Source organism: Vicia villosa, linkage group LG1, assembly GCF_029867415.1.
Source record: "Vicia villosa cultivar HV-30 ecotype Madison, WI linkage group LG1, Vvil1.0, whole genome shotgun sequence".
In the NCBI taxonomy this organism is placed as follows: Eukaryota; Viridiplantae; Streptophyta; class Magnoliopsida; order Fabales; family Fabaceae; genus Vicia; species Vicia villosa.
In genome coordinates, this window is record NC_081180.1 from 160,843,572 (window position 1) to 160,915,660 (window position 72,089).

The window sequence follows — 72,089 nt, forward strand, 5'->3', positions numbered from 1 at the left end:
GCATTTCGAAAGTTCACTTCCGAAATACTGCGCGTTCTGCAGATTTAACAAAACACTCCCCCTCCCCCATTCATTTACCCTAACTCAAATCAAAACACAACCCCTCTTCAAATTTTCTGCCAAAATCAAGTGTAAGATCAAAGAGCATTCCCAAGTCTTCTTCCAAACTCATCATCAAACACTAATTGGTAAGTTCTACATTGTTTTTTCAAGTTTTAGATCTATTTGAATAAACTCTAATAGGGTGTTTAGAAACTGAAAAAATCACATTAAGATAGGTTAGTACTGATATTAGGATGTTTAGTAGGCATAAAAGTAGTTTTGGTTTAGGTTTTTTGGGTCTGCCATTGGAGGGATACGTCACATGGTTCTACCGGGTGTCACATCCTCTTCTGAGACCCGACATTCCCGGCGCTCCTAGGCCAGCACACGAGGAGATCCTGGAGAACCAGCAGGCCGAGGATGATCACGCCATTGATCTCATGCCGATCTGCCAGCGGATATCGATGCTTGGGCGGGACGCGTTGGGTCGAGGTATCGTGGAGCGGGGCGGTCCAGAGGCAGTCGCCGTGATGGAGATGATCGTCACTGATGCGGACCGTGCGGCGACATACAGGCGGCAGAGGAGGTCTCAGGGCGAGAGGTTTAGGCACACCCAGTAGTGGTCGGGTTTATATATTTTTTGTTATCGGATTGTATCTTTAGCACACTATTTTTATTTTTTTCGGTTTGTATATATTATTTTCATCGGATTAGTATTTTTTTGTTTATTTATCATATTAGTATTTTCAGTTTATCTATTGCTTATTTTATTTGGCGTTTACGTTTAATTAAAATGCGAGACTGTTTTAGAAATAACATAAAAAAAACACAGTTTCTGCATAATTCGGAAATGAACTTCCGAAACCCCCCAAAATCTGAACAAAGGTGTTTTCGGAAGTTCATCTCCGCAGACACCCCCCATGAGGTGTTTTCGGAGATGCACTTCCGAATTAAGGAAATTTTTTTAAAAAAAAGGCGCTTCGGAAGTTCATTTCCGAAGCAGGGGTATTTTGGGATTTTCGCTGGGGGTCACCCCCATAGGGAGGTGGCCAAAGAAATTTTCGAAATTTATGAGTTTAGAGCAATGTGTACTTGATTCTGATTTACAATCCTCTTTTTATGGTGAATTTTAGAATTTTTATACTCTAGATTCTACTTTCAAGCACAAGTGTCTATGCGGATAGATATCTGAATATCCCACAAAGTATCATTCGACGCTTTATAGAAACCAATCACCTTTGATCATGTGTACTACTAGGACAAGACCTTCTCAAGGTTATGAGATACTAGAACATTCTTTAGAAGCAACTTCTCAATGGGCTCACGTCGATGGATTTGTGCATCCATTTGATTTGATTGTCCTTGTATACTTGTTTGATATGGTGTGATGATGTGGCGTAAACCCTCTTGGATTTGAGGTTCTAACTCGTCCAAATGAAGTTTCCCTCAATTTCCTCAAGAGATACTTGAATAAATATGTCGATCTTGGGCAGACGAAGAGTTATGAGACTATCTAGACCCTCATACTTAGTGATATGTCATTGTAATGCTTTATAGGATTTTTATGAGTGTGTGTAATCAGATCCTCCTTCCTGAGTAAAGGCGACGTTGATGTGGGTGTAAGTAACTTATAACATGTTCCGCAATGGATTCTGTAAGGTTGTATGTACACATTTATCATATTGGGATATTGTCCATTTATTAGGAACTTGTATGGAGGCATCCCTTCGGTCCTTTCTTAGAAGTGAGGAATTTCTCATAATAGGTTGCGGATGTTCCTGCATCCAATAATCGTATCTGTGACCATTACTCCAATTGCTCTTTTTTTATTGATGTTGTATTTCGGAACATGGTATTTCGACTTTCCCTTCAGAGGTTCGAACACATATTGATGGGATTACATTATGGCTTTTTAGTAAAAATGTATGTACCTTGAGATTCTCTCTTAAAGGAGGAGGAGAAAACCCCTGAGAATTTACTCGGGGCTCGGAGAAATGTCTAATTTCTTATAGAGGAGAATGACAAACTTAAAAAAGATTACAGCGAGGTCATGACATCTATTGTGAAGGGGAAAACCTTAGAGTCTTGATAATTTTGTCTCTCAATTATTCTCTTTAGTTGCTACGTGGAACTCTGAATTGAAGTTATGCATTGGTGCAAAAATGTTAAGACCCAAAGAATTGAGTGAAGGCTTAAATTCTATAGGGGCCGTAGTGTACACACACCTTGTCTCCACTTTTATATATTGTTTGGTGTTTTGTGTAAACTGTAAATTTCATTGAATTGCAAATGCACCAAAATGATCTACTTTATTCATAGGTTCCAATGCCTTTTATAAGAAAAACATAAAAACTGCAAACAACCGAAAATCCTAAAATAAATGACATGACTCAACTAGATCCACTAACAACGAGAATTTAGAAAAATAGAAAGTGACATGTTTAAACCTAAAGAATAAGTCTTTATCGAAATAACTAAAACTTAACAACAATCCTTCCCTTGAACTGAACTCGATCAAGAGTTTCAGTTCACAACACTCATCCCAAACGCTTCTCTGATCCTTTGAAATGATGCCATCTTCAAAGGCTTTGTCATTATGTCGGTCAGGTGCTCCTCAGTGCTGCAATAGATCAATTTCACAACACATTCCTTTGACAATTATATGAGAAAATGGTATCTAACCCTTATGTGCTTTAACTTCCGTGCATGACTGCATTTTGTGGAAACTTGATAGTGGATGTGTTATCGCAGAACAAAACCATCTCTTCATCTTGTTCATGCTTGATTTCTTTCAATATCCTCATCATCCAAATGGCTTGGCAAGCACATGTTGATGTTGCTACATACTTTGCTTCAGTAGTTGACAGAGTTACGGTTGGTTGCTTCTTTGAGGACCATGCCACAACTCCTTCCCTCATCAAGAAAACATAGCCTGAAGTGCTCCTACTATCATCCACATCTCCCACGTAGTTAGTATTGGTGTAGCCTAAGAGTTCACTCTTCCCTTCATGTTGATACCATATCCCAAATTCCAGAGTTCCCTTCAGTAGGATTTTCCATAAAACGACTAATAAGACTTACCACAATCATCAATTTAGGTCGTGTGGTTTGAGATACATTAAGCTGCCCACCATTTTCTTATATAGCATTGAGTCGACCTTCACACTGGCTTCATCTCGATGTAACACCTGGTTTTCGTTATTCAATTATTTGGTGTTATTTTAATATTTTGTTGATTTGTTGGATAAATTTGCTATGAGGTTGTATGAGGATTGTGGTATCTAAGGGTATGTACCCTTACAATAGAGGGTAGTGCCTTTGATTTAGAAGTTGTAGAATCGAATTGTTATTTCTCTATAATTTGAATTGGCATTATGTTTGGTAAAACTAATATAGTAGCAATTAGTTAAATAGGATATATAACTTGTAAGAGAAAGTAGGTGGAAGTTCTATTTCACAAAGAAACATGTTCAGTTGATTTGTTTCAACATATAGACAACATGTTGAAGAAGATGTCCTATGCAAGCCATTTAACATCGCACTTGGAACAGAACTGTTGATTGAATCTGACTCAGCAATTAACAGCAATGCAAAATATTACTAACCAATATTATGCAATCATAGGTGGCGCATGAAAGATTTGGAAGAATCAAATCAGAATATGTTTGAATGAAGACTTTCTTATTTTGGAGATTTATTAGGAAAATTTGATTGAAGACCTATTTTGTAGGAGAATCTTTTGGAGATTTGTTACAGCATATTTACTGTATTTAGAAGCCCAATTCTAGTTGGTTAATAGGTTATAAATAGAAGCATTGTAACCTAGAAAGCTAAGTCAGCCACCATGTAAATTATAAGGGTTGTGTTGGTCGATGAACCACCTAGTTTGAGGGATGGTCATCGTGTTCTCACTCAGAAGCCTATAGGCAATGAGTTGAGTTGTGTTCTTGGAGGAAGCTTTTAAGCAACTCCAAGATGGTGTTCTTAGTCTAGAGTCAGGACTGGGTATGAAGGGAAGTGTGGCTTCCTGCCTGGCATAGGAGTGTGTCTCCTCATCATGGAAGTGTGTCTTCTACTTTTCAGGTGTTTGAAGAGTTGTTGGAAATTAGGCCGTCAATGCAGTGACTGAGGTGTTAACTGCTAGACATCACTGCGGTGGTTGGAAGTGAGATGGTGATTACTCATATCTAGGGAGAACTTAGGTAGAAGTTGCATTACATAGTGATTAAGTGATTAGATCCTAAATGAGTGTGTTGGCTGTAGGGTCTATGAATTGATACTACTCATAATGGACGTCATTCTTGGCTTGGTATGCCCCCAGAGTAGGTAGTTAGACCAAACTGGGCAAACAACTCTTGTGTGCACTTTACTTTTCAACAACTACTTTAACTGTCTTTATCTTGCATATGTTGTTGTTAACAGACCAGATGTCTCAACATGTTTATCCAACATCTGGGTCTGCTATACCAAAATTTTAATTGGTATCAGAGCAGTTATCCTGTTCATTTTTCTGGGTGAGATCTCAGGGATGATACTTTCTGGTTCATGAGCAAGAAAGATAGTTTTACTGAAAAGTTGTATGGACTTGGCGTGTCATATGTTTAAGAATGGTCCCTAGAAGTGGATGATGGACTATTCGTGATGAGGTGTGTGGTGACCTTGTCTTGAAGCTGTCAGGAAAGCATAGACTCATGTTGTGCCTGAAGCTTGGTGGGGGAGTTTTCGACTATTCCGCTGCATCTGATTGAAAACTCCTAGTGTATCCCCTGAAGATATATCATATTTTGTGATATGTGGAGGGTAGTATCAATTAGCCTAAGATACTTGAGGTTTGACCCAAGTCCACTCATAAAAGCATTTACAATAAGTTTGTTGATGAGAGATCAGAAGGAAGCAATTTATTTTTTCTCTCTTCTCTAGAAGACCAACCCCAGGTCTTTGTAGAAGGGTCTCTTGGTGCAGTTCTTGAATGATGTCCTACAAAGTGTTGGGACATCATATCAGCAGATTATGCAGGATTTTGCTGATTAAAGAGATTGCATAACAGATGCTTTAGGGACTAAACATTTGTGTATTGTTCACATGTTTGGAACATACTCCTAATCTGGAAGAGGAGGCATTTGGGTCTAAGAAGTTTTAAGGCTAGAAAATTGTTAGACATATTGTTGGTCAGGACACAAACACCATATATTGTACTTTCCGGATTATTTTATTTCTGATCCAAGAAAGTAGAAGTGCGGGAGATAAGATCTCTATTGTATTTGAAGGACATATCATCAAGGTTCTTCATGTATGAAGTACAGTTCTACTGTTAAGGACATTATCTCTGACATCTGCTAGGTTCTCCTGACCAAAGGAACCAAAAATTCAGAGAAAAGGATTTAAGACAGTTGTTATCCAAAGGTTCGAGGTTGATAGCTTTTTCTGCAAACAGGATGGAGGTTGTTTACTCAAACTTGATTCATCTGTTAAGTATTTGAGAGCATGGAAATCTGGTTTTGAACAAAGAAGAACTATTAACCAAGAAGGGATAATGAAAAGCGTATCAACCTAGGCTCAGTGGTTGATAAGTATATGCACTTTGGAAGTTTCATCCAAGCTTTTGGATTGACACTTCGGTTTTTGCTTGAGAAAAGAGGGTTGAGCATACCACATCAAGAGCAAGGTATGTACACTCAAAGGAGGCTTCTCTCAAGTTAGTCCAAGTGTGATGTGTCCTCACAGTTTGGAATCATTGGCTATGCACTAGGGCTAAAGTGCATTAGTGAGCCTTGAAGAAGTTAGGGTGGTTTTAGACTATGGTTGCATGACATCTTAGCCACAAAAATAGTCATGACAACTGTATGGAGGTATAGGGGCACGAATCAGAAGTGTTCCTGTTATGTGGACAACTCAGGGTACTTGATATCTCTCTCAAGGAGCTGTTGGTTATGGATCTGTAAAAGTTAGGACTGATTTTATAGTATGAAGTCATACTCAGCTGGTATGTACAACCAGTAGTATGTAATAATGGTTACCCTACTCTATGAGAAGATGAAGTCCCTCACGATTATTCACCCAATGCTTCAAGGTTCATCTTCAACTGAAGCATTATTGTCCATAACAGGAGAATTATTGGACCTGTTCATGGACTGGAGCTGTAGTAATGTAGTTGTGGGGTGGAAATGTCAGACAACATGTCGTGACATTTCAGTATGCTTGATAGGGCATAAATGGTTGAACTATATGAAGATGATTGGTTTAATCATCTGATCTCACGTTTCTCAAGATGGACTCTGAGAGATTATAGGGAATCTAGGAGAATTTATTTTTCTTTGCAGAATCTGAAAGGGTATTGAGATAAGCAAAGACAGTGTACTTCTGCTTCTAAACTTAGGGAAAGTTGTTCAAGGACTAATCTTTTCAAGCTAGGAGGACAATGTCGAACATGAAGTCTGGACATGTCTCAAGACCTATTTTATCCTTGAAGACCAACAAGGATCATTCTTAAACGTTTTATCTAAGACGTGTCATGATGGTGTGTATCACGTGTTCTAACTACTGTGCATGCTTTAGAAACTTTCATTTCCAGAAAAACTGATTCATAAGTATTCATTTCTTTTGGCTGATGCACAAACTTACCTGATCCGGTTTTTGTTGAAGTGGCGTTTCTTGACCAAGACAGTTGTTACAGTCTAGGTGCGTTATTCTGGTTACTCAGGTATTTATAGTGTCCTTTGTTTCTTTTTTTCCTTCACTTTTATTTGTGTCTTTGAGTGTTGTGTTCTCATGTCCTTTGTTCGGATATGAATAAGTATAGAGTTTGTGAAGGTTATGTTTGTCATCTTATGGAAAACATGGGGAAAAATAGTAGTGTTCAGATGTTGTTGAGTCTGAGTCAATCTTTGCAGGTGTTTTGCAAAGATGTTGAATAGAATGTTATATTATGAGTCTGTTTCTGTTGCAGTTTTACAAGTTTTTCTTTTTGTGTCTTGCTTTTGTTTTAAACACAAATTGTGTACTGCGTTTGGAGCTATCCAATATAGAGGTCTGGTTTCTCTATGTCGGTGAATGGATAGTTCAAGTGTTTGTTTATGTTGGTGTGTTTCCTCTTATGCTCTAGAAGAGGATGTTATGTTAATCTGTGTCTTAGCATAGTTCTTAGTTTGAGGGGGAGTTTTTAGTATCTTCTTCCTCATGTGCATCATGGCGTCAATTTTTCTCCTTCTGTGTGAAATTGGTGTCTGTGGTGTTATATTTTATGTGCTATAGTGAGTTCTCCTTCAAGAAGCCTTTGTCATATTATGGCTAAAAAGGGGGAGAAGTGGTTATGTTATATTATTTCTGGAGAGTATCTGTTAAAGGGGGAAAACTGTGTGTAATCCGTGGGATCCTTAAAAGAGAGAGAAAACGTTGGAAATGGGACTTCCATAAAGAAGTCCTAGTATGATGTCTCGATATCATAGACGAAAACTGAAGACTGTCTCACACAAAGATTGAAGATCTTAAACAATGACTATCTGAAGACTTCGAAATTGCTGCTGCTGTACTTAATTATTAAATACCATTGTATTTGTTTAGCTTTTGTAATACTAATGTTGTATAAATTAGTTTTAGCCAAAATAACCCAAAGGGGGAGATTGTTATTTCTCTATAATTTGAATTGACATTATGTTTGGTAAAACTAATATAGTAGCAATTAGTTAAATATGATATATAACTTGTAAGAGAAAGTAGGTGGAAGTTCTATTTGACAAAGAAACATGTTGAGTTGATTTGTTTCAACATGTCGAAGAAGATGTCCTATGCAAGCCATTCGACATCGCGCCAAGATCAGAACTGTTGATTGAATTTGACTCATTAATTAACAATAATGCAAAATATTACTAACCAATATTATGCAATTATAGGTGGCGCATGAAATATTTGGAAGAATCAAATCAGAATATGTTTGAATGAAGATTTTCTTATTTTAGAGATTTATTAGGAAAATTTGATTGAAGACCTATTTTGTAGGAGAATCTTTTGGAGATTTGTTACAGTTTATTTACTGTAATTATAAGCCCAATTCTAGTTGGGTAATAGGTTATAAATAGAAGCATTGTAACCTAGAAAACTAAGTCAGCCACCATGTAAATTATAAGGGTTGTGTTGGTTGATGAACCACCCGATTTGTGGGACTGTCATCGTGTTCTCACTCAGAAGCCTGTAGGCTATGAGTTGAGTTGTGTTCTTGGAGGAAGCTTTTAAAAAACTCCAAGATGGTGTTCTTAGTCTAGAGTCAAGACTGAGTATGGAGGGAAGTGCGGCTTCCTGCCCGGCATAGGAGTGTGTCTCCTCATCATGGAAGTGTGTCTTCTACTTTTCAAGTGTTTGAAGAGTTATTGGAAATTAGGCCGTCGATGCAGTGACTGAGGTGTTAACTGCTAGACATCACTGTGGTGGTTGGAAGTGAGATGGTGATTTATCATATCTAGGGAGAACTTAGGTAGAAGTTGCATTTCATAGTGATTAAGTGATTAGATCCGCAACGGGTGTGTTGGCTGTAGGGTCTATGAATTGATACTATTCATAATGGACGTCATTCTTGGCTTGGTATGCCCCTGAGTAGGTAGTTAGACTAAACTTAGTAAACAAATCTTGTGTGCACTTTACTTTTCAGCAACTACTTTAACTGTCTTTATCTTGCATATGTTGTTAATAACAGACCAGATGTCTCGACATGTTTATCCGACATCTAGGTCTGCTATACCAGAATTTCACGAATAAATATAATTTGTTATAATTATTTATTTAATTTGATTTATCAAAGAATTAGATGATTTAGTGTGATTAGATAAGAATTATTATTAGGATATAATAATAATAATAATAATAATAATAATAATAATAATAATAATAGAATAAATGAGTTAAATAGATGGTTAATTTGGCCATGAAAATGTGGTTGTAAAAGTATTGTGGGGGATTTGAGTGTTAAGCCCGATAAGGAGAAAGAATTAGTGAAGGATTAATAAAAAGAGGAAAATTAGAAAAATAGAGGGATTTTTGAGAAGTTGGAGAAGAACGTGAAAACAGAGGGAAGCTGAGCTAGGGCAAAGGGAGAACCTCCATTGATAGAGAAACTTTTAAAGAAAATTTCTAGTATAAGGGTGGGGTTCTAACCATTTAATGGGTTGTATAATGATGGGGAATGGTAGTAATTAGGTTCCCATAGTTGTAGGTCTTGAGTTCTCATTATTTTTTATGGGGTTTTACCCATTTGATGAAATTGTGATGTTTGTGATGGTGTGAAAAACACTAGAAGGGGGGTTGAATAGGGTTTTTAGAACATTTTAATAAAAACAATCCCCTTTCTTAAAACCACAAACTTTCTACTCTTGATAATAACAAAAAGATGCAAGAAGAAAAGAACACATTATTTTTATACTGGTTCACTTGACAAATATCAAGTTAGTCCAGTCCACCCTTTCCAGGGTGATTTTGCCTCTCTCAATCGAGGAATTAATCCACTATAACCAAACTGGTTACAATTGCACGGGAAACCTCCGGTGACTAAACTTGCATAAGCTACCGCGTGTGACTAACTACAATGCACGGGAAACAGCCGGTGACTAACCTTGCACATGCAACCCCTGTGACTAACACCTGCCAAGAAAGTGCTTATAACTAACAACCTCTAAGACTCTCTAGTCCTAGACTTCTCAAGACTACTAAACTTCACTCGGTCTCTCAAGGAAAAATCAAACAACCTTTGGTCAGGGTTTGTTTACAATATAATGCTTCTACATAAGCTGGATGTAAACTTTGCTTTTTCAAATCTAAGACTAAAAGAAATATGAAGCTATTAACAGTCTATACGGAGTGAATATGATCGTGAGAGTTCTTGCATATTCTTTGAGTCTTCAAACCTTTATATAACCAATACAGTAATATATCCGTTGGAGGGCAGTTCTGGAACTTCTAGAAGTTTGGCAGCTTGAACGTAGTGGGAGACAAGATAGTACGCAATATTCGTCCTTTCTTGGTAGTGGAACAAAACATTCGTATGTACCTTGTACCTCGTACTACATAGTAACTTTATCTTCTTTCCTTCTTGAACTTCCGAGGCTCACAACATGAAGTGGAAGAAAAAAGAATAAGCTTTGAATTCTTAAGAACTTCAAGTCTTCAGAGTCACATCTTCAGAGTCTTCAGCATTTGGTCTTCAGAATCCTTTGTCTTCAGAAACTTGAGTCTTCAGAGCTTCAAGTATTCAGAGTCTTCAGAACCACGTCTTCAGAGTCTTTTAGCACTTGGTCTTCAGAACTGGTTTCTTCAGACTTCGCAATAGAGCGATAACTTCATATGCTTCTTCTTCTGAAGTGGTTGCCATTGTTCATTAGAACGTGTGTAGCACGGAAACATAACCTGGTGGATTACGATGTTTTGGCTACAGCTTTTCATCAGAATCATAACCTGTTTGTTAAGTACTCAACAAAACAAACGTTAGTATAACAAAATTGTTCATACCCACATACACATTGTTATCATCAAAACTCATAGACGTATTACAGAACCAATCTTGTTCTAAAAATCTCCCTCCTTTTGATGATGACAAAACTATGTATTTTGATGACACAATTTTGTACATAATCATAAAAATTTAAGAGTATAAAAAGTTAAGGAATACTTATCCTTTATGAGAAACTCCCTCTGAGTCAAAGACTTGTTAAAGATCAGATATCATGATTATGAACCAACCTAGGTAACTCCCCCTGGTTCCAATAGATCATATACTATCTTTAGAGTCTTGATACCAGAGATCTTCCATTTTCAGAACCTGATTGATAGATTCATTTCAAAGCCTGATTTCCAATATGGAAAATGCAGTGCCTAAATGAAATCTTTCAGAGCCTCATTGTCAACTTCAAGGCCTGATTTCTTAAAATGAGATATTTGTAAAAACTCAGAGCTTGATTATGTATGACATCTTCTAACAGTCTGATTCCAAAATCACATTCTCGGAATCAGATTGCCAATGTACTCTTAGAGTTTTATTGCTAATATCTGATTTTTAAATTGATATTCATAGCTTTCAGAGTATGACACCAATCTTTCATAATCTGATGAAATCCTGAAAAACAAAAACATTTCTAACACAAACAAAAGTTTATACAGGTTAGTAAATGTAAGCAGTTTATTTTAGGAATTGATTATTAATCATCAAAATTAACTCCATATTTCTCCCCCTTTTTTCCATAGTAAAAAAGATATTTTGTGTGAAAAGAATAGGACATAAGACATAAGAAGCGAGTAAATATCAAAAGCAAAACATATGATTGATAATAAAGTAGTTTTTGAACATCTGAAAGACAAACATGGCATACACAACAAAACATAATAGATTCCTAGGGTTCTGATAACAAAAGGGAAAATAACAATTCTAGAATCTAAGGTTTGGAGCGTCCAAATGAAGAAAATGTGTTCAGAGAGGTTAGAATCTTTTGCAGCATGTCCTGAATATTTACATTTACTTCGTTCTGTTCCCTGAATTTTTCCTTGAAAACTTCTCGTTCTCTCTTATATCCAGCTTGTTCTTCTCTGATTTCATTAATAACTTGCTCCAAGCAAATAATGACAGAGTCAGTAGAAGAGACAACAACAATAACTTCATCTTCCTTTGCTTTATCTTCGGCTTCCTTAGCTTTTCTGGCTTCTTCTTCTTCTTCAAATTTTCAAAGCTTTACTTCTTCAGCATCTTGAAGAGCTTTGGCTTCATCTTATTTTTGCTTAGAAGCAAGTAGGTTAAAGAGTCTGATCCTTTCCTTTTCTTCATCTTCTTTCTCTTTAACAATCAGAACATTCACAACCCTTGAAGCATATGAGAAACTCATAAATTTCTCAAACTCAGATGTCATCCACTTTTGGAAATTCTTCCAATAGATATCCAGAGCCTGATGATTAGTGCTAGTTCTAGCTTCTACTCTGAACTTTGCAATCCTTTTCTTATCTTTTCTATAAAACATATTAATGAACTCATCCAAGGTTTTGGGAATTTTAGGAGGAGTTGGTTGATATGTGATTAAAGGCAAGGTTGTCACAGTTGTCTGAACTTCAGAGGTCATATCAAGAAGTTCAGAGATTGTGTAAGGCTCAGTTGGTGGTAATTCAAAAGATACCGAAAATGATGGTGCAGGTGTAGTTGAGTAGATTTGTTCAGGAAGGATCGTAGCATTGGTTTGATCATTAAGAACTTCAAATGTATTTTCAGCTAATGGTGATGAGGGATCAAAGTGTATGCATAGTGGTGAATCATTGTTGGTAGATAATTGAGTGGTGGATTCAATTAGGTTTTGAGATGTCGCAGAGTGGAATACTTCAGACACAAGAGTGGTAGTTAATGAAGTGTATGTCTGAATATGAGATGATAGAATGGGAAGGATAAGAGATGGAAATGAAACTGGTTTTGGATTGTTTGAGGTGGAAGCCATTATGAGGGATATAAGATCAAAGGATGTTGATACAAAAGTTGTTGATGAATTTGGTAAAGTTTTAAACTTGGGTTCAAAGATGGAAGCTGGAAAAGTTGAGGTATTTAAAACAGATGTAACAATCAGTTCTGAAATGGTTGTTTGAAAGGTGGATGATGTTGAAGATATAGGAACAGTGATGGTAGAGGATGACAGTTCATTAACAGCCTTATCTAAAGATTCAAAGGTCAAAGGAATAGACGAATTACCTGCAGAAGCAAGTTTACCTGAATCAGTCGCCAGAGGAGTGTTTTTAGAAGCTTGACCTTTATTATGCGTTCAGTACCTTTTGATGTTTGCTTCCTTTTACCTTTGGAGGGCTTTAAAGGACCTGATGCAGAAATTGGATCTTCATGTCTATCACAAGATATATCAACTCCTGCTTCTGTCATCATAGCTATGTACTCAGCAATCTCTTATGGGCTATCCCTTTTAGTGAAAGAAGGATAGTTTTCCACTTGAATTCTTCTTTAAGCAATTTCAGATGTAGGTGTTGGTGGAGCAATTTGAAATTGCTTGATCATTGTCATGTTCTTCATAGTGTTAATGTTTAGAAATTCTCCAATGGATAGAACAATATCTTCTGTATATTTAGCTTTTTTAATCAAGAAATCCACTAAACCACTTTCTACAAAGATGTCAGACAGAAGACGTCCAAAGGGTATGTAATTCTTGGTCTTCTTAGATTGAATGAAATTTGTTCTAGTAGTCTTGACGACATCCTTCAGATAGTGAAACAGAATTGATGGAAGATTCATCTTTTGGTGAGAATGGATATAGTACATCATATACTTCTGATTAACATTGAAATAGCCGGCAGAACCTGTTCTTGGATTGATGCAGTTTAGAATGATCTTGTGCCAGATTCTGAGTTTATCATTGAGATCTATACATTTATACTTCTTCTTAAATTTTGAAGATTGGTTGTTATAACATGTGTATAATTTATCATATAGATGCTACTGGTTTGTTATGAAAATTGGGGATCTTGGGGTTTGAAGGGAAAATTTCGTAGCAGGAAAAATAGCAGATTTTTAACTATGGTTCAGGGGAACCGGGTTCCCAATATAACAGAACTGCAGAAAATTATATTTGAATAGGGGAATCGGGTTCCCAGCATAACAGAGGCACTAGAATCACTTTTTGAAATAGGGAACCGGTGTTCCTAGTTAGGGGAATCGGGTTCCCAATATAACAGAGGCGTTGAACTTTAGTTACTGGAAGCAGTAACTTAGAGGAACCGGGTTCCACTGAGTAAAAAATGAATTGTTTTCTAAAATTTCAAAAAGCCACATCTTTTGACTCGGGTGTCTGTTTGACGCGCCGTTTGGACTGTTGAGAAGCTAAAATTAATTCCTATCTTATAAAACTAAATTGAAAACCAGTAGAAAATTATTTGATATACCTTATGCTTGTTGAACGTATTCGATTTGTATGAGATGATCATAATGTTGTATGATTGATACAATTGTTTGTATGATGTGTTGTACGATGATGATGATGATGATGAACTATATTGGCATGATATTAATGAGATGAAATGTTGTTGCATGTCAATGTCGCATGCATTCATAGTCGGGACTTGTGTCCTTAACGATGGTCTCTATTGGCGTAACGTGTTGAGTAGTCAACCATCTTCATCCTCTTAATTGCTATCATGATTTTTGACTTTAGTCTATAATGTAAGATTTTTTAAATTCTTTATTTCATCTTCACAATTTTCTAGGTTTTCAAGTTGGATAAAAATCATAAGACCTTCTAAAGATCATGATCGCCAAAAGGTTTGAAAATTTTCTTAAGAAAAGAAAGGAAAAATGAGATCATTAAAAAGAAGCACCGACAAGGAAGGTTACATGCTTTGAATGTGGAAAAAGAGGACATGTTAAAAGTGAATGTCCTACACTTGAAAATAAGAATAAATACTTCAAAAGCAAGAAGGAAAAAGACCAAAGAAATTATATGTAGCATAAGATGACAATTAAATGCGTTCATCTTCAGATAAAAATCATGCAAGCAAGGAATTAATGACATCACATCATTCAAGAGATGAAGAACATGAGGTTAGTGATTCTGAAATTGACGATAAACCTTCTTATTAAGAATTACAAAGTGTTTTTAATGAATTACATGATGAATTTATTAAACTTTCTAGAAAATTTTCAAAAGAAAAAGAAGATTATTTTAAATCTTGAAAGTGAGGCTAATATCACAAAAGTGGAGTTAGACTTAATCAAAAATTTAGCATGCAATAATTATTCATCTTTTGAGTCAAAAATTGTGAAATTAAATCAAGTCATTGCCAAATATTAAAAAGGAAAAATAGGATAGGGTAATGTGTTAGTAGTCAAATATTTTTAAATAATAAATGTGGATTTGACTTTGCTGATTTTGATAAATCTTATACAAGTCAAAATATTTTTGTAAAGACTACTAACAAATTCAACAATAAGGATTAAAAAAAAGAATATATTATAAATCATTATAAAAGGCCTTATGATATAAATAATCATGCTTATAACTTTTATGCTTATAAAAATTATCATGTTTATAATCCTACTCCATCTTATTGTAATATAAAGGGTCATACTTCTAATGCTTGCTACATAAGAAATTATGGTATTCCTTATGGTGAGTATGCATGGATGAAATGAATCTAGCCTAAGAGGACCCAAAGAATATTGGGTACCAAAACACTATTAATTGTTTTGTAGGTACTTGAAATCATATGCTAGATTTATTCAATCAAGATTAATCTTTCAAGATACAAGACCGTATCACAGCAAGAAATAAAATCAATTTGGGATGGAAAATTGTGACAGAAATAGTTTTGGTCCCAAAATAATTAAATTGAGACGATTTTTCGTCACAAGTAATTTAATAAAATTAAGGGTTAATACCACTTTACTCCCTATTATTAGGGGTGTAAGCGGATCAAAAAAATCCAATTAAACCGACAATCCAAACCAAACCAAACCAAAATTAAACCGATTATTATTGGTTTGGTTCAAAAACCGAACCAAACCAATAAAAACCGATGTGGTTTGGTTCGGTTCTCGGATTTTGTTTTTAGGAACCGCCAATCCGATGAACCGAACCAATGGAAATAATGACGCTCTAAATATTTTATTCTACCCATCATTAAACTCAAATTTTTTATCGGTCCAACCATTATCCATCTTTGTTTACACTTCCTTCCTTTAAGCAAAACACGCATCTAGAATCAAACTCTAAAGCATAGACAGTAGAAACCATAAGTCACAAAAGTTATGCTTTCACAGAACTGCTGCTCTTGCTGCCCACAACTATTGTTCCTTTCACTACCGTCATTATGATATGTTATGGTCGTCTTCTTCGTATTCAAGTTCTCTTTGTTAATTTTCATATATTTTTGTACCTTTTTTTCTTTCTTTTTCTTCATCAAAACTCATTTAGATCTTGTTACAAAATAGTTTTGATGTGTGTTTGAGGTGTGAAACATGTTAATGAATGTGCGTTTTGTTATATTCTATATGTTAAGCTTTGAAATCCCTTTCCAAATTTCTGATACTAAGTGTTAACTTTTATATTTGATAGGAAACTTATTTCATGATGCAAAGGAAATCATGTCACTATTTCGTATGGAATAAGAGCAACTTGTAATTTGTTTGAACAAATATAGCATGAAACATATTATTTTAAAAAATAATAGTATAAAATACACCAAAAAATACGATAATGGAGAATATACAGATGAATATAATGTTTAAAAAAATAATAGTATAAAATACACCAAAAAACACGATAATGGAGAATATACGGATGGATATAATATTTTAAAAAATAAACATTGTAAACCGATTAACCAAACCAAACCAAACCGAACCAAACCGATTAGTTTGGTTCGGTTCCATTTTTGAAAAATGTTGAAAACCGAACTAAACCAAACCGATGGAAATATCATTGGTTCGGACCTTTTTTTCAACCAAAAACCGGTCCAAACCGATCCGATTACACCCCTACCTATTATGTAGGCAATTTTTGCTTTATTCTCCTGCAATATTGTTTTTGGATTCCTCCCCTAAGCGTTCATATTAAACACTAAATGTATGGGATAAATAAAAAAAAAAATTATAGGGGTGACTTGTGCACTTAGAGGGCAAAAGACATAGATTTTAATATTTCAAGGGGGTGGTCCAATTTATTTTCCAGGGGGATAAAACAAATTTCGCTAATATTACACTGGATATTTATATATTTAACCCTAAAATTAAAATTCTTATTTAGGACTGAATGAGATTTCCGTCCACAACTCTGTATGAATTTTCGTCTCAGATTTAATAAAAAACAGGCGGGAAGTTTAGTGCCAATATTGCAACATAAGTTTATTATTATTTCCGTCTTAATGTAATATATCATATATTTGTTTAATAAATATATTTAATTCGTAATGTTGTTGTTGATTCAATGTGATATATTGTATATGTTTATTTAATTTTTAATATTATTTATGATATTATATATATATATATATATATATATATATATATATATATATATATATATATATATATATATATATATATATATATATATATATATATATATATATATATATATATATATATATATATAATAAAAATTATAAAGTATACTCAATAAAAAGTAAATAATATTTAGATTTAAAAAATTAAAACAAAAGAGAGTTTGTTTTAAATTTATTTAATAAAAATAAAAGACAATTAAGAAGAAGTGGGTTGGAAAGGAAAAAAGAAAACTGAAGCGAAAACAAAAAGACGAAGCGATGAAAACGTGAGAAGAGAAGAGAAACCCTTGTCGAAGAATGATGTGTCTGTCGTCGCATTTTCGACGTCTACTCGTGTCCTCTTGCTGACCACCTGATCACTGACATATTCTTGCTTTCTCTCACTGACATCCTTTTCGCTTCCTCTTACCGACGTCTTTTTTATCCTCTCACCGGGGTTTGATTTTATTATTTGTAATCTAATTTAATGTTGAAAAAAAGAATATTTTTATTAAAAAATAGATTTGCCTAATGGATGGTGGCGGGGCGGGAATGCCTGAAACCAACCCGAACCTGTTTGAAATATATAAGAATATGTTACAAACAAATGATATTTGTCTTTATCCACGCCATAATTTGCCAAGCATCTTGGATTCTTTTTTTGTCATTTCCGGTACATCTTATGCTTGATTGTTTAGATCGGTAAATGAAAATGTTGAGATTAAATTTAATAAAACCATTTTATACTTGATTGATTGTTTTGATCGTTAAAAGGAAAGGTTGAGAATATGTACGTTATATGAGAATATGAGAATGAATAAGAATCATCCGATTTAAAAAGGAAAGATTGAGATTAAATTGTTGTTTTCACTAAATCATGTGTCATTAAGAGGAAAGAGAAATCATTAAACAAATTGTAAACATAATCTTTTAGTCTCAACCATTAAATATAAATTCAAGTTGTTATTATTCTCACATTCTCATATAACCCACTCATTCTCATTTGATATATATATATATATATATATATATATATATATATATATATATATATATATATATATATATATATATATATCAAATGTGAATGAGTAACTTAAATTAGAATGTAAAAATGTAATAAAACCATTGAATTTATATTTAATGGTTGAGATTAAAATATATTTTTAAAATTTGATTAATAATTTCTTTTTCCTCTTAATGACATTTGATTTAGTGAAGATTACAATTTTATCTCAAGTCTCAACCATTCCTTTTTCAATCTAACGGTTCTTATTCATTCTCATATTCAAATATAGTTTATCTATTCTCAATATATATATATATATATATATATATATATATATATATATATATATATATATATATATATATGAGGACGACTCAAGTGAGAACACTTGGTTAGTATGAGAAATGAGAACAATGAATCACGACCATTAAATTTTGATTTTGTTATATATATATATATATATATATATATATATATATATATATATATATATATATATATTATATATATATGGGGACGACTCAAGTGAGAACACTTGGTTAGTATGAGAAATGATAACAATGAATCACGACCATTAAATTTTGATTTTGTTGATTTTAATTGACTGGATTGGTTTCTCTTTCAATGTTGATTTATAATAAATACTAAGGATCATAGAAAGAAAAACCAATCCAGTCCATTAAAATCTACAAAATCAAAATTTAATGGTCGTGATTCATTCTCAAAATAACCAAGTATTCTCACTTGACTCGTCCCATATATATATATAGGACATATCATATGAGAATGACTTTTTTATATGAGAATGACTTTTTTATATGAGAATGTGAGAATGAATCTGAACCATTGGATTTTAAAATAAATGGTAGAGATTATGTGTGAAACTTTTTTTCTCTCTCCTACATTATTTATTTCAAAATGTAGGAGAGAGAAAAAAAAGATTCACCTATAATCTCTACCATTTATTTAAAAATCCAATGGTTCAAATTCATTCTCACTTTCTCATATAAATATGGCATTCTCATATATATATATATATATATATATATATATATATATATATATATATATATATATATATATATATATATATATATATATATATATATATATATATATATATATATATATGACGAGTGTTCTCGGGACATTCTTATAAGCATAATAAATAAAGAAAATATTTTTTATAAAAATTAATTTTTCAATTTTCAATTCATTGAATACACGCATTTTTTAAAAAAAAAAACTTTCAAAACAAATTATTATTAAGTTTGATTATTGAATACTAAAAAATATATTATAAATTTAATAAAAATCATTAATGATTTAAAGTGTAATTAAACTTTTTAAAATTTTATTTAACTATTAGCATTATTATTAAATAATTTATTTAATTAAATTTTAAACTTCCATTTTAGTTGAGTTACTAATAATTTATTTTTTTATCTTATCTCACTTTTATTTTCAGTTAAATTGATTTACGCGTGAATTTGTAAATGTTACGTCACAATTCATGGTATAAAGATTTTTGTGTAATTTGACATTTATTAAAAAGTACACGTTAAATAAATTGTGAGTGTAAAATATATGAAAAAGAGTAAATAATTTGGATTTAAATATAGGACTACTTCCCTAATTGAGGTTAAAATAAAATAGAGACAATAATTAAGTCTAAGTAATTTTAATATTAATACTATTAAATTTTATTAAATGAGTCAAAAAAAGTTTATAGTTAATATAATGTATAAGAAATAACACAATCCATATATCATAAAAAAATATTCCTAGATAATATTTAGAAATAATATTTCAGTAGAATAATAAATTATTCAAATTAAAAAGTATTGTACTCCTTTATTCTTAAATATAAATGTTTATTAAAATAAATTATCGCCACCTATATTTTTTTATAATAATTTATTTTGACATGTTCACACATATTAAAAAATATAATTATTGTTTGATTTTTTTTTTGATATTTTATAAAGTTGTTCCTCATTAATGATATAAAAAAGATAAATTTTAAAGAATTAATATAGAAAAAATAAAAAATATATAAAATGTAATAAAAATAATACTAATGATTTATTGATATTATTGAATAACTTATAATTAGATGTAATTTTTTTCTTAAAATTTCTTATTATACAAAATTGATAGAATATTAAATATAAATTTCAATACAATTTATTTTATACATCTATATGTTCCTAAATATAATGAACATTAAATAATTTTGACTTTTTTTCTTCCATTTTCTCCAAAATACTTTTGATGAAGGTTGTCTAAAATTTTAATTAATAGTAGGGGTGGGAATAGGCCAGGTCGGCCTACAGGGGCCTACGGCCCAGCCTACATAGGCCTAGGCCAGGCCAGGCCTATTTAATAAAAAGGCAAGGCTTAGGCTTTTTTAAAAGCCTATTTTATTAAATAGGCCAGGCTTAGGCTATTAATAAAGCCTATGAAGCCTTATAGGCCGGCCTATATTTTCATATATATTAGAAATATGCTAAATAAGTTGGTCTATGTAGACATATATATTAGAAAAAAAGGCTAAATAGACTAATATATATATATATATATATATATATATATATAAAATATATATATATATATATAAAACAAAGGCTAAATAGGTCCACTTATATATGCATATATAGGCCGGCCTATAAGGCTTTTAAGGTAATATGGATAAATTAAAAACTTTAATGAAATAAAGGCTTTTTAAATAGGCTTTCAGGCCAGGCCAGGCTTTTAAAAAGGCCAGGCCAGGCCTAAAAACTGAGCCTATGATAGGCCTTAGGCCTTTTAAGTTTATCGTAGGCCAGGCTCAGGCCTTCTAAAGCCTAGCCTAGCCTAGCCTATTTCCACCCCTAATTAATAGTATTAATTTATAGTTTGGTTTATATGTATTTTGACATTAAAATGCAGTATTAAATAGAATAACAAAGTTGATAAGTTAAAGATAATAAATGAATTAATATAGTTTTTTATTTTAAAAAATAAACTTTATGAAATAAATATATTTTAATTAATATGTAAGAATAAAGTTGATTAATAAAATTTATTGTTTCATTAATGGTCCTAAAAAATATTAATTGGTAAAAAAACTTAATTAATATTTTTATGTTTAAATATAATTTTTTAATATAATTATATATATATATTTTAATATAATTATAATTATATTTAAACATAAAACTAAAAAAATATATAATACTAGTTTATATATATTCTTTTTTAGTTTATGTAATGATAAAATTTATTAATAACAGAACTTTATATATTTGTGTTACCGACTTACTTGTACTCTTGTAGTATGAATGGTACTAAAGTAAAAGTGAAGATAGAAAGAACAGAGTTCAAGGACACATTGGATCATACAAAAGGGAAGTAGCAGCAGCAGTGTATTTTATGATAATGACAGACACAGTAATGAGTTAAAAGCACATGTGGTACATGTACATAAAAAGCCTCATTCTCATTCATCATCATCTCCACCCTTCACACAACACTTTCACACTGTCAATACAAAGCCAAACTCCAAACCAATTATTCAAGGCCATGGAAGAAACAACATCAACCATCATGGCAGCACTTTCATCTCTCCCTTCTCACCACCTCACAAATCTCACTAACTCCATTCTCTCCTCCACCCGCCGCCACCACCACCGCCTCACTCTCCTCCTCTCTTCCCCGTCTCTCTTCTCCTTAACCCTCCGTCATCTCCACACACTCTCTCTCCCCCAAAAAACTCTACTCATTTCACGACACCTCCTTTCCTCTCTCCACCTTCTCACCCAATCAAAAACCTCCACGTCACCTCTTCCACCTCCTGTTTCAACCTCCATGAGAGACCGTGAACTCGACGCGGTCTTGCTCCTTCTCTTACTATGCGAAACACATAAACACAATCCGGAAGCTCTAAACGCACCGTTTAGCAACTGGAGATTGAATTTAAGCAAAATCTTCTCCGATACATTGTTAACGCTTTCTCACTCTTCCGCACCGCCGCTTGGAGCTTGTTTAGGATCTGTTTTGATTCCGTTTATCGAAACAGTGAGTCGATGTTGGAGACTGGTGGATGCTTTAGCCTGCGACGGTGGCGGTGATGATGGAAAGGGAGATAAGGAAGTGGCGGCTTCGGCGGCGACGGTGGTTTCTTTGCCGGCAGTTGGAGTGAGAGTTGGCGGGAGAGAGTGTGTGATATGTAAAGATGAGATGCGAGTGGGGAGAGACGTGTGTGAGTTGCCATGTCAGCATTTGTTTCATTGGATGTGTATTTTGCCTTGGCTGGGAAAGAGGAACACGTGTCCTTGTTGCAGGTTTCGCTTACCGTCCGATGATGTATTTGGAGAGATCCAACGGCTGTGGGAAGTCTTGGTTAAAATTGGTGCTAAACAGTAAACACTTAATTTTAGTTTTTTTATTTCTTACTTCACAAACAAATCGAAGAAAGGTATTTAGTTACTATTTACGGTTAATAGATGAAATGAAAGTGAAGTAGGGCCCACAGAGCACAGTTTAAGGCTTGTGATATATATGATGAAGAAAAGATGGCGTGGCAATTGGTTGGCTTAATATGGCATTTTGCATACATATTAATTTGTTTGGATTTTGATGTTTCTGACCTTAGAGAGGGACTGTTGTGGTAGAGGACTAGGAGGGGAAATTGAATGATTGTGTGGATGATTTAATTAATTGGGTGGATATAAAATATACAAATGGGAGGTTCTTATTATTATCTTGTATTTTATAGCTATAAAAAATTGTCATAATATTGTATGTACATTAATACTAGTAGACTAGGAAACATGTTAATGAAGGATGATTGGATGAAGATAAACTAGAATGGTGCTTTTAGGATGACTTGTGAGGTTTTGGCAGAATTGTTTCAACTATGGTGATGTGTGTTTGAAGTCTGTGGCAGAAGTTTCTTAAATTGTTGGTAGTTAAGTTGATTTGTATTAATTGCTAATTTGTCATTAGCCTCATGTGTGAGGTCAATGATTTTATGTGCCCGAGTACAAACAAACAATTCCTGCTTACCCATTCTCCTTTAATTGAAATGTAATTTACACATTTTGTGCGGCAAACATTCTATCTGCAATAACTCTATACCTATCCATGTAGTGTAGACATTGGGTTGACGTTTGTTAGTGGTGGAGGCAGAACCATTGCATTTTTATTTTATTTTCCAATTAAATTGGAACGCCAATATTTCGCTATTGGATTAATGATCATCCTGTTCTATTTTTCTGGTAAAATCGTTTTGGACTTGTACTAGAATAGTTATTTTAACTTTATACTTAGTTCTATTTTTATCACTTTGTCAAAATTGAGTGTTGTAATTTGCAAATGAAAATCTTTTTGGGAGAACAAATTCAAAAATGTTCCTACGGATTCAGAAGCATAGAAGCGTAGTTTTAGACGTACTTACTTTTTTACCAAAAATACGTTTTTATTTGTATCCCTATTTTTCTAAAAATTAGGTTGGAAGTGTTTTTTTTTTCTTTTTTTGGATATTTTTAATGATTTTGTTTATAATTTGTTTGGACACAATAAAAAATAAGCTCATTAGGGACGCGATTTTCACGTGACAACGTGGAAAATCACGTCACAATTTTTTTTTTGCAACGTGAATGCATACGCCGCAGGGGAGCGTGTGGCAACTCATTAGTGACATGATTTTCACATCACTAATTTGTGATGTGAAAATCACGTCGCAACATTCTACACACATCAACCATTTTTCAATTGTAGCAGACATGGAGAGCGAAGTCAGTAAACGCGAGTCTGGATCTGCTCCATTTATGGTATCCTCCATTTAATCCAGTTTATTGTATAGATAGATGACACATGGTCAAAATATAATTAATTTAATTGCTAGGATTTAAAACATAAACATCAATATTTTTAATTAAAAATTAAAAGAAAATACGGTTAAACTTCTCCTCCTAAAAGTTCTTCTCCCCTCTCTTTGCTTCTCTGCAGTCAAACAAATTCTCATTCAACAACATATTATTCTGTTTCAAATTCATCTTTATTTTATTTATGCAATTTCTTTCAAGTCTACTTGTATACACTTGCTGAAGCGGTAAAGCGGCAAGCAAAAAGTAATAGGTATATTTATCATCGGGTGATATAGGTTATATCGTATCGTAGTTCACATAGATTGGTAGAGAAAAACTTCCGTTCAAATATTTCACGTTTTAAGTTTCATGAATGGGTTACGAAAGGTAAATGCAGGAAAAGTAAATAAACAATCTATTATAGCTTAAGAGAATTCATTCTGGAATCGTATTTCTACTTAACCCGCCGAATACTAAAATCTGAAGATCTATCGCTCAACACTCACAATACGCATCAAAATCACCAGGCATCATTTGAGACGCAACGTCAGTGTCCATTTCTGCAACACCGGCGAGAGCTCAACCGTACTATTCACATAAGTGATTTCCTAACCGACACAAACAACAGGGAGACATTAAACTCGATACCCATTACGATTATTAGCCCTAAATCTATTTATACAATTCATAAACTAATAGTTATCATTCCTAATCAAGATCTATGATGTCCATTTCTGCAACAACACAAATCCAGAGCATTTAAGCAAAAAGATCAAGAACAACAACAATGATGATTTGTAAAGAAAATATATAAACGATCCCAAGATCAACAAATATACATATAGAGAGGAAAAATATACATACAAACCCCACCATTGGAATGAGTCACAGGGAAGACGAAGAACAAATGAAAACTTCTCGTGTTGTCAGCACAATCGAAGACCACCCGCGTTCAATCGACATGATGAACCACCCAATAGTGTTGCTTGAACCTCTAACATACAAAGAATGGATCAGAGCTCAACTTTGTCAAAGAAGAGATGATAAAACCTAACAAAATTTGATTTTATCTATTTATACAAAATTGAAATAAGCAGAGCGCGCTAAGCACCCTAAAGCGCGCGACGCGCGCTGTCACTTAATGTACCAAACCACCCTAGAACGCACGATGTGCCTTCAAGACCGCGCGACGTGCCCAACCTTCTGCCAGAATTTATTCTTTTGATCACTGGCCGCGCGACGCGCCCACCAGCGCGCGTAACTCGCTACACCAGAACTTTATTCTTTTATATCAGAACTTGCGTTCGCAGCTGTGTCTTCGACACTTTCTTCCTCCGAATATGCAAAAACACCTACAAAAAGATACAAAAACTATCAAACGGTAGATTTTTACACGGAAACGTACAAAACACAAAGTATACGAAATTTACACAAAAATGGAGAATTATTCAAACACAAACAGTATCGATAAGTGCCACTATTTACAAACACAAAATAACTACATTTTGGCACTTATCAACACTCATTGTAGAATATTTCTCATATTTGTAAAGTAGTCAATAATATCATAGGGAATAAAATGCCCAGATTTATTTTATGTTTAGCAATCAAACAAGAATGTTGTTCTACTTCGCCGCAATAGTGCGTTAAGGCCATCACTATGTCGAAGCTCCACAATCACTGTGTCAAAGTTTTTGGTCATATTCCTTCTCTCAAATCCACTACTTTAGATCTCCAAGTTTTTTTTAAACATTAGTTCTTAAATATTTCGAAAGTGATAAAAACATTCCCATGGCTTTTTCTAAAAAATAAATTTTGCAATTTTTCCGCAATAATCTTCAATTTCATGTAACAACTAAGTAATCTTCAATCTTAAAAAGAAAAATGAAAATGTTTCCCTGCAACAATGATTATTGGCAACAGTAGCAACTCAACAAGGAAGAAACGCAAAGAGACAACAACGGTGATTCAAAGAGACAACAACCATGATTTATCTTGATCCGGTGAATATTGAGTTTTAAGATTATTGGGTTTCTTAGAAGAGAGAATTTGGGGAAGATGGTTTTTTGTGTTAAACGAAAAATATTTATTTTTAACTTTTAATCCCAGTTGTTGAATTTAAAGTTTACACGTGTTATTCATCTATAAGGTAAACCAGAAAACTGGACAAATGTGGAACTGGAGCAGATCCGAACTCCAGTAAACGCAGGAAATCAGTAACGTAATTTTCATGTCACAAATTTGCGATGTGAAAATCATGTTACTAAACAACTATTTTATTTTAATTTTAGTTTCAAATCAGCATGTTGCGACGTGATATTCATGTCACTAATTTGTGACATGTAAATCACGTCACTAAAAATACGTATTTAAAAAAAATTGATTCAATTAATATTAATAAAAAGATTTATTATTAATTATGATTAAAAATTAATAAATATTAATTAAAAAAAATTATTAAAATGTAAAATAAAAAATTATAATATAATAATAAATAAAAACCATAAATAATAAAAAAAAATTATAAATTTAAATTTAAATTTAATATCTTACAGAAATTAAAATTTCAAATTAAAATAAAAACAAAATAAATCCTATGGATCTGGTGGGTTGGGAAAGTCGTTAAAATCATCATTATTCTCTTCATCCATCGGTGCACCACCAACTCCTTTGTTTCCACCAAACGTTTGATTACCGCTTCTTTGAAATTCCATAAATAGCCGAATTTGCTTCTTTATATTAGCTTGCCTCTTCGCCATCGCCTCTATTTACCGTTGTTGCTCCTCCATTTGGGCCTTTAGCGCCGCCTCACATTGTGATGACTCGCGTCTCGCCTCATTTAGCGTCAATTGTCTTAATGTTTCAAGCATTTGCAGTGTCAATTGTGCTAGACGTGACAATCCTTCCTCATCTCTAATTCTATCAAATAAAGTTCTATCCCCACTTCTTAAGGTGGCCGCCAAATTTTCACCACCAAAAAAACACCAATTAGGCCCCTTTCTGCCATTGAGTTGACTTCAAATATAAAAATCCACATCTAGATGAAGCAGCTATGAACCTCTCGAAGTATATTGAGGATTATGGACCAAAAATTATGTAAGCAATGTCTGATGATCCTCCTACACATACAATAAAAATATTAAGTTAAATATAATTTAAATTAACTTAAATAATAAATGAAAATCAATTACCACGTGATTTTCATAGCACAACATCTCAGTTGTTATGTGAAAATCACGTCACAAAGTTGCCATTAAATAAAAAAATATAAACAACTTAAATTAAATAATTTACCAAAGGTTTTTGTTTACGCTCGTCAACAAAACCACCCAATTTTTTTGTCCGAGTCTCCTTAACCAGCTCGATCATCAATGGTTGTCTCCCCAACTTCTTAGCTTAAATAATAAAATTAACTTTAATTAAAAACATTTAATAAATCAAAATATAACTTAAAAGTGGTAATAATTACCATGCGTTGATAATGTTTGTAAGTACTGATACTTCTAACTGCATTAAGGCTACCCCCTTTTTCAGATGCTCTCATTTTCTTTGCTTTTTCAAATTTAGCCTTAAATTCTGGTGAATCTCAATAGACAAGAAGTTCCTCAAAAACTTTTTTCCTATCCAATCGGGACGGATATTCTCACATTCCCAAGGCTTTCTAGCACGTCGTAGCATGTCAGAAAGTCTTCTTGATGTTTTGGCAGAATGATTTTTTTTAACAACCCTCTCGTTCATTTCTACGTTAAGAGTCCCACATCGGACAATATATGGCCTGACCATGTCCTTATAAGTGGGGGAAATCCTCATCCTACAAGCTGGTTTTGTAGGAATGAGTTAGGCCTAACCACATTTCTTAACATGGTATCAAGAGCCTCGTTTAAGATCCAGTGGGCCACCTTCTATGGTTTCCACTATCGGACCACTTCTACGCTCCAGCTGTCTAGTCCTGAGCGTGAGGGGTGTGTTAAGAGTCCCACATCGGACAATATATGCCCTGAACATGTTCTTATAAGTGGGGGCAATCCTCACCCTACAAGCCGGTTTACAAGCCGGTTTTGTAGGGATGTGTTAGGCCTAACCACATTTCTTAACTTACACTTTTCCTACAATGTTATATGACATTAAAATAAATAGTTAGAAAATTATAATATAAAATATATCAATAACAATAACTTACAAATCAAATTAATTATACCTTAAAATTCATGAACCAAACATGTTTATTTCAAACTTCTTTATAACTCTTCCATGCTTGTTTATACATTTGCTGAATTGCATAATTTATATACTTGACAGCAGTCTGACTTGGTCCGAAACTAAATAACAATAATTTGAATTAGCATTAAATATAATTTTATATTAAAAAGGGAAATGTAAACTTAATTAAAAATTTAAAAATAAGATACTTACGAACTTCTAGCGAACCAAATACAATAGGGTTAAATATATGTTACCCCTACCATTTAGGTGAGATTCAGTTTATCCTCTGTTGATATTTGTAAATATATAGTGTTGAGCATATTTGTATATAGTATAGTCCCACATCGACTATATCATGTAATTAGATGTAACCTCTCTCTATATAATAAAGTCTCCGTAATTCTTTACAAAACACACGGTTTATTTAAATGCCTCTTAGTCTTTCATATCTTAACATGGTATCAAGAGCCTCGTTCAAGATCCGGTGGGCCACCTTCTATGGTTTCCGCTATCGGGCCACCCTCCATTTATTTCCATGCTCCAATTGTCTAGTCCTGGGCGTGAGGGTGTGTGTTAAGAGTCCCACATCAGACAATATATGGCCTGAAAATGTCCTTATAAGCGGGGGCAATCCTTACCCTACAAGCAGGTTTTATAGGGTTGAGTTAGGCCTAACCACATTTCTTAACTGGTTGCCTCAACCTTGCAGGCTTCTGATGCTTAACTTTCGATTTCTGACAAGTCAAACATGCATACACAAACTGCGCTATATCACGTTTCATTCCGAGCCACCAAAACAAATTCTTCAAATCTTGGTAAATTTTAGTAGCTCCTGGATGAATACTCAAATTACTTATGTGACCTTCTTCAAGAATCGCTCTCTTCATATCTACATCATCAAGAATGCATATTCGATCACGGAATCTCAACACACCTTGCGCATCCAACTTAAAGTCACTATTCTCAGATTGATCGATTCCAACCATCGAATCTATCAACTTCACGTCCAACTTCTGAGCTTCTTTGATACTATCTAGATAGTCATTATTAATCTTCAACATACCCAACCTAACACTCTTAGGTGTCACCTCACAGACCAAACTCATATCTCGGAATTTCTCAATCAATTCCAATTCCTTAACCATCATTGCCGACATATGCAAAGTCTTTTGGCTTAAAGTATCGGCCACAACATTAGCTTTTCCTGGATGATAATTCAAACCGAAATCATAGTCGTACAACAATTCCAACCATCTTCGCTGTCTCATATTCACTTCCTTCTGATCAAACAAATACTTCAAAATCTTATGGTCTAAATACTTCAAATCTAGAACCATAAAGATAATGTCTCCAAATCTTCAACACAAACACAACTGCAGTAAGCTCTAAATCATGCATAGGACAATTATTCTCATGATATCTCAACTGCCTTGACGCATAGGCAAAACTTTATCATTCTGCATAAGCACACCTCCTAAACCTATCTTAGAAGCATCACAATATACCACAAAGGATTCTTCCGGATTAGGATATCAATATTGGAGCCAACATCAATCTCTTCTTCAACTCGGCAAAACTTTCTTCACACTGAAGATCCCACACAAAAGCCTTACCTTTACAAGTCAACTTAGTCAACGGAAGTTCCAACTTAGAAAAACCTTCTATGAACCTTCTATAGTAACCGGCTAATCCCAAAAAGCTTCTAATCTCGGTAGCCGACTTTGGAGTTTCCCATTGCAACACAACAACTACTTTAGATGGATCCACAGCTATGTCGTCACCTCAAATAAGATGGCCAAGAAAACTGACTTCCTTAAACCAGAATTCACACTTGGACAACTTCACATACAACCTCTTCTCTTTCAAAACTTGCAACACCAGTTTCAAATGTTCAGCATGCTCTGCTTCTGACTTAGAGTAAATCAATATATCATCAATGAACACCACAACAAACCGATCTAGATAATCATGAAAAATACGGTTCATGTATTCCATAAATAATCCCGGCACATTAGTAACACCGAAGGGCATTACAGAATACTCATAATGTCCATAACGTGTCCTGAAAGCCATCTTTTGCATATCATCATCTTTCACTTTAATCTGATGGTAACCCGACCTCAGAGCAATCTTACTAAACACACGAGCACCGACCAATTGATCCATCAAGTCATCTATTCTTGGAAGTGGATACTTGTTCTTGATTGTCACCTTATTCAACTGCCTGTATTCAATACAAAGTCTCATACTTCCATCTTTATTCTTGACTAACAATACTAGATCTCCCCATAATGACACACTTGGCCTGACAAAATTCTTCTCAAGAAGTTTGTCCCTACCGCAAAAAATAAACCAGAGTCGCCACTAATATATTTATCCCATCGAGGGAAAGGAATATCAGAACACCTAGCAAAGAATAAGAACAAGGTCTTACGACCAGAGAAATGGGTACGGGAGTCGGCTACGCAAGGGGAAGGTGTTAGCACCCCTTATATCCGTCGTACTCAACGGTATCCACCTATGTTTGTTTTTATCTAAAGGGTGTATCTATTACAACTTACTTACTAACTAACAGGGAAATGCAATGCATGATTAACTTAGAGTTTTTTAATAATTATTGTGCTCGCTAGAGTTGCCTCTATGCCTACGTATCCTCTTATGAAGAATCAGAGCGCCGTAGTTCTGCTCAAGATTTTCTATGTTTTTTATTGTTTGTTGTGTGTTTTTTAGTCGGGTAGCGTTAACGTTCGCGCTCTTGCATAAGGGGATGACCTACGATGCGATTGAGCGGAAATAACAATGCCCTTAAGAAAGCCCCGAAGGCAAGAGAGAAAAGAGAGAAGTTTGTCGAGCGTTTCGAGTGGCTCCCTTAAACAAGAGAGGTTCGAGCTACTCTTAGTTGGTGTTTTTTATGTTTGGAAACTTTCACTCAAGTGGTCCTCTTAAACAAGGGGTACGAGAGCTTCTATTCCCTTTTTATTGTTTTCAACCTTTATTAAGTGTTTTAGGAGTTTTATTGATTTTGTGTTTATTATGTAAATGGGAACACACATCTCTAAGGAGAATTCCTATCCTAATATGATACAATGGCGGCCCTAAGGTCAAGGATAAGGAAATCTCTACCTATTGTCAACATGCATAGAATTGAACCTAAGTTGTTCTATGTGACTAATCTTAATAAAGATTGAAGTTACCACCCTAAAGGAACATGATAAGCATAAGGCAAGAGAGAAGATACTCACAAGTGAAACCAAAAATGACTAACAAAATCACACCAAAATTGTACAAAATATAGCATAGGAATGATTCAAAAGAATTGAGAAAATAACCTAAAAAACTAATATTTTGGTATATTTTTAATGAGACAAAATTATCAATTAAAATTCAAAATTAACACTAGCCTAAAACCTAATTAAGAAACTAGTATTTTTTAGATATTTTTTAATGAGGTTTTTATGTAAGAAATCCTAAAAGAAATTAGAGGTTAAACTCTTAAAAAAAATTCCTAAAATCAACCCAAAAGATTATAATTTCAATGTTTTTAGAACCTAAAAAAATTAAGGGAAAAACTATAGAAAAATGACCTAATTCTAATGAGAAGTTATGTGAACTCGGGGGGTTATACTGAAACCAGAGGTGTGCCCAAGTAAATAGGCGCTGGCCCAAACTGAGGGCCCAAATTCAATGTTTTTGTCCATATTTTTTATTAGTGGATTTTTAATAATATCTGAAATAACAAACAAAAAAGAAACTATTAAAATCTATAATATAAGAAAATTAATGGTTGTGGAAAAGTCTAAAATACCCTTATTTGATTTTTTGCCACCACATTAAAATTGTGGTTTTTTGGTCTTTGTACCATAAAGTTCTTAATTTTATTATTAAAATAATACAACTCTTATATTTTATTAAACTTATCAAATCTCTCTCTATTCTCTATTTTTTTCTCTTTCATCACTTTCTCACTTCTTTCTTCCAAAAAATTTTTACAATCTATAATATAAGAAAGTTAATGGTTGTGGAAAAGTCTAAAATACCCTTATTTGATTTTTTGCCACCACATTAAAATTGTGGTTTTTTGGTTTTTGTAGCATAAAGTTCTTAATTTTACTATTAAAATAATATAACTCTTATATTTTATCAAACTTATCAAATCTCTCTCTATTCTCTATTTTTTTTCTTTTTCATCACTTTCTCACTTCTTTCTTCCAAAAAAAATCTATCAATCTATAATATAAGAAAATTAATGGTTGTGGAAAAGTCCAAAATACCCTTATTTTATTATTTGCAACCACATTAAAATTGTGATTTTTTGATCTTTGTACCATAAAGTTCTTAATTTTATTATTAAAATAATACAACTCTTATATATTATCAAACTTATCAAATATCTCTCTATTCTATTTTTTTTTCTCTTTCATCACTTTCTCACTTCTTTATTCCAAAAAAAAAACTACCATTCTATAGTATAAGAAAATTAATGGTTGTAGAAAAGTCTAAAATATCCTTATTTGATTTTTTGCCACCACATTAAAATTGTGGTTTTTTGTCTTTGTACCATAAAGTTATTAATTTTATTATTAAAATAAAAAACTCTTATATTCGATCAAACTTATCAAATCTCTCTCTATTCTCTATTTTTTTCTCTTTCATCACTTTCTCACTTCTTTCTTCCAAAAAAAATCTATCAATCTATAATATTAATATAATAAAATTAATGGTTGTGGAAAAGTCCAAAATACCCTTATTTGATTTTTTGCCACCACATTAAAATTGTGGTTTTTTGGTCTTTGTACCATAAAGTTCTTAATTTTATTATTAAAATAATACAACTTTCATATTTTATCGAACTTATCAAATCTCTCTCTATTCTCTATTTTTTCTCTTTCATCACTTTCTCACTTCTTTCTTCCAAAAAAAATCTATCAATCTATAATATAAGAAAATTAATGGTTGTGGAAAAATCCAAAATACCCTTATTTTTGTGAATGATACCTAAACATTCACAAAAATGAAGTCTGTATACGGGAAAAAATCTATTATTGACCTAAATATCTTTATATACGAGAAATTGTATTTATGATCAAATATTTTTGATAAAAAATGGTATACGGGAAAAAATATATTATTGATCTAAATATTTTAATATACGAAAAATATATCAATCAATCTATAATATAATAAAATTAATGGTTGTGGAAAAGTCCAAAATACCCTTATTTGATTTTTAGCCACCACATTAAAATTGTGGTTTTTTGGTCTTTGTACCATAAAGTTCTTAATTTTATTATTAAAATAATACAACTTTCATATTTTATCGAACTTATCAAATCTCTCTCTATTCTCTATTTTTTTCTCTTTCATCACTTTCTCACTTCTTTCTTCCAAAAAAAATCTATCAATCTATAATATAAGAAAATTAATGGTTGTGGAAAAATCCAAAATACCCTTATTTTTGTGAATGATACCTAAACAAAAATGAAGTCTGTATACGGGAAAAAATCTATTATTGACCTAAATATCTTTATATACGAGAAATTGTATTTATGATCAAATATTTTTGATAAAAAATGGTATACGGGAAAAAATATATTATTGATCTAAATATTTTAATATACGAAAAATATATTATTGATCTAAATATTTTTTTTAAAAAATGGTATACGGGAAAAAATTTATTATTGATCTAAATAATCTTATATACGAAATTTACTATTGATCCAAATATTTTTGTGAATGATACCTAAACAAAAATGAATTCTATACGGAAAAAAAATCTATTATTGATTTAAATATTTTTATATACGAGAAATGGTATTTATGATTAAATATTTTTAATCCAAAAATGGTATACGGGAAAAAATATATTATTGATTTAAATATTTTTATATATGAAATAATCAATTATTAATCTAATTTTTTTTTAACATTTTTATTTTAAAATCAATGATGTATCCAAATTCGCGTAACCGAACAGAACCCGTGCGTTTGTTACTAGTAGTAAATTGTCCATTATAGTGACACTTGTCAAAATTTCCAGAAAACTCATGCCTGTGAAACGACGGCGTTTTGGGATAATGGGTTAAGTGACTATTCAGCTTCCTCACCCCCCAAGTCTATCTTCCTCTCGTTCTCTCATCGCACAAAGGCGATTTTCGGCGAGCATCCGCCATCATCGCTGCCGCGAAATGGCCTTGAATCAGTAACTCCCAAACATGAGCCTACCCTAAAATCACGTCCTGAGTCTAATTCCCTCAACAGATTACACGAAAAACTCTTCATTTGGCCGAATCGAAGAACTTCATTACTAAACCTAAGTTCTAGTTATCACGGATTCAAGTAATTTCCAGAAATTGAAGCAAGAAGTAACTTAATCATATGAAAACGCACAAAGAAGAATCATAAAATGCCTCGGAGGAACCTGTTTAGGCGACCTGAGCTTCCGATACGGCGGCGGAGATTCCCGACCACCGTGAAACTCAGGTAATCAATCTTCATCTTTTTTCTTCTATTTAGCTACAGCTCTTCTTCTTCTTCTCCTTCGATTTTTTCTTTGAATTTCTGTGAAGCTGAAGTCCTTCAATTGAAGGCAATAAGTTGTTATTGTTGTTGCATGTAATAGTGATTCAGGGAGATTGTTGAGAGTTGAACCGAGGGAGGTTGAAAGATTAAGTCCGTGAGGTTGCAGTGGTGGAGGTTTTTGTGAGGTTGTGGCTGAGCTCAATTGATAAGAGCTTCAAATGTTGAAGCTCTATCAATGGTGGATTGGTGAGCTTTGAGTGAAGGTAAGGGAGAGAGATGAATGGAGAATGAATAGAGGGAGAGTGAAGAAGGTGAAGAATGGTGATTATGGCGTGAAGATTGAAAGTGGTGGAGAATGAGCACGCCTCTTTGAATTGTGGAGGGAGCAGAAGTTATATAGAGATTGAGAGGGAGTTAAATCAGTTAGAGATTAAGGAGTTAGAGCCCTTAGATCATGGGAGTTGGTTATATGATCAGTGGTGAGGATTGAGGTTGAGTTATAATCAGTTATGAGGAGTTGGGAAATTTGTTAGGTTGATTATGTTTATGTAATAGGTTAGTTATAGGTTTGTTATTTCAGTTATGTTAGTTTTGAATTGGTTATGACAGTTAACTAACTTGTTAGAATTAGTATAGGTTAGTTAAGTTGAATGTTAGTTATTAGTAGAATATTAGTAAGACAGTTAGTAAATGTTTAAAATGCAGTGGGTTTGGTTCGTGCAGCTCGATTTTGTGTTATCAAGTGCAGGGTTGGAATGAGATTAGAACATGGTTTGAATATAAGGCTGACTGTTATGAGTGCAGGTTCTTGATTATGCAGATTAGGGATGTCGTGGTTGATTGATTGGATTGATGATAGTTAGCTTGGTGGTTGTAAAGCTTGTAAGTGCACTTGAATCAGATTTGAAATGCTTATTGCATAAATAAGAATGTATGAATTGATGTGCGCATTGCTCTTGAGTCTACATACATTTTGATTTTTCTTCTTGATTGTGTGCTTAGAATAGGTTTTCTTCTCCTTTGAATTTATTTAAAAACTAGTACTTAAACCCGTGCAAGGCACGGGTTAAATATTTTCTAAGTAAAAAATTTCATTTAAAAAACACTTAGAATACTATTGTATAGATAATAAACATTGTTATTAATAATATACATAAAAAAGTTTACTTAATTAAATTTATTGTAAATTATAAAATAATTTGGATATTTCTAATTTATTAATAATTTATGTCAGTTTTTTTAAAAATTAACTCATTAAATAATTGTATTAACAGTTGACTTTTTTCCGATTATAAAAATATTAGCAACTTGTTCTCATTTATAAAGATAATTGTATCATAAGTTTAAGTTTTCCCGTTTACAAAAATATTTATAACTTATTGCAGTATACAATAATAATTGTATCAACAGTAAACTTTTTCATATTTATAAAAATATTTGTAACATATTCCTGTTTATATAGTTGAATTAATTAATTAATATTTTAAATATCTACTATAAAATTAAATATGAATATTATCAATTATATAAGCTGCCAAAATTAATCGTACATTTATATCTTTAATCAAAAGTAGTAAACAATGATATCTCATTAGTTGTATTTCTAATCAAAAATATTGGACACATTTTACTTTTTTTTCTTTTGTGCAATTTTTACTGATGTAGATTAAGCGATAGAGGCAAAGAAAGTTATTTATTTATACAGTATTTTTGGATCAATGAAACCAGAAATATATACTTCATAACAACTCTTTTAAAAAATATAAAATTATAAGGATGATTGATGAAAATGACAAAAGAAATTACACTAAGCATAGAAAGAAAATGAATAGTGCAGGTTCAAAAGAGCAATCCAACTTATAAAGACTTGTATCTTCATGGAAAATAAAATCATCTTTTAATTCAACTTCTAAAATGATGTTGTAACTAAACTAATGCTACTTAAAAAAGCCTCTGTATGTATGTATCTATAACAAACTTTCCTCCACCATACTATACTCTATCCATAATTTAGTCTACAGATTTGCCATATTTCTATTCCATTTGTGTTATAATTCTGTAGATTACCATAGACCTATCATTAAGTTCTTGTACAACAATATCATATGCATTGAGCTGCTCGAACCTCCACATTAGAACCTCCCCAACAACTGAACCACTGTGATCAACATCAACTCTTTAAGCAAATTAGAACCTGAACACATAAAATCAGACCAACACAACACATCTGAATTACAGAGTAGACCAGATATGAGCAATCTATGATGCAGAATAAAACAGATCAAATTGAGCCAAGCAACATGCTGAGCATAACACTGAGCTCTACACAGAGACACACTTCTCATGACCAAATCAAAAATATGTTCCACTCCACCGTCATGAGATTGGTAATAATTTTGAAATATAGAAAACTGAATTACATCACTTTCCAATAACATTCATAAGAACTCCATATGATGGCTAAAAGAACTATAAAATTTATTGAACCAAATTAAAAATATGTAAGATCTATAGAAATTAAAATTGTAAGAGACACTTATTTGAAAAAATAGAAATCTAGAAATACTCACTGATAAGAAAACTACAAAAATATCCATTAGTATGAAATATATAGAAAAACTCGTCGACATGCATTCATTACCTGTATCTACAACTAACACTCAACCATAATCCATCACGGTATCTATTCTATGAGGAATTTAATGATGGTACGCACAGTAAAGTACTCAATAAGTATCTTATAAGTTACTGCATTGATTTTAGAATCGATAGAAGTTGCAGCCTCATCCATAAATAACAACATGCTTTGCATAAGCATGACTTTCCTTATACAAAGCAATTACCTCTGTCCAATACTCTAGTTATATCCATGGTCAACCACTATAACTAACATTGACATTCGAACAACAGCAATCTTTTCTCCTACATTAAGAACCAAATGAGTGTTTGGAGGATACCTGGCCTGCATTACAAAAGATTAATTAATTACCATGATAAAATAGTATGATTCTTAGAGCAAGATTTATAATTTATACTGACAAAATATATCACCATCATTACGCTAAACATTGAAATCCTTTTCTCAAACATTGCAATCCCAATAAACCAAGTTAAAAAACAAACAAAATAGAAAATCTCAAAACTAAGGATTGACTCCGCAAGGTAGATTCAACACCACGAAGAGTTTTATTTTCATTTAACTACAACAAATGGGCAAAATAAACAAATCTATCAAAGCTCTGGAAAGGTTCGCTTGAATACTATAATCAATAAAAATATGCATTTGCAGCCATATCTGCAATTTGGTGGTGATGGAATATCATCAACAAACACAAGCTGCGTAGCAAAAGGCACAAGCTGCATTCAAAGGAAACAAAAGAAAGAAACACATGCTTAGAAGCGGGAACATAATATAAAACACTTGAAGTAACTTTATCTTAAATGCACATTCTAAAATCTTTCACTATGAAGATTAAACCAAACCTTAAGGTCATTATAAAGCCCTAATGGAGGGTTGGCAATAGCAAGAATAAAAGTCATGTTATTAAGAAAAATAGTTATTCCTGATATAGTTTATTCTTCCTTGGCTTCATGAATGGAAACCATGCACAACAGATAAAACAACAAAAGTTCACCAAAAAGAACAATGAGATAATGCTAACAAAAAAAAACAAATGGTATACACACCTATCTTCTGGTCTCATCTTTTCAAACTCATCAATGCAGACAACACATTCACCTGCCAAGACCATGGGTTCTCCTTCAAGATAAAACTCACGTTGAAATGCACAATAATAGATGTTTGTGAATGATCTTAATCAAAAAATAGAGAAACCAAAACAAAAAAATAACATTTTTTTAGGGTTTTCATTGTTACCATAGAATCAGAAACGAATATTGGCGTGGAGAGAAGAGGGGTATGATATGGTGCCGTTGAAGAGGTTGTGCTGGCGATAGATTTCTGCTAAATTCAACTTCCATTTCAGAAGCGGGTAGTGAGATGGAGCAGATTGGGGAGATTTTAAGATGAGAGGCTATTGCAATTTACTTTGGAAGAAGGATCTTCAAAGCGATAGAATCGAGGGATGAGAGAACAGTGAATAGTCAATTTGCAGTTGGTGAAGTTGTGTTTCAAAGTGTTAGATGAGCAATAATGAAAATAGAGGAAGATAGACAATAATGGAAGAGAGAAAGTACCAGGTTTCTTCTATTGTAAAAGAAGCAGGGTGAGAATTGAGAAATTAAAAATGTGAAATGAAGTAAGAGTTAAAAGAGTAATTATGTGGAAAGGCAATGAGCAGAGGAATATTATAATAGCCATGCTATGTGAATAGGCGAAAATCTAAGATTTGATGAGAAATTTTGGGAAAAACAAATGTGTTGGAAATAAATAAAAATACAAACGGGTTTGTGTTGGAAAAAGAGAAAAAGTTTGAAAATTTACTGGTTGTTGCTGATTGGTTACAGGAAAAGGTGAACAAAAGCTTTAAAAAATGAGTACGGGTATTTAACGTTGATATTTCGTTGATTGGAAAGATAAACAATGACTTCAAAAATGACCACGTGTATTTAATTGAATGATTATTTGATTTCTTTGATCTTTCCCATATATTTTCTACGTGAATCAAGAATCACTCCATATCCTTCAATTAATAAATAATTAATAAATAAAATAAAAAACTTAATATTAATAATTAATAAAAAGATAATTATTTTTTAAATAAAATATTTCTCTTTTTAGAAAGTTTGTAAAACCTGAAAATTGATGTGAGAATGACACTTGTCAAAATTGCCCAAAAACTCATTTTGCTTTATTATTATGTATGATGTATGGCTGAATTTGTTTGACTTCCCCTTTCACTTTCCTGTTCTGAACTGTGTTGGATATATGGTACTGAAAGTAGAAGGACTCTGCATAAGCTTGTTTTTATGGAATGATTTCGAATAAAGTGTAGTGAACTGGATATGGTGATTCTGGTTTTGTGTTGCTGACTGATGTTGCTTAGGATCCATTTAACTTGAACTTAACCTAAAATGCTTAAAGGATCTTGAATGAAACTCAGTGAGAATGATGGTGATGGTAGTCGGTGCTGAAATCAGGTCGATTCGTACTGTATAATTTAGTTTCCAATTGCCTTTTATTTTGCTGTTTGAATACGAATATGGACATTCATTTAGCTTTGTGTATGGATATATGCAGTTGGTAAGCCTTGCTGAAATTATGTTAGTTGTATATTTGTTTGGATCTCAATTGGTGTATGTATAATTTATGCAGGTATATGTGCGGTTGATTGGCTATTAGCATGAACATGGTCAGATGGAGGTTAGGGAGTATAGCAGGGCTGTCATGTGTAGCTCTTAAATTGGTTCTGCATGAACTGTTTGAATGAAGATTCAGTGCATTTGATTTGCACGTAACTTGCTCGATTCAGTTCTAAACATGTATGATCCTTGGTTTTTTCTCTGACTGTTTTTATGAGCCAACTGTTATGCAGGATTTGATGGTTCAGCAGGTCTGTGTTTTGATTCGACGCAATGCTTCGATACTCATGAAATTTGTATCTGCACGTCAATGGATGTTTGTGATATCTATGACTGTTGGTTTGGTTTTTGAATTGTATGGTTAGAATTGAGTTAGTAAAGGGTTAACTGAGAATGATGTTAGGATTGTTGGTTTGAAACAGTTGAGAGTTAGTGTAAAAATGAGTTTCCTGTGGATGTTAATGTGTGTATGCTAATGCTGGTTCCAATATTTAGAGAGGTCTAGGTTGATGATAAGGTTTAGACGAAAGCGAAATTGAATTTAGATAAAACCGTTTTTGAATTGAAACTACATGAGATTAAAGCCGGGGGACCGGAATTTAAGTGTTTATCTGAATTTGAGCAATGTTTAATGCAGGTCCAAATGTAGGTTGAAGTCATAACTCTGGAGCTTATTTGGCCATGAAGAAGGGAAGAATTGGAAAGAATACGACGGAAACTCGAGGAGGAAGAGGAAATGGAAGACCTTAGTCCTTAGGATAAGTTTGGGGATGTATTTGAATGAAATGATTTGTGTAATTTTCTTGATGACAATGTAATTGAATTGAAGTTGTAATGGTGTACTGAACATGCCCTTGGATGAGAGAATTTGAATCTTGACTTAAAATGTGTAATACTTCTTTTTTATCAAAGTACTTTTGATTTTTTCTCTTTTCCCTCCAATGCCTTTATTTGAATTTCAAATCTTTCTTCAATTTGCAACTTGAATGAAGTCATGATTAGAGAAACCCAAAAAGCCTTAAGATTGACTTTGGCCCAAAAGTCAACCTTCCTTGGTTGACTTTGACCAAAAGTCAAAGTCTTGACATTTTTCTCCAATCTTGGAACAATACACCGATTACACCATGTATGTCTGAATCTTTGTAAAACCCAAGAATAATGACTTGCCACCCAAGGGATTAAATGAGTCACACTTTGAATGATGAACAAAACCTAATTAAAACCTTAATGATGAAGAATAATTCGCTTGATGGCAATGGGCTTGAACTTTAAAATGACGAAAGAGAATGTTGGTTGAAACAAGTCCTTGTGGTAAAGAAACCTTTATCCATCGAACCCTTGATCAATGCCATATACACTGATCTCCTGGACCCAAGATTGTTTAATGAATGTATGATAAGTTGATGCCCTAATGGAAGTATGAAAAGCCTAAGCCAAATTAAATTAGAAGGGTAGGACAAATTTGGGGTATGACAAAGTTCCTCCAGTTGCTTCTTCAATTCCGACAATTCTGATGCAGACATCCTGTACGGTGCCATAGGCACAAGTCTAGTACCAGGCACAAGATCAATAGAACATTCAACTTCTCTCTGGAGGTACATCAGGAATTTCATCAGGGAAAACTTCAGGAAATTCTCGCACCACTTGCAACTCATCTATTATAACTTGATTCTCAATAGACAACGATGCCACTAACACGAACACTTTCACTTCTTCTTTCATCAACAGGCGCAACTGTCTAGCAAAAACAATGCAACACCTTCTTCTTCAGGAGTAGAGAACCTCACCGACTTGTCATAACAATTAATATAAACATGATTATACTCTAACCAGTTCATACCTAAAATCACATCCAAACCTCTTAACGGCAAGCAAACAAAATCGACAACAAAGTCTCTATCGAAAATCGACACAGGACACTTTAAACACACAAGAGAAGTAGTCACTGATCACTTAGCTGGAGTGTCGACGACCATCTCTCCATTCAACACAATTAGCAGAGATAAACCAATGAGTAGCACCAGTATTAATAATAGTAATTAGAGGAGTGTTATTAACGATACATGTACCTCTAATGAGTGCATCCTCACTAGTGGTCTGAGTTCCCGACAAGGCGAACACCTTTCCACCAGCTTGCTCCTTCTTTGGTTTCTGACACTTGCTACCAACGTGCCCCTCTTCTCCACATTTGAAACAAACCATCTCCTTATGCTGGCATTCAGACGCCGCATGTCCAAACTTCCCACAACGGAAACACCTCTTCGCTTCAACATTATATACAGTACTCTTATGACCGGCTTTGCCACACTTAAAGCATACAATACCAGCAGGAGCATCTCCCCCACTAGTCCTCTTGCCTTAAGTATCTTTCTGCTTACCCTTGCCAACTAGAGTATCATAAGGCTTGCCACGGCCTTGTTGACTCTTGCCTCGCTTCTCACTAATAACCTGATAATGAGCATTTTTGTCCTCCTCATAGATTCAACAACTATCAACCAAATCAGCAAAGACACAAATCTTTTGATAACTAATCACCTTTTTTATTTCCGGGCGCAATCCATTCTCAAACTTGATGCCCTTCGAAAATTCACCAGTTGGTCCATCATAATGCTGATAGAACTTAGCCAACTCACCAAACTTAGCAGCATACTCAACAATCGACTTATTCCCTTGTCTCAACTCAAGGAATTTGATTTCCTTATTGCCATAAACATCCTCGGGAAAGTACTTCCTTAAGAACTCCCTACGGAACACAACCCAAGTGACCTCCTCACTATTAGCCTCCAACTCTCACGAGTCTCCAGCCATCAGTCATCAGCCTTGACTGCTAGCATGTGAGTCTCATACCGAACCTTCTGATCTGGAGTACAATCCATCACATGAAAGATTCTCTCAATCTCATTCAACCATGTCAATGTGCCATCAGGATCATGAGTGCCCTTGAAGACAGGTGGATTCTTCCTTTGGAAGGTAGCCAAATTGTGAGACGCTGCATTCTCACCAACGTTCGGCTGATGCTCCAAAGCCCGAGCCATCGCCTCCAATGCAGGAGTAGTTGCAGCATCGTTCCTCCCATCCGTCTCAACTCGTCACTACAACACAAAAGCAATCAGAACTAAATAACAATACTCGATTGTTAGACCATACTATGACACGACACTTGGCCTGACGGACCAACCTGCTCTGATACCACTAATTTAACACCCCAAATCTACCCAACAGTTTATAATAGAAATCACAGTGCAAAATCACAAAATAACAACATACTTGAGGCGTCACATTTATCGACTTAAAACAATTCACATAAATTCTCTTTATACAGATACATAACACATGTCAATGGGGAGAATTCATAATCCAATGGTCATTCAAAACCAAGTCAACTTTAAAACAATGCAACGGAATCACAAACTCATAAAGTTCTAAGTAATAGCATATTTGTCAACATAAACAAAATAACTAAACAACTTCGATAGAAGAAAATCATAATCCAACTTAAACATGACAATAGAAAACAAGACAAACGTTAATCCCTCCGAGAGCTACGTATTAGAGCAATGGACACCAACTCGAGCTACTAACGGTAAACGACTACTCCACATTGTTACCTGCACATTACCAACAAAGGGTAACATTCAAACAGAAGGGGTGAGATATCAAACAATATAAAGGAACGTATGATAATACTTATAGCAAAGATAAGATCATACACTATTCACCACTTCTCATTTCAAAGCAACTTGCATCACCACAACAATGTTAATAATCAATCATAATAACATATTCAAATTCACAACTAAATCATCCACAATTACAACATTCACTTCATAATCACAATGACAATCAAATAAAACTCAATATGCGACTCAAGATTATGCATATGCATGTGGTACCATTTGGAATAAAACTCCCGTCTCAAACATTTTCCACTTGGGCCACCGTCACTTTGCCATTTTCAGGCCATCGTCGCTTTTGCCGTTTTCAGGCCATCATCTCTTTTATGCAATGGATGTGAGTCAATGGTGCACATACACAAACACAACATTCATAATACATAACAACATTGTCTAAACATATCAATTCAATGCCAAGATTCAATGGCAAGAACAACATCATTACTTTTTGAAAATTCTAGTAACTCACGCTTGATGTCGTACTGGATGTTATGACATCCACAATTACACAACACAAAACGTTAAAAACAAAAACGCATAAAAACAATAAAGAACACACTGAATTGTTTACCCAGTTCGGTTCAAATAACCTACTCTGGGGGCTACCAAGCCAGGGAGGAAATCCAATATAAGCATTATTAGTTCGAAGTTAAACTCCCCTGTTTACAACTCCTCACTTAAGACCTACCCAATGAAATTCCAATCTATTCCTAGACCTGAGTATCTCCACTCACTCCCCCTCAATCACAGCAGTGATTACAAACAAACATTAAACAAATTCAGAGAGAAGACACACTTCAAAAACACACCTTGATCTGCTTAAAAGCTTCAATCAAGAGACACACACTCGTGCTTAAAAGCTTAGAATGACACTTAACAAACAACCTATTCCAATACAATCATCAAAAGACAATTGCTTGGAGTACAAGAGACAGCTACAAAACTACGGTTCTTCACAATTAAAAATAATCTCTCTGCATTCCAAATTAGGATTGAAGTCTTCTTATATGCAGCTCTTGGGCCTTGGGCTTTTCAAGAATCAAATTAGGGTTAACCAAGTTAACCTAATTTACACACCATCTGGTTGTTACAGAATGTGTAGTCAACGAAATCTTCTAGACGAAATATTCAGCACACAATAAAAGGTTTCCTAAATTGTAGATTGAGAGAAATCAGGAAACACATTAATAAAATATAACATCCCCTGCTGTCAGACAAGGATGTCATGACATTCACCAACAGAACCTGTATTAGCTAAACACAAATGCAACCTGCATAACACAATATAAATCATGTCATGACATCAGTCAAGACATTAAACACCCAGGTATGTTTTACTACAAATTTAGCCAACATGAAAACATCTACACTTTTATAGTAATTCGTCACTTCTCAATCATGTCACTATGTCATATCATCATACATTATTTCACTTCGCAATACAACACAGTATCAGAAAATACAATTCAAGAAAAGTTATCAAAAATCATTCCAATCATTCTCATTAGATAGACATTGATTTCAGATTTGTGGAGGTTCAAACGGTGCGCGAAAAGGAGTTACGAATCAAAAGATAGAGCAGTTAGAAGTTTCAAAATGTTTTTGACAGCAAAGTTTGCTTAGCGCGCTTCAAGCGCACTTTGTAGAACAAAAACAGAAGCGAACCACTTTCTCAGCCCCGCTTAGCGAGCCAATCTAGCTTAGCGGGCCAACCTCTCTTAGCGGGCCAACGAATATCAAAATTTGTTCCTAGACTTCGCTTAGCGGACCAGGGGTCGCTTAGCGGACGTGCGATTTTGCAGAAAAATAACCACAAACACAGTTCTGCGAAAAAGCTACCCCACACCTCAAAATCACTTCTAGACAACAATTAACAACAAATATAACCACTATTCAACATCTATTAACAACAATCATCATCAACAACATGTTTAGAAACACAAATCCCTATAATGTAGCATAAACCCTAACAATTTCAATTCACATCCATGGTTACTAAGCATGTAATTAAAACCCCACCATAATATATCATCATACAATCCCTTATCATGAAAGAATCCCACCCTTACCTTAGGTTTTGGATTGAAGACAACTCTATCTTCAATTTGGGATTTGACCTAGCTTTCTCTCCTCTTCCCTTCTTTCTCTTCTTTTCTCTTCTTTCACCAAATGATCTTCTAATTCTATTTTCTCAATTTCCCTTGTTTTGTTTAACTCACTAACTTATTATTACTAATGGGCTCTAATTAGCACATCTCATTTACTAACACTACCACTAAGTTAGGCCCAAAATCATTAGTCACATAATTAACTCATAAATCACAAAACATACAATAAAATAAATAATTAAACTAAAAACGGGTGTTACATCAATGGACTAAGAGTAGTTTCACCGGAAATAATTCTCCTCTTAGTACAAAGGTTTTAAAACAAAAGGTTGGTTGAACTTTAACAATATAAAACCATTTTAACTTATTTTGAAAACAACTTTGACTTTGTTTCAAATCTTTTTAATATAAAAAGCAATATTTTGCAAGATAGAATAAAAGAATTTCAAGAAAATGACATAAGGCTCAAATTTTATTAATGGAATGGTAGTCCGCGTACGGCATGACTCCATGGATTACAAAGTTTGAAAATGGTAACTTTTAATGGAAAGGGTACATTGAAATACAATGATCACTAGTCTCCCTAACAACTTTGAATATCAGGCGTACGCTAACTTCGGTTGAGAGTCTTCAGAGAATATCTTCAAGATGGTCAGGTTGCACCGGATGTGGTTACTTGGCAGATTCCCTAATTTTTTGCATGGATTGCCTTCGTAGGTTTTTAATCCATCGGGATATTTTCTTTTTATTTGTCTCTAATTTTTTCCTGGACTTCCCTTTCAGGTTTTCAGTCCATCGAGACGCTTTTTTTTTGCCTAAGTCGCCTTTTCAGGTTTTTAACTTAGCGAGCTTTTATTTTCCCTTTTTTTAGGCGAAGTATTTCTTTACCATATCGGCATTCACAGGACGTGGGAATTCTTCACCATCCATAGTCGTAAGAGTCAAAGCACCGCCTGAAAAGGCTCTCTTAACAACATATAAACCTTCATAATTAGGAGTCCATTTTCCCATGGAATTTGGTTGAAGAGGTAATATCCTCTTGAGCACAAGATCACCCTCCTTAAATCTTCAAGGTCTGACTTTCTTGTCAAAGGCTCTCTTCATCCTTTCTTGGTAAAGTTGACCGTGATACAAGGTGGTCATTCTTTTCTCTTGAATAAGATTCAATTGACCGTATCTAGCTTGATACAATTCAACTTCTGATAACTTTGCTTTCATTAGGATCCTCATGGAGGGAATTTCAACCTCTATCGGGAGTACAACTTCCATGCCATATGCCAAGGAGAAAGGTGTTGCCCCAGGTAATATGCAGACTGTAGTACGGTAGATATCAAAGGTGTTGCCCCAGGTAAGGAGCAATACCATATCAAAGTTTCTCTTGTAGAGCACATTTCCAGTCAGGAAGAAATTACCAGACAATCTTCTCAAAGTTCTTTTGTCTTTGCTAGATGCCCTAGGTGGGTACTCTTGTTTCTGTAAGAAGATTTTGATGTCATGAAACCACGGTTTGTCATCCGTGAGAACTTCAACAATGAATACATGAGTCGGCCTATCAAGGCGCATGATTATTATTTGAGGAGCTTCATTTAGAAATTTCACTTGAATCATGGAAGCCAGAGTAGCCAATGCATCTGCCATTTGATTTTCCTCACGAGGTATGTGATGGAATTCAACTTTGTTGAAGAAAGTCAGCAGTCTTCAGGCATAAACTCTATAAGGAATTAAGCCAGGGTGACAGGTTCCCCATTCTCCTTTGATCTGATTGATAACTAGAACAAAATCTCCATATACATCCAAAATCTTGATTCTAAGATCAATGGCTTCCTCCAGTCCCATGATACAAGCTTCGTATTTTGCCATATTATTGGTGTAGTCAAACATCAGTCTTGCAATAAATGGTACGTGAGATCCTTGTGGCATGATAATTATTGCATCGATTGACCATAAGCATTAACAGCTCCATCAAATACCAAACCCCATCGGATTCAGGATCTGGCCCTTCTTTAGGTAAAGGCTCTTTGTAATCTTTTGATTTCAAATACATGATATATTCATCTGGGAAGTCTTCTTGCAAGGATTGATCATCGTCAATGGGTTGATAAGCCAAATGATCAGCTAAAACACTCCATTTGTTGGCTTTTTGGGCACGATATTGGATGTCATACTCTGATAATAACATCTGCTAGCGAGCAATTCTTCCAGTCAAAGCAGCCTTTTCAAACAGGTATTTGATTGGATCCATTTTGGATATGAGATATGTAGTATGGGTGAATATGTACTGCCTTAGCATGCGAGCAGCCCATACAAGAGTGCAACAAGTTTTCTCGAGCAGTGAATATCTTGTTTCACAGTCGGTATACTTTTTTCTTAAGTAATAAATAGCATACTCTTTTCGACTAGACTCGTCTTGATGACCCAGGACACACCTTATAGAGTCTTCAAGCATGGTCAAATACATTATCAATGGTCTTCCTTCTACCAAAGGGCTCAAAATTGGAGGTTCCAGTAGGTATTCTTTGATACCATCAAAAGATTTCTGACATTCTTCTGCCCATTTACATTCTTGGTCCTTGCGGAGAAGCTTGAAAATTGGTCCACAAGTTGCAATCATATGGGAGATAAATCTGGAGATGTAATTCAATCGTTCAAGAAATCCTCTGACTTGCTTTTTGTTCTTGGTGGAGGAATTTCTTGAATAGCCTTGACTTTGTCGGGATCAATTTCAATACCTCTTTGGATGAAGATGAAACCCATGAGCTTTCTAGAGCGAACACCAAATGTGCACTTTCTTGGGTTCATACGGAGCTTATACTTTCTCAAATGTTAGAACAACTTTAGTAGGTGCCCCACATGTTCTTCTTTTCATGCAAACTTGTCAATCATGTCGTCCACATAAACTTCAATTTCTTTATGAATCATATCACGGAAGAGAGTAGTCATGGCTCTTTGATAAGTTGCCCCAACATTTTTCAAACCAAACGGCATTACACAGTAACAAAATGTCCCAACGGTGTGATAAAATTTGTTTTCTCCATATCTTCGGGCGCCATCATGATTTGATTCTAACATGAAAATCCATCCATGAATGAGAAGACTTTAAACTTAACAGTGCTATCCACCAGCATATCAATATGTGGCAATGGAAAATCATCTTTTGGACTAGCTCTGTTCAAATCTCTATAATCAACAAACATTCTGACTTTTCCCTCCTTTTTGGGAACAGGCACTATGTTGGCCAACCATTGATACCCTGATGTGACGGGGAAACCAACATGGATCTACTTCTGAACCTCTTCTTTGATCTTGTCTTCCATATCTGGGTGGGTTCTTCTCAACTTCTGTTTGACGGGCGGACATTATGGTTTTAATGGTAATCTGTGATCTACAATATTGGCATCCAACCGGGGCATATCTTGATAGCTCCAAGAAAAGACATCCATATATTCTTTTAACAGTTCAACCATTCTCTCTTTGACGCTTGCATTTAACAATGCCCCAATTCACACTTCTCTTCTCTCTTCTTCAGTACCCGAATTAATTACTTCCAAAGGCTCTTTGTGCGGCTCAATGATATTTTTCTCGTGCTCAAGTAGACGTTGAAGGTGGAGAAAAAACACAAGAAAGGGGGGTTTTAATTGTGTTCTTCAATATTTATTTCCCTTTCTATAAATCTTTTCTTTCTTCTAATCTCTCATTTTCTTGGATATGCTTTGGATAATGTTGCGGAAGCATGTTTGAAATAATAATGCATAACCAACGAGATAGACATTCATTTAGCTTCTTTTCTTCATCAGAACTTCTGACTTTGTTAAGTACAATTCTGAAGATAGACCGCATGGAAGTTCTGAGTTAAATGAACGGTTTAGAAATTAAAAGACACATTCATTTTTATCTTGGTTCACCTTCTCAATAAGGCTATCTCCAGTCCACCCTCCTCAAGTGATTTTGCCTCTTTCCATAGAGGACTTAATCCACTATAATCAATCTTGATTACAACTGCACAACTAACTGTCGTGACTAACCATCTGCATAAGCTACCAATAAGTGACTAACCCTAGATGATAAATCGTTCAATGATATTAGCAAGATATAACGTTCATCAACCTAGAAACTTATGCACAAGCTACTCGCAAGTGACTAACCCGAATAAACTGTTCAGTGATCTAATTCTCAAATATAACATTCATTGACCCCTTTGAACTTCTGACCTTCACTTGGTCTTCTAAGAGGATTTTTATAATGACCACAGTCATTGTCATCTCAAGCTTCTGACCTTTACTTGGTCACTTAAGGAATAATCGACTTCAAGTTTGGTTACAATATGATGCTTCTCAACAAGCAGATTTTCTAGTCATCTAGGTACATATTGTTTTTTTTTGACACATTGACAAGTAACCTCTTCTGGTGTATAAACAAGTGATTAGAAGATTCTTAAGAGATAACACAATATAAGTAACAACTCTTGTGTCATATGTATCCTTACAAGAATTATTGTAGTCTTCTAGTCTTCGTCTTCAAGACGGGATCTTCACTTATTTGTTGATAAGCACAGTAAGAGCATTAACTCTTTGTATTGAGTGCTTCTTCAATCTGATCTTTGTCTTCGTTTGTCTGAAAGCTGATTAAGAGCAACAACTCTTGATTTAAATTTCTTTTGGTGTAATGATCTTTCTTTTCACTCTTTATACTTATCATGGAGCTTGTTAAGCTAGAACCACATTAATGAACTTAAGCAAACATACTACACTTTAGAGCAACAACTCAGTGTATTTTGTTTCTTTAGCCATTGAATGTGAGGATTTAAACATTGATTATGTATTTGTGGATTTCTTTCAGATGTATTTCCAACTTTCATTACTCCACTGGAGCGTACTGCATAACATGCAAAATCTTCTTTTCTTCACTCGGTTTTCTTCATATGGACATGTTGTAGTACTTAAAACACTCTTACTTTCTTTTTCTTCTTTCTGTATTTGTGGATTTCTTTAGTGTAACTTGGTGCAATTATGCATGCATTCCACATACTTTAATTTGAAGCTTTTGTTCTTTTATAGCCACTTGAATAGTACCGTTGGAACATTTTTAATGTTTCAATAAATGCATTGTAACTCGTGTACTGCAAGGAGATGCTTTTACGACATATCTTATCTTGAATATAGAGATAACTTGTAAGCTGAGCTTGTATCTACTTTCGCGTGGTTCCAAGATTCACATGTGACTTTATCATTATTGATTTTTTATCGATCACTATGTTTGTATTGGATGTGCTGAAACTAAATTCTTCAGAACTTCTGATCTGTCTTTTGGACCTGGTAGATTTCTGATATAATTATCATGCTTGTTTCATATCCTGCATGTTGAATGAGTCTTGTAGGAACATCTGCACATATAATAAAACTATTAGTAATAAAATTGTTACTAACAAAATATATGCTTGTTATCACCAAAACCCGATTCTGAACGTAGATCCCAATCTTGTTGTAACATACGGGAGATCTCTTCAGGGATTTCTTCACTACTTTCTTCCCCAGCTTCGTACACGGGGTATTCAAAGTTGGGAGGGGGCCTAGGATCATTGTTTCAATGGGTTTTTCAAGAGATAATCTACACATGATTTATGTTTTGTTTTTAGAAACAAATAACAATGCAAGAGTGTATGTGCAAATTTTGAAATACTATTTTTTATTGTTTTTATTGGTTTTTTAGGAGTTACCATTTTTTGAAAAAGATAAACGATAAACAAAATGAAAGCAAAAATTGCTTTTTTATTAATGATTTGAAACAAAGCCCTACACAGTTTCATTTTTGTCTTGGGCAGAACAAAAGGAATTATTTTAAAACAACCCGACATAACACTCTTTCGCCTTTGGTAGAGCGAAAGGATTTAAAAAAAACATAAAATTACTTAGACTCATGAACAACAGACGAAATGTTAACGGAGGTCCAGTTGGAGTTGGCCTCTTCACGCGTCACGAAGCTTGAACATTCTGGAACATCTTCAATGATAGTAGTTATGTCTTGATCATCTGGATTGATGTAGCCATCACTTTGAAAGGTCTCATGCATTTTCTTGTTGTAGCTTGTAGATTCAGGTTCCTTACGCATCTTTCCAGGATGAAATAGACGCATTGGCTTTCTTTTCGTGCATAGGATTGACAATTTCCAAAGCTTGGAACTGAGCCTCAATCTCTTCGATTTTTGGAACAGAAGACAGTTGACTGACGAACATAGTCTGCTTTCCATAAACAGTTATCAATTTGTCTCTCACAGCAAATTTCAGCATCTGATGAAGGGTGGAAGTGACAGCTCGAGCACTATGGGTCCAGGGCTTTCCTAACAAACAGCTGGAAGCGGGATAAATATCCATTATCTGAAAGGTGATTTCAAAATCATGAGGTCTGATGCGGATAGTAGATCAATCTCTCTAATCACAGTGCGCTTTGAACCATCGAAAGCTTTCACAACAATTTCCTTCAGTTTTATAGTTGACCCTTGATAGGACAACCTTTCTAAGGTGCTTCTAGGCATGACATTCAAGGATGAAACAGTATCAACTAGCACATTCGTCAGGGTGTCGTCTCCATATTTCATGGATATGTGCAAGGCACGATTGTGCTATAGACCTTTTGGAGGAAGCTCTTCCTTGCTAAAGCTTAGTGTATTGTTGACAGTAATATTGGAAACAACATTGTCAAACTGCTAGAGGGTTGCATTTTGCTCAATGTAGGCTTGCTTTAAGACCTTCATTAGTGCGTTCCGGTGAGCTTTGGAATGTACCAGTAAGGCTAACAGGGATATCTTTGACTGTTTCTGAAGGAGTTGTTCAACCACCTTGTAGTCGCTCTTTTTAATAAAATTCAGGAATTCTTCCGCATCATCATCTTTAGGCTCAAAGATAGGCTCAATAATAGCAGTTTCCTTACCAAGATCTCTCCTAGGTGCATCCTTTTGAGGAAGAACTTGTATAAATAGATTTTTGTTTGGTTTTACCTTTTGAGGAGGAACTTGTGCAAACAAACGACTGCTTCGAGTCATATGACTCACATCAACAATGTTCATAATAGTCGGCTCAGGACCAGGTTTAACTTCTTCTTTCCTAGTTATGACAGTAGCACCATATTTCCAAGGAACAATGGCACTAGAATCGTAAGGAAACGACTTTGGCATTTGAATTGTAAGAGGAATAATTGCAGCATTCTGACTATCATAAGATATTTACACCACTTCAGGGACTGGGAATTCAGCCGTCACCAACTCAATGTTGTTGTCCTCATTTCTTTAATAGGTAATAAGGAGAGTCCTCTCATCCAACATCTTCTAAATTTCTCTTCTGACCTGACGACACCCAAGAGGATTTTCAGAACAAACTTCACAGGCAGTATGGTCATGTTGAAATAAAGCCAACCGACATAGCCTTATGTGCATTAAAACTAATGGTTATCTAATGAGACGGATATACCACACTTGGTATCTCCTAGGGCATTCATGCACAGTGTTAACAGAGTTATATTCATCATTTCTTTTCTTCCTTGTTATACTTATGATTTCCCTATCCAATAGTTTCTGAAGATCATCAATCACAGTTTCACACCCACGAATGGAGTTTGAGAAAATTGAACAAGCACTATAATCATGAGGAGGAAAATAGTCAAGTTTGCACAGAACAGTGTGCATTTGCACCAAAGGTTGAGTCGATTCACGAATGTCATACACACGCTTATAGTCAGATTGAGTGTGTATACCATTAACGGCCCCATGATTGGGTAATGGCTTAGCTTGGACATTAGGATTAACATCTCTGAAGGCGAGCATACCACTTCAGACTAGTTTTTGAACTTCACTCATAAGAGGGTAACAATTTTCCACAGTGTGACCAGGAGCATCCTTATGAAAAGCACAGTGCGCATCTGCTTTATACCAGAAAGGAGGATTAGCGGGAGGAGGGGGTGGATCCCTCAGTTGAACCAAATTCTTCTGTAACAACATAGGAAGAAGTTCTGTATAAGTCATCAGAATAGGGTCAAAATGAGGATACCTTCTTTGTTTATTTTGTTGAGGAGCCTGTCGTCGAGGCTATTGAGGTTGAGGTCTTTGAGCATTTTGATGTGGAGCTTGACTCCCAATAAGAGTAATAACAAGAATCTGTTGAGGTTGATATTGTCTCTTTCTTCCCCTTGAAATGGCCCTCACAGTTTCTTCTTTCTTCTTGGCAAAGTTACTACCAAACCTCTTAGTTCCAGCACCAGATAGTGATGAGCCAGCTTCTTTGTTTAAACGGCCTTCTCGGATACCTTCTTCAAGTCGTAACCCCATGTTTTCCATCTCACTAAAGTCATTGGACGCGCTTGCTACCATCTTTTCATAGTATAATGTACTCAGGGTTTTGAGGAACACCTTTGTCATTTCTTTCTCTTCCATTGGAGGGATGATCTTAGCAGCAAGTTCACGCCATCTTTGCACGCACTCTTTGATTGATTTTTTCTCCTTCTGGGACATAGCACGGAGTTGATCTCTGTCTGGAGCCATATCAATGTTGTACTTGTATTGTCTGATAAAATCTTCACCTAAGTCATGGAAAGTACGAATGTGAGTACTATCCAAACCCATATACCATTTCAAAGCAGCTCCAGATAAGCTATCATGAAAGTAATGAATCAACAAGCGTTAATCTTTAGTTTTTCATGGACATCTTTCGGACATACATGATTAGATGACTGTGAGGACAAGAATTCCCCTTGTACTTCTCAAATTCCGGGAGTCCGAACTTGGCAGGAACTCTAACATTCAGAACCAAACAAAGGTCATTAACTTCTTTCCCAAATAGATATTTTCCCCTTAGGGCCTTGATCTCTTTCTGCATTTCTAGAAATTGATCTTCAAATTCATCCATTCTTCCCATGACTTGAGATGGTGCACCATGGAAAATCTGTTCATTATGGAGAGGAACAATGTTTACAACAGTAGGAGTAGTAGTCATAACATCTTAAGGGATTGTAGCTTATGGAACAGGGATCTATTGCCTAGCCAATTGAAAATCCATCTCTATTCCATATGGCCTAGTGGTTGTAGGATTCGACACTGGAATTGCAGACATCTGAGGAGTATTGACTTCAGAGATCACAGTAGCTTGACCTTGAGTTGATGGCTGATACTGAGCAGCTACCAAGTCTTGAACCATGGATGTCAATCTTTCAATACCAAAGCGTAAGACATTAACCTCTTATTTCCATTCTTGCTCATCAACTATACCATCTTTCATTCTTCGATGATGATGGGCGCGAGTATTATACTAGTGCGTCAAGTTTACTTTTTGAGGAGAGAAGGAGAGAAGGAATAAGACTCTGACACATGAGTGAATGTGAATGTGATATGATGCATGCAATGGAAAAGACTCTTTTTAAGTTATCTCAAAATATCTTTCAAGGATTTATTTAAGAATTTGTAGATGCAAACACAATATAGTAACTTGAAGAAGAAATTTTATTCATTAATGATAAGGGACAAAGCATCCTTGGTACATTTTAAAGGGACAAGGGTCATTGAGGGTCAGTCGAGTGTCATTGAGGTACCATTTATTTTAATAGCCTACAAAGGGACAAGGGACGCCCAAGACATAAAATACTTTCAAGTCTTACAAGGTAGAAACAAATAGAGAAATCTAGTAAAATCTTAGAGTGACCATCAAAGCTCAATGAGAAGTATTCATGTCATCTTAAGTCTTTTTCTTCTTCAGCTTGACCTTCTCCAGCTTCTCAATAATACTCTTCCATGCAGCTTTCTTTGGAGATAGTGCCTCTTCTTCTTGATTTCTCTTCTTCTCTCTTGCATACTTGGCAATGGTAACATCATTCTCTATGAGCCATCCATCTTGGAGGAACAGTAGATCATTTTTCTCTTTGATTAAATAACCGTAGGATTCTTCCATCATTCCCAACTCAGCTTCAGAGTATTCAAACTTCTTCTTCCAATGATATCTTGACTTCTTCATCTTCCTTAGAGCTTATTGAAGGTCTTCAATTGTTGGAGGAGACACAACAGGTGGAGGAGACTTCTTAACAGGAGGTAGGGATGTCTCGGGGAGATAGAGCATCCTAAGTTCAGCAGCTCATGAACCAATCCAGCTTTCAAAAGGCTCAGGTGAGAGATCTCCTTTTGTCTTCCAAACTTTAATTTCCTTTCTATGGCTTGGATGCCAAGCATTAGCAATCCTTTCCCTAAACTCTTTGTTTTCAACCTTTTCATCAAGAAATTACCCATCCAATAAAATGTTCCTTGGCTTCTTGTCCATAGGAAACTCGAATTGACGACGAGCTAAAACGAGGCTATAGTTAATTCCTCATTTTGAACCAATGAGGGGCACATTAGTGAAATCACCACAGGATCCAAAGTTCTCATCATACAAAAGTGATTGTTAGTCCAAACAATATCAGTGTTGGTAAGAGTCATGATCTTGTGTGATCATCTTAATCCTTCTCTGTGCCTCCAGAACTCATGGGTGTCAAGGAGATGAGAGATGTACCACTTTTATAGCATAAGAGTACAACAAGTAACCATTCCTTTTCCATAGGAATTCCTTAGATGAATGGAGTAGTAATTGTCCCCAAGCAAGGTAGGAATAGGGTTTCCTTTCATAAAGATCTTAATAGCATTCATATCAGCATAGTTGTCAATATTTGGAAACATGAACAATCCATAGACCAATAGAGCAAACACAACCTCAAAGTCTTCTTCTCTTCTCTCTTGTGACAGGGTGAGGGATTTTTCAATCAAGAACTCAGTAAGCAACCCAGGTAATCCTCCCTTTGTAACCATGTTCTTCTCAATCTCATTTTTCCTCAAGTGGGTGAATTTTGGAATCTCATGAGACTTGGGATCCTTTTCTAAACCAGTGAAAGGAATCCTTCCAGTAATAGGCAACCCAATGATGCTTGAGTATTCTTCCAAAGTTGGAAACAATTGATAATCAGGAAATGTGAAACAATGATATAAAGCACCATAAAATTGGATCAATGTAGAAAGGAACCCTTATTCCATCTTGGTCTTAAGGAAATACAATAGTCTTTCATACTTGCTACAGAACTTGTCTTGATCAGCAATCAAAGACCCTAGCTTTCTCAATTCTTCCACCTCTAAACTCTAGAAAGTATATTTCTTGGTTTTTCTTCTTTCAAGTTCCATTCTTATAATGTTTACAAAACAAAAAGGTTTCTTTTAATTCCTTGAAAGATATAATGGTTTTAAAATGCATGGATGAATGAATGCAAACATAGCAAGACATGGGGTTTAAGGGTTGAACTTCACGAGCATGGAGCCCAAGGTCTACCCATCCCAAAGGTGTTTACTATGGTTATTTGTACTTGTAGATCAAGGTTCTAAAAGTTTTCAGACTCAAGCAACTCAACTTGGGGATTATAAACTTTGCAACATACAAGCTCGCTTGAATAATATCCCAAGAGAACCTCATCTGAGTGTTGTATCGTGTAACAACCATTCTGGAATTGAATCCAAACATAGTTTCCACACTACTTCCTAATGGCCAAGATTGGTTAAGGTGTTTCTAGGTCCCCAACTTCTACAACCTAGTTGAATGCAACGATATATTCCCAACTACATGGTCAACAAAGTTACATCCAAAAAGGCCTCCACTGAGCAATGGATCTAAAATTGACTTCTTTGGGACTACTCCCGCAAGATCAAAATTATTGTATCATCTCCTATCATAAGTTGAAATCTAATCCGGGTTAGGATTTATCTCACCACAAGGGGAATCAAGCCCTTTCCCAATACAACCCAATAAAAGTAACAAGTATTCACATAGGAAAAGTAAAAGACAAGAGTATGTACAAAAACAAAATCAATAACAAAAACAAAGGTAGGGTCAACTCTTCCAAAGATACACCAATAATTTGATCAGTATCCTCAGCAGAGTCGCCACTTTTCTGTAGCGGTGAAATTGGTGAGACTAAAGCCATGGGGAAGACTTAGCTCATTTGTTTTTAAACAGAGTCGCCACCGCGCTTTATTGTTTCCAAAAAGGAATGGGAGAAAGAGCGAATAAAACCCACATAAGTTTTTAAAATCAAAATTAATAAACTTATTAGAGATTTGGGTAATGGGGTTAGTTATACAAGAGGGAAGTTTTAAGAACCTGTCATATCCATGGTATCCCATGGGAACCTTTGAAAATGTTATTGTTTTTGTGTACATCTATTTGAAAAGCATATGTGAACTTGTTTAAAAAGAGTATGGGGATGGGAAAAGAAGTTTTTGAAAGTGGGCTTGATAAGCCATCACATCTTAGGCCTACATACCCCTTTTAAAGGAAAGGGAAGTTAGAACTTTTGTAGTTCCTCTTAAAAGGAAAATAAAAGGGCCAAAGTGGCCAAAATCTTTTTGGGTGTTAAGCTTTAACAATACTCAACAAGGTCAGTGGACTAAGAGTAGTTTCACCGGGAATAATTCTCCTCTTAGTACCAAGGTTTTAAAACAAATGGATGGTTAAGTGTAATACGGTGAACAGACTTTTATATCGAAATGTTGCGGTAAGCAAGAGTCGCCACCGACTTTTATATTATCCAAATATTCAGAAAGGCTAAAAGAAACAGAAAAAAACCTTTTTAAAAGAAAACGGGTTCGGGGGGTAATTTATGCAAAGGGAAGGTGTAAGGCACCCTTTGCATCCATGGTTTTCCATGGGCTCTTAATTGCTTTGCTCGTTTTTGAAAAGAAATGTAGAAGAAGAGAAAACGGACTTTAGCTCGTAAATGAGCGTAGCCATTTTGAAGGTTTATGAGAAAGAATATGAAAAAAGTTTAGCCAGAGCAAGGCAATTAGGAGCAATTACCTTAGTATTTGAAAAAAAACATTCTTTTAGCCTTTCAGGGTGAAAGGGTCTATCCATGCCATAAGAGGGCAGGAAGCCTTTCATTTGGAGGTTGAAGGGTCGTCGCAATGTCGTTTGCCATAAGACTGTCCCATTCCATAGAGAGGCAGGTAGTCTAAGGGAAGGACCAGAATAGCCTTTCGTAGGCAGCCAGAAGATACCTCAACCTTTCGTAGGCAACTTCCGAGGGTCGAGGTCATATTTGTGTATCGAAGGAAGCATCATTAGGGTCTTATTACCTTTGCATAATCGAGGCAACATGGCTGAGGTATCCTCGTATTCGAGGGACACGACTATTCTGCAAAAAACACAAGGCAACAGACAACAAGGCAACAGGCAACAGGCAACAGAGAGATTACCCAAAAAGTGTGCGTGGGTGCAACAATCACGTGATTTGATTCAGATATTTATCTTATAATTAGTTATTCTAGTTTAATTACAAGCTTGCACTCCCTAGAATTACTAACCACAACAATTAATATTAACAATTAAAGCAATAATGGGGAAAGGGAAAATGAACCCAGCGGGGGAAAGGGAAAATGAAACCAGCGGGATAAATAGAGCAATAAGTCTGAACAAGTAATAATTAAGATCAGGGTTTAGGGTTACCGACTATTCGAAGCTTCAGCAATTGGCAAACCCTGAAAAGGTGGGAAAAATATCAAGCAAAAGTAGGGTGAGTGCATTATCAGTCCAAATGTCAATTAGGGTTAACCCTAATTTAATAAATAAAATAAAATCAAATAAACAAATAATTAAAATAGAAAAGAATACTTAGCTTTTGATTTGATCTGATATGGTTGGCAGTCGGAGGAAGCCTCGGGGTTAACCCTGAAAAATGGCAAAGCAAAGGCAGATAGAAAGAGGAAAGTGAATGTAGGCAAGACTTTATTTAAAGGCAAACCCTAATTAAAAGGAAACAAAATAGACTTTAAAATAATAATTAAATTAAATACTTAGCTTCGGATCTTGACCAGGCGCATAGTCGGAAAGCATTTGAAAAGTCAACCCTAAAAAAAGGCACAGAAAAAGAAATATTTTCAGTGTATGGAATGATCGTCGTAAACCCTGATTAGGGTACGAATTGAATAAAATAACATAAACGATTTAATTAATTATTGGTCTCGCGACCTAATTAATTAAATCGAGAACGAGAAAATAAAATCAGACGTAAAGGTATTTTTTATGAATTTTTTAGAGTTAAAATGAAATATATATGAATTTTTGAAAATATATAAGTAAATAAATATAATTTACATAAATTAAATAAATAAATATATAAGTAAAATAATTTAGATAAAAAAGGTAATTATAAATAAATAAATAAATAAGAATAATAGAAAATAATATATATAAATAATAATTCGAATAATATATATATATATATATATATATATATATATACATATATATATATATATATACTAATATATAAATAAAATAGAGTTTATGTAATTAAAAATAATTTTTTTTGAAAAAACTTAGCTTATGATCGTGTGTGGCACGCGCTGAGGGAATATGATACACCTGTGTTGCCTGGAGCGTTGGATGGAACTTAAATGAGATCCAGTGGCTGATGATGCGAGGGTACACGCTAACGCGTGTTTCATGTTGCACACGGTTCGCCTGCAAATGAAAATCCAAACGCACGCGAAATCGTTTGAATGGACCAATCGGGAGACGACACCTCATCGTCTTCTTCCTCTCGCCAATACTTTTAACAGCGTTCTTTGCCACAAAGCACTGTAATATGTGTTCTTCCTCCCTGCAAATAACGAATAGGGGCAAACCGCAACAAAAATATTTCGCACCAGGTCCATTAAACTCGTATGGACCTTGCGAATTTAGCCATGGTCTCAATTGGACCTGATTTTACCCGTAGCCAAAACCCCTAAATTGAAAGCTTCGAACCCTAGCTATGGAACTTGGCTCAAACGTGCCCAGAAACTCAATTAAATCTCCAGAAACATTGATATCAACATGAGAAACAAGAATACACATATGAATTTGATCCAAGATGCATGAATGAATGGATTCGAATCAGAATAGGAATCGACCAAAATTGACTTACAGTGCTTGATTCTTGATGCTTTAAGGCTTAAGGATGATTGAGACACACTCAGAGATGTCTTAGGAACAAGTCTTGATCGATTGTAACACCTGAATTGGCTTAGAACTCCAAATTGAATCTTAAATTTTCTTCTCCTTTTGAACTCGGGTTTGAGGTCTTTGGATGCAGAATTCTCTAACCCTTGTGCTATGGACTTGATCAGTATATATAGAGGGATTGTCATACCCCAAAATTTGCCCATACTATTTCTCTCATACAAATTCAAATCAGTACATAAAGCTTCAAGACACACCCTCTCATACAAAGGCTCTGAACTAGGGTTTGACTCATTCAAAGGAAAATCAACAAATTCAAAAGTTTCTAAATTAGGGTTTTCATCAGAGAAAGTCAACTGAACTTTGACCAGACATAACTCTCACATGGAACATCAGAAATTTCCCATCCAAAGCTCATTTCGAAGGAAATTGAATTCTCTACAAATTTGTCTCTCACATGCCAAGTCTAAAAATGCTTCATTTGAGAGATATGAACCAAAACATTATAGGTCCTTTTCAAAGGTAAACAAAAGGTCACTTTTTTCAAAAGGACACACAAGGAGCATGGAAAATAATTTTGACATGAGACCAAAGACATTGGTTAGAGGACTCTCTAAGGTTTCTAAAAAGCCTTAGAACACTTCCATACCTCAAAAATTGAGGGAGATATGCCTTGTTAAAGTTGAGTCATTTTGGAGGAAAAAATGTGAAGAAACTTGAAACTTTTTGCAAATGGGCCCAAATTATCTTGCTTCAATCTTGGTCCCCAAGTATCCAAGAGCCCAAAATTTCTTTTCCACGAAAATATATGATTAATTTGATTTATCTTGATTTTTTTTCTAATTAAAAAGAATTAAAATCATATAAATTAGAAGAAAATCAAATATTTTATAAAAGATATGATTTGAGTACATTTTTATCATCAAATATATCACATAATTAGTGCAAATTCGTGGAAGGCAAGATTGGTATGATTAAATCAAATATTGACCAAAATTGGAAACATTTACAAATCAAATTTCCAACAAATTGCAATCTTGGATTCAATAAGATTTCCTCTGGTTTGTTGACCTAAAATCCATCTCTATAAGTAGAGAAACCATTCAGAAACAAGTTTTTGGACGAAAATTTGCAGCCAAGAGCACCAAAACCGGAGTTCAAAATTCATACAAAATTCAAACTCCAATTCTTGGCTACAAGGTGATTCAAGGCCCTTTGTTGATCTCAATTCACTCCTGGACCTCTAAAGAACCTCTCCCGATCGATTTCAAGCACTGCATCACCAAGAACACTTCATTATACCCCACGGTTTGTTCTTCTGAAAATTGGTTGGATTTGTGTTTTTCATGCATCATTAATGTTATTCGATTGCATATTATCATTCACAACAATGCATTGAAGGTTTCTGGAGGTTTAATTGGAGTTTAATGCGTGTTTTAGACCAATTGCCGTTTTAGGGTTTATGCTTTAAATTTGGGAATTCTAGATTTAGGGAGAATCAGATGTTGATATTAATGCAGGTGTGTTCGTATGAATGAGGTGGTCATGAATATGGTTTTAGATTTGATTTTCTGTGCTTGTATGGAATTTTGGCTAGTTGCAGGTGCTATGGTGACGGTTCAGAAAACCCTGGCTAAAAGTGGGGCTAAAACAACAGCCCAAGGTTGAAGACGATGCGTTGTCGTCATACCATTGGCTAATTCGAAAATCGCGCGCAAAACTTTTCCATTCGCGTGTTGTCTGTTATCATGAATTGGAAGCATTTGATAAACAGATACTACCTCTGGTTGGTGGGTAACGCGCCTGTTTGTCCACCAAAGGGTCCAGGGTTCGATCCCTGGCCCTTACATGTTTTTTTCAATAATTTTCTCTGCAGATCCCATGTGCCACAGCTGTCAGGGTTCACCATACACGCTCACACTCAAACCATGAGATCTTCCCCAATCCCAGATCCAACGTTCTGGAACTTGCAGATCCCCCACGCACCTTCAGAGGTGTACCACACTGGATCCACAGCTAAGTTTCCTAATTATTTATTATTATTTATTCAAATACTATTTTTCTTATTGTCTATTTATTTGTTTTAACTCTTTTTTTTTAATTTATTTTAATTCAAACTTTTTCTAAAAAAAAAAACTTTTTTCTTTTATTATTCATCAAAAGCTTTATTAAAATATTTATTTTATAATTAAATTGATAATAATAATAATTCTTAGTTGATTTAAACAATTGAGTTAATTTATTGGTTTAATTGTTTAATTAATTATAAATCTTCTTATTAATCGATTGATTAAAAAAAAATATTAGGATTAGATATCTAATCAAAACCCTATTTTTACCGATTTAGTTAATTAGGTTGGAAACCAATAATTAACTAAATTGAATTTTTTATTCTATTAATCTATTTAATTCGTACCCTAATAAGGGTTTACGAAGATCATCCAATACACTGAAACGTTTTCTCATCGTGTCTTGCCTTTTCAGGGTTATCAACAGGGTTCTTTCCAACAACGCGCCCGATCAGGACTCAAAGCTAAGTACCCTATTCTTTTTGTTTTAAAGTCTATTTGATTTCCTCTTAAAGTTAGGGTTTGTCTTGCCTTCACATTCTTTTCTGCCTTTGCCTTTTTTCAGGGTTAACCCCGAGGCTTCCCGCCAACCATATCGGATCAAATGCAGAGCTAAGTGCCTTTCTTTGTCTATTTGATTATTTTTAAATTCTTTATCCTTATATTTTTAGGGTTAACCTCGTTTACCTCCGAACCGATAATGCACTCATCCTTCTGTTTATTCTTTATTTTCCAATTTTCAGGGTTTGTCGACTGCCAAAGCTACGAGTATTGGTAACCTTAAACCCTATCCTTAATTATTACTTGTGTTAAACCTTTTGTTTTAATTATATCCCGCTGGTTTCAATTCCCCTCTCCTCCGCTGGTTACAATTTCCCTTCCCCGTATTTGTTATGTTATTGCGTGGTTAGTAATCCTAGGGAGTGCAAGTATTAATCGAATTAGATAATTAATTACAAGATAACATAACTGAACATAATCACGTGATTGGTGCACACACGCACACTTTTGGGTATCCTCTCTGTTGCCTGTTGCCTTGTTGCCTTGTGTTGCTTTGCAGAATAGCCAGTCCCTCGAATACGAGGATACCTTAGCCAGTTGCCTCGATTAAGATCATGGTCCCTAATGATGCTGCCTTCGATACACATGATCTCGACCCTCGAAAGTTGCCTACGAAGAGGCTAAGGTATCCTCTGGCTGCCTACGAAATAGGCTATTCTGATCCTTCCCTTTAGACTACCTGCCTCTCTATGGCATGGGTCAGTCTTAAGGTGAACGATAACTCGACGACCCTTCAACCTCCAAATGAAAGGCTTCCTGCCTTCTATGGCATGGATAGACCCTTTCACCCTGAAAGGCTAAAAGAACTCTTTTTTCAAATTATAAGGTAATTGCCCCTAATTGCCTTGCTCTGGCTAAAATGTCTTTTATCAACTTTTTCTTAAACAAACACTCTCAAGGCTACGCTCATTTACGAGCTAAAGTCCTTGTTTCTTCATCTTCTATACATTTCTAAACTTTTGGTTTCAAAACGAGCAAAGCAATTAAGAGCCCATGGAAAACCATGGATGCAAAGGGTGCCTTACACCTTCCCTTTGCATAATTACCCCCTGAACCCTGTTTTCTTCAAAAAGGTTTTTTCCTGTTCTTTTAGCCTTTCTATTTAATTTGGATAAAATAAAAGTCGGTGGCGAATCTTGCTTACCGTACATTTTTTCGATTATAAAAAGTCAGTTCACCGTATTACAGAACTGGCGACTCTGCTGGGGATTTCTTCGAATAAAAGAGGGGTTACCTTAAAAGTTTAGGATTCACTCTAAATGTTTTCTATTGTTTGCTTTGTTTGTTTTATTTTTCAGGGGCGTTTTGGGAATTAACTGAAGGACGAATCCTATACCCGGATTCAAGAACATTTAAGATTAAGAGTGGCATAGTCATGGCGACCTCTTTCACATATGTGGGAGATGAGTCAATATGAAGTTCACACTTGAGTTAGGACTCCATATTCATATGCACACCTTTCTCAAATGAGGGAGGTCTATGTATGTGTCTGTGGGTGCGCCGGAGCTCAAGGACCTTTAGTTACCTTTAACCCATCCTGGCCTTTAGGAACGTAGTGGGGGGACTACTCTTGGCAAATGTCGAGAACTAGTCGCTACCCGATGCTACAATTCAGATAGGTTCTTTCTCAAAGTATCATTGCATGATGCGAATGTATCATGTCCGAGGGTGCTTTAGAAGGGCTGACAATTCTGGATAACTTTTAGAACCCGTTGCAGAAAATCTCCTTATCCATAGAAATGCCCTTGGGAAGGACACCTGATGATACTCCATGCAAGCCTTAAGCCAAAAATTGTGTGATTTGTGTGGATTTGTTTTTCTGTGATGCATCATGCATACATGCATTCATGACATGGCTAACCCATCTCAAGGAGAAAAAGGTCTTTTAACCATAATTTGTTTTGTAGGTTATTTAAATATGGGAATTCTAATCCGCAATCCTTTTTTCCTCCACTTCAAGAAAATACCTACTGCACTGAAGCTCTTATGTGATGATATTACTGGTTCTCTCGTTCTTTCCGAGCCTCTCAACAAATTGATAAATCTAGTGCGAGTCAAAGTGGATGAAGCTCTCCTCAATTCTATGATGCAATTCTATGATCCTCTTCTTCATTACTTTACTTATAGGGATTTTCAGTTGGTACCTACATTGGAAGAATTTTCTCATATAATGGACATCCCCATACCTGATCAGATTCCTTACACTGGTGAAGAAGGAGGTCCTAAGTTGGAAGATATTGCTGCTGCTTTACATTTGCCAAGGACAGAAATTAATGAAGTGTGGATCAACAAAAAAGACTACTCCGGAATACCTGTGGATTTCTTACATGAGAAGGCCAAGATCTTTGCTAAAGCTCTAAGCATGGATGCCTTGGAAAGTGTTCTAACTCTGCTGATATATGGACAAGTTTTATTTCATCGTTGCGACAAAGTTGTTGATAAGGCCGCTATCAAGATTTTCCTTAGCAAGAATCCTGTTCCTACTTTACTTGGTGATTTGTTGCACTCCATCAACGCCAGAGTTACAAAAAGACAAGGTTGTGTTTTAGGATGCATTCCTCTTCTACACAGGTGGTTTATTTCGCACTTGCCTCGATCAGTAATAAAGAATGAAGAGGGTTTGACTTGGATTCAGAGAATTATGAAGCTTTCTTACGATGACATCATCTGGTATCCAAAAAAGTTCGAAGGTGTCCAGTTATTTGATCGATGTGGAGAATTTCCTAATGTGCCTCTTCTTGGCACCCGAGGGGGAATCACTTATAATCCTATCCTCGCTCGACATCAGTTTGGTTTTGCTTTGAAAGATAGACCACGTTCCATATATCTTAGTGCGGAAAATTTTGACTATGGTTCTGACACAACTGGAAAAAGGAGTCGTTTCATTAAAGCTTGGTATGAGGTAAAAAAGGTGGGCATCAGAGATTTGGGATTGAGAAACTATACTCCTTCAGATCTCTATTTTAAATGGATTTACGATCGAGTTGTTGACTTTGGAATACCATATCCATCTGACACGCCTATAGTTCCAAGGATTACTCCTCCAGATGTCCGTGTAGAATTGGAGCCTTATGTACCCGCTCCGAACGAAGACCTTGCTGCCACCGTTGCTCACTTAAGACAAGAAAAGGCTGATCTTGAGAAGCGTCTACAAGAGGTTGAGGCAGAAAAAGCAGTATTAGTGGCTAATGCTAAAGAACGAGATAGTATGCTTGATTATTTCTCTCGCAAGTGGAAGATTGAAGACTTCATCTCGCCTGATCAGATACAATCATGGGAACGAGAGATTGATAGACTTATCCAAGAAAAGAATGAGATGGTTAAAGCCCATAAAGAAGAAATCCGAGGATTGAAGAGGAAACGCCGACTTGAAGATTGATCTCTTTTATTATATTCTAGTTATTATTCCTAGTATCTTTGATGTAACTTCAAAAACATATAATACATTGTTTCCTAATTAAAATTTGTTTGTTTCTATTCTTTTTTTTTAATGTGTTAAAAGGCCTTTAAATCCTTGAGATCGTTGCATATTCATAATCATATCATTCATAAACATCACATTACAGGTTTCATAAAAACAAATGCCTCATCTTTCCGTTGTTTATTTCAGTAAGAAAGATGGATCTCGAACAATCTGTCAAGAATCTCCAAGCTCAGAACAACCAGTTCCGAGAAATAATCTTTCACTTGGCCAAGGGGCAAGAAGAATTAAAGGCACTTCTGATCGAGAAGGAGAAGGATCAACATAAGCTTCAAGGTAGTGAAGATAGTCGGAAATCCAAACCTAAGCGATCATTTACTCCACTACACATGCCGCTGTCTCAAGCTCTGCAACAACTGCTCAATCAGAACTTGATAACCCTATTGCCTTCATATTCATTTCCTACCAACCCCACTCCTGGGTATAAGTACCATGCGAGATGTGCTTATCATTCGAATAGTCTTGGTCATGATACAGAGGATTGTGGACCGTTGAAGCACAAGATCCAAGACCTCATTGATGACAAGATCATCGACTTCAACTCACCTGAGGAACCTCATATGGCTAAGGATGGGTATAATCGGAAAGGTCGCAATGAACACCACCAATCTGTAGGGGCAATTCTGATCTCTACACCAATTCCACAACAAAGACACAAGTCGGATACACCTAAGTGTCAATTCACAAAGATCAATATGACTCTGGCCGAAGCGTTGCAACAATTGCTGAAGAAAGGGCTAATCACTTTGAAGGACCCTCCAAGGAATCCTAGTACTTCCTCTTCTCGTTATAATCCTAATGCAAGGTGTGCATATCACTCTAATAGTCCTGGACATGACACCAATAACTGTTGGACACTAAAGAATAAGATCCAAGACATGATCGATGCCGGCGAAGTTGAGTTCAATCTTCCTAAGACTCCTGTGGTGATCACCGTTTCCTCGCCTAGTCATGACAAAACTGATTGATGTCAGAGTGGATGAACTTTAGATCATTAGATTTACTTTCATGTGCAATTTCTATTCTGTTTGTTTAAACATTCAAATTATGATAGACATTATCTGTTTTAATAATCATTATTAGTGCATTGCATATGTTTGTCTTGAATAAATTATTTCGTTATCACTCTTTTTAAATTATGTCTTTACTCTGCATATGTTTTGTGATACTCAACTCCTGCTAAGCTGTAAACCTTTCAAGGGAGGATGATGAAGACGATACCGCAACCTCACACAGTATGCTTTTGAACAGACTATGCTGACGATGTACAAGCATTGTTTCAATTCCTAAATAGTGGAGATATAAGGATGATAAACCCTCGTCAACCCCTTTGAGCCTAAGGAGTAGATGTTTTCTTTTTGTACGAAAAAAACCGCATTTTTAACCTGGGGCAGGGTAGTTTTCAATTAATTTGGCTTTGCATAAAGGTTTCAATCACAAGCGTTCATCCGCACACATCAAAGAGGTGTTGGAGATGTCAATCAAAAGCCAATGATGGTTCATCAATCATTACGCAAGGCAGTTAATATCTTTCAAAAAGGAAAAAATGAATAAATACGAGGAAAAGCCTGCTAAGTCAAAAATCAAAAAGATGACTTAGGCAAAAATCAAGGCATCCCGCTGACTGTAAGCTCAAAAAAGACAGTTCAGACAAAAGTTAGGGATATCAAAAAAAAGAAATAAAAGAAGTCAATAAATTCTTGAACAACTCAACGTGGTGACTACCAAAAGGAAGAAGTGACTGCCATCTCAAAAGTTCTCTTTGCTTGTGAACCATCATCATTATCAAAGGTGCAAATCCAAAAGTCTCTTGGAACCTGAATGCATAAGTCAAATCAACTGAGCTTAGGATTGAAGATCATCACGAAGATTGGGATGGGTACAAATAAATTTTGAGCCTTTATCTTTTGTTTCTTAAACCGTGAACCAAGCCACGTTACAACCCTTGAAAGTCCTAATTGAAGCATGGTTAGTTCGAAAGCATACTGACACAACAAAGGTATCCCGACTCCTTAAGGTTTACCACTAATGCTGAGTTGATGTCAAGTTTTTACAAACATCACATTGTTACAAATATCACGTTTTTACAAACATCACACTTTTGCATCTCCTGTTTTAATGTTTTTCAACAAAAAAATCAAGACAAACGTATGCATTGCATCTCAGGAATTCATTATTAAACGTATTCTGCTACATAATTTCAAATGTTAGCATCAGAAAGAACTTGCACAGGGTACAACTAATGACTGAAAGTTATCCCGACAAACAAGATTACTCCGAGAAGCAATGTCTCTACGTATACAAGGGGCATGGCACGCTGTGCCCAATCAATCTGGGGCAATTAAGTCAAGATCCCAAGAATCTTTCAAATGCCAAACAATTAGAGGCGTATATCCCAAGGGGGTTCCAAACTACTTCCCGATCAATCTGGGGCAATCAAGTCAAGACTCCGAGAGTCTCTCAAAATGCCAAACAGCCAAAGGCGTGCATCCCAAGTGGGTTTCAAGCTATGTCCCGATCAGTCAGGGGCATCATGCTAAGTACTAGGGGCATGTCGCCCATCGTGCACATCTCATAAAAATCCTCGCGAGGCGAATCTTTCCAAAGTTCCTGCTAACTGGGGCAAATCTATGCAAGTCCAGTTCAACATCTTGATCAATACTCAGTGGCGTGTCCTGAATCGAGTAGTAATTTACTAAAATACTGGGGGAAACTTTCAAGACACCCATGTCTCCCCACAGAGCCAGGTTCACAAAACCACCTCCCCGCAGAGTAATCATTAAGAAGACATCTTCAAACGTTCTCGTCCCGACAAAGACATGACTCCCCAACAAAGTTTACATCTTCAACAATACTGATTCCCCGTCCTTCCTCTTTTCTCCAAACATGGTTTATTAATATCTCTAAACAGGGTACATCAAGTTACTGATCATCCCCAAGCAAGAAATCATAAATCCCCAGCTGAGCATCTCCAAGAAAAGATCAAAACATCAAACTCACAATGACACAGAGATTTATCTTCTCAATCAAGATGCTTCGAGCAACATAAATCATATCCATACATCATATACATCACATGCATATTCATACATTGCATGCGGTTATAATTTATACATAACATACAAAGCGTTCCATTTATTTTTCCATCTCATTCATTACATACATCATAAACATTGCATAAAACTGACATTGTTACCAAGTGAATATTATCTGACAGGTACATTACAAAAGTTCGAATCTTATTCAAAGTAAAGCCCAACGCACGGCCTTCCAGACATCTACGGATGCAAATTGGGTAGTCTAACGCACGACGTATCCATCAACCTAACGCACGGTTTTTCCAGACATCTGAGGATGCAATTGAGAATAGTCTAACGCACGATTTATTCTTCGACCTAACGCACGGTTTTCCAGACATTTGAGGATGCAATTAAGAATAGTCTAACGCACGATTTATTCTCCGACCTAACGCACGGTTTTCCAGACATCTGAGGATGCAATTGAGACTAGTCTAACGCACGATTTATTCTTCGACCTAACGCACGGTTTTCCAGACATCTGAGGATGCAATTGAGAATAGTCTAACGCACGATTTATTCTTCGACCTAACGCACGGTTTTCCAGACATCTGAGGATGCAATTGAGAATAGTCTAAACCTAACGCACGGTTTTCCAGACATCTGAGGATGCAAATTGGATGTGATCTGACATACGACATATCCTTCAGCCTAACGCACGGTTTTTCCAGACATCTGAGGATGCAAGCTAGACCCAGTCTAACGTACGACACTTTCTAACTCTCAAGTATATCAAGTCGGATGGCATCTTCAAGCCCATCTCCATCATACATCTTCTCGAAACACCGGATGGCATCTTCAAGCCCATCTCTGACAAAGGTCCCTACTTCAGCTAGGGCAAATTTCTTGGTATTCTAGTGTTCAATCATCTTCCACCTTCAGATACCGACTGGCATACAAACCACTCTACATCTTCAGGTTTAAGATAATTGAACAGGGGCAGCTGTCATACCCCAAAATTTGAAAATACTATTTCTCTCATACAAATTCAAATCAGTACATAAAGCTTCAAGACACACCCTCTCATACAAAGGCTCTGAACTAGGGTTTGACTCATTCAAAGGAAAATCAACAAATTCAAAAGTTTCTAAATTAGGGTTTTCATAGGAGAAAGTCAACTGAACTTTGACCAGACATAACTCTCACATGGAACATCAGAAATTTCCCATCCAAAGCTCATTTTGAAGGAAATTGAATTCTCTACAAATTTGTCTCTCACATGCCAAGTCTAAAAATGCTTCATTTGAGAGATATGAACCAAAACATTATAGGTCCTTTTCAAAGGTCAACAAAAAGTCACTTTTTTCAAAAGGACACACAAGGAGCATGGAAAATAATTTTGACATGAGACCAAAGACATTGGTTAGAGGACTCTCTAAGGTTTCTAAAAAGCCTTAGAACACTTCCATACCTCAAAAATTGAGGGAGATATGCCTTGTTAAAGTTGAGTCATTTTGGAGGAAAAAATGTGAAGAAACTTGAAACTTTTTGCAAATGGGCCCAAATTATCTTGCTTCAATCTTGGTCCCCAAGTATCCAAGAGCCCAAAATTTCTTTTCCACGAAAATATATGATTAATTTGATTTATCTTGATTTTTTTTCTAATTAAAAAGAATTAAAATCATATAAATTAGAAGAAAATCAAATATTTTATAAAAGATATGATTTGAGTACATTTTTATCATCAAATATATCACATAATTAGTGCAAATTCGTGGAAGGCAAGATTGGTATGATTAAATCAAATATTGACCAAAATTGGAAACATTTACAAATCAAATTTCCAACAAATTGCAATCTTGGATTCAATAAGATTTCCTCTGGTTTGTTGACCTAAAATCCATCTCTATAAGTAGAGAAACCATTCAGAAACAAGTTTTTGGACGAAAATTTGCAGCCAAGAGCACCAAAACCGGAGTTCAAAATTCATACAAAATTCAAACTCCAATTCTTGGCTACAAGGTGATTCAAGGCCCTTTGTTGATCTCAATTCACTCCTGGACCTCTAAAGAACCTCTCCCGATCGATTTCAAGCACTGCATCACCAAGAACACTTCATTATACCCCACGGTTTGTTCTTCTGAAAATTGGTTGGATTTGTGTTTTTCATGCATCATTAATGTTATTCGATTGCATATTATCATTCACAACAATGCATTGAAGGTTTCTGGAGGTTTAATTGGAGTTTAATGCGTGTTTTAGACCAATTGCCGTTTTAGGGTTTATGCTTTAAATTTGGGAATTCTAG

General features: G+C 35.0%; 3 protein-coding genes and 1 long non-coding RNA gene across 4 annotated transcripts; 3 read left to right on the top strand and 1 right to left on the bottom strand.

Annotated features, from left to right (window-relative positions):
* Positions 1-21,371: 21,371 nt before the first annotated feature.
* Positions 21,372-23,381, top strand: LOC131644543 (E3 ubiquitin-protein ligase SGR9, amyloplastic). The gene has a single exon (XM_058915072.1). The coding sequence runs from the start codon at positions 21,494-21,496 to the stop codon at positions 22,448-22,450; it is 957 nt and encodes a 318-aa protein (XP_058771055.1). The 5' UTR covers positions 21,372-21,493; the 3' UTR covers positions 22,451-23,381.
* Positions 23,382-34,175: 10,794 nt separating this feature from the next.
* LOC131644544 (uncharacterized) lies at positions 34,176-40,812 on the top strand. Its single transcript, XR_009296543.1, has 3 exons — positions 34,176-34,581; positions 39,896-40,062; positions 40,520-40,812. It is a non-coding gene; the product is annotated as an uncharacterized LOC131644544 (long non-coding RNA).
* Positions 40,813-41,835: 1,023 nt separating this feature from the next.
* LOC131658420 (uncharacterized) lies at positions 41,836-42,917 on the bottom strand. Its single transcript, XM_058927717.1, has 4 exons — positions 42,730-42,917; positions 42,418-42,625; positions 42,261-42,330; positions 41,836-42,179 (listed from the first exon to the last, which is right to left on the bottom strand). The coding sequence occupies exons 1-4, from the start codon at positions 42,915-42,917 to the stop codon at positions 41,836-41,838; spliced, it is 810 nt and encodes a 269-aa protein (XP_058783700.1).
* A 22,284-nt stretch (positions 42,918-65,201) lies between these two features.
* On the top strand, positions 65,202-66,662 carry LOC131658427 (uncharacterized). Its single transcript, XM_058927724.1, has 3 exons — positions 65,202-65,804; positions 65,919-66,458; positions 66,549-66,662. Exons 1-3 carry the CDS (start codon positions 65,202-65,204, stop codon positions 66,660-66,662), a joined length of 1,257 nt encoding a protein of 418 aa, XP_058783707.1.
* The last annotated feature ends 5,427 nt before the right edge of the window (positions 66,663-72,089 follow it).

Bases quoted from the DNA above. Each gene is read 5' to 3' on its own strand.
- LOC131644543 (XM_058915072.1), top strand. From the start codon at position 21,494: ATGTGGTACATGTACATAAAAAGCCTCATTCTCATTCATCATCATCTC.
- LOC131658420 (XM_058927717.1), bottom strand. From the start codon at position 42,917: ATGGCTCGGGCTTTGGAGCATCAGCCGAACGTTGGTGAGAATGCAGCG. The intron at 42,626-42,729 runs GTATGAGACTCA...TGTGTTCCGTAG, and splicing joins ACTCCAGATCAGAAGGTTCG to GGAGTTCTTAAGGAAGTACT. The intron at 42,180-42,260 runs GTAAGCAGAAAG...AGTGTGGCAAAG, and splicing joins TGATACTCTAGTTGGCAAGG to CCGGTCATAAGAGTACTGTA.
- LOC131658427 (XM_058927724.1), top strand. From the start codon at position 65,202: ATGGGAATTCTAATCCGCAATCCTTTTTTCCTCCACTTCAAGAAAATA. The intron at 65,805-65,918 runs GTTACAAAAAGA...ACTTGGATTCAG, and splicing joins TGCACTCCATCAACGCCAGA to AGAATTATGAAGCTTTCTTA. The intron at 66,459-66,548 runs GTATTAGTGGCT...TCGCCTGATCAG, and splicing joins AGGTTGAGGCAGAAAAAGCA to ATACAATCATGGGAACGAGA.